The following is a 71,680-nucleotide window of genomic DNA, read 5'->3' as shown; positions in this document are numbered from 1 at the left end:
TACGTACATTGTCAGTCCCTAATCTGCTGCCGACGTTTTTCAGTTGACCTGTGATTTCACATGCCCGCAGAGGGGAAGAGCGAGGATGAAGGCCGACGGCGAGGTTAATTACCGTGTGTTTGGTTGGAGAGCGGGGTGAGCCGGGTCAGAGTGAACCCGTTCCCGTGCCTGTTTGGTTGAAGGATGGGAGGGTTGGGTTGGCTCTAGAGTGGAATATTCCTCTCAGATGCGGGTTGGACTCGTCCGTCAAAATTTGGCGGACGGAGCCACTCCAGCCGGGTTGGTGTTCACCAAACACTGAATTCCTTCGACCAAACACCGAACGGAACCGCTCCATCCTCAATCCTTCAACCAAACACTAAAACGGGTTGGGTTTGTCCCCAAAATCGAAGTGCAACCAAATACTCTTTTGAGTTAGCTCCGTCCTCAAAAACTAGGTTGGATCCAACCCAACTCACCCTAACCCCAACCAAACACACGGTTAGTGAAGGGGGCGCCCAAGGTTTCTTGTGTGCTGTCCAAGTCTGGCAGCAGATCATCGACGACCCTCATCAAGGGAGAAAAAAAAGTTCATAATCTATGGCAAAAAAAAGTTCAGAAAACCACCAAGCATGGCTATACGCATTGGTCCAGTCCAGTGCAAGTACGGGGCGCAGGAGTTACCCTTTTCCAACATCAGATGCCCAGCAACAGACGAAGGCATGCATGTTAATTAAGCGGAGCACTTGCACATACACAGTGCCGGGACATGCATAGCATAGTTACTCCATCACAAACGGTGATCGATGTCCGGGGCAGAGGCACAGGCAGGCAGAGACACAGGCGCAGAATTAGCAGCAGCGGAGCATACTACTATGCGTGCATGCATGCGCCGCTGCTTTCCTGAACAACGGCAACAGGCGTCGCCTCTGATCGTCGTCTCAATCGCTCCTCCCCTCCTTTGCCTGCACTGCATGGCTGCTGCTGCACCTTCTTCCCCTCCTCCCTTTTCTATTGCATGCATCCGCTCCCTTTTGGCTTTTGAGCTGTGCGCGCGCCTGCCTGTCTTGGCTGGCTGTCTGGTGTCACAGGCTCACAGCCACACAAGGGCGCCCACGCACCGCAGGCTTTTGCATGCCCCGCGCATGGAAATTCGAAAGCGCAGAGCCCAGGCGCCGCGGCATAAGCATAACAACAGTGTCGGCGTTGCCCAGCGGTCCGTCTCTGCTTCTTCCCTTGTAGCACGCCGCCGTGCGCCTGGCAAAAACCACCCACAACGACGCCCTTTTCACTGCAGCTGCTGGCTGCTGCTTCACATCTCCCCCGCAAGGCCCCAACCCCAACAGTTATTACTGCTCGGCCTGCTGGCCCATGGGCCGGCATGGATCATGGGCATGCCATTGTAGCCAGTGAGAGTGACCCATCCGTGCGTAACGTGTATACAAGCGCTCTTGACTGTCAAGCAACCACAACAGGTCAACAGAGAGTTAAGTGCAGCTGCACTGCACAATGCACGGATCGGTGGATGCAAAGTGCAGCGTCAGGCTCCTACTCCCTAGTGTCGTTCAATCCGATGGTCATGTGACACGGAATCACGGATGGGCGCTTGTGCGGGCCGTGCAGGCAGTGCCCCCACGGCCCCATCCTGAAGGAGACCTGAAAGGGAAAAACGTCGCGCTAAGGATCAGCCGACCAAAGAGGAATCCAAGCTAAGATTTCACACGGGAGCTGAGATGGCCAGATAGGTCATGGGTGCATTGCAGTTGGAGCTCGCCGATAGCAACGCGACGTTCTCGATCGGGATCGGTAGCGTCCAAGAGCTACCAGATCGATTCCTCCCATTGCGTCACTGTCCCTGGTTGATATCAGACGCAACGTCATCGCTGTCGTGCCATTTAATGTTGTTACATCATGTTCACTCGAGTGTCAGCCATTCAATATTATTTTTTTTTTCCTCAAAACATCAGCGAATAGTACTTTCAGTTTTGACTTTTCAGACAAGTGAACATGTGTATACTAGTCAAATAAACTTCATCAAGTTTGATTACAGGGAGTACTCTCTCGTCTCAAATAAATGTATATTTCGCTTAGCAAAAGATCAAATAAATTCTTTTCAAATTTGACTCTGTATAGAAAAAAATAATAATTTAAATTAAATATATTATAAAAGTATATTCCACCACCGATCTAATGATATACTGTATATATTTGTTCAATTTTAAAAAGTTTCATTTTTCAATAATTAAGATGTATATTTATTTTAGGATGGCGTGAGTATGTGTGAACAAAAAAAATGGATGCAGACTGGACGGGCCACTTGCTGTGCTTTCATTTTTGTTTTGTTTTTTCAATTCACCATCTTTACTAATATTTATATTTTTTTTGAGCAGATACTAATTTATCTTTATTAAGTAATTGGGCCGGCCTAGTAGATATTGGGCCTTTGCCGTAGTCCAAGCATGGAATTCATGAAGCCTCTACTAAAAAAATCATAAAGCCAATTGGAGACACACAGAGAGGCACGATGCACGTTGCCACCCACTGCCGAATGCTCCAAGCTGCACAGGAGCCATCCGTGCTACGATGAAATATAAAAAAACTTTGTCAAATAGAACTTAAGTTCACAAGGTGTGATGGTAGTTCTTTATGTTTTCAACCTTATTGGTTAGGGTTCGATCCCTGCGAGTAGCTTATATTTTTCGAGTCGTGGATAGCAAACAGAAACATAGGGGTGGAGTGAAATTTTACCTCTTTATTATTAGATATAGATTTAGCAAGATTTAGACTTGGAATTAACCTATCGTTTGTCTTTATTCAGCTTTTATAGGCCGAGGGACTCGGTCCGCCAAGTAGTATACCTACCTAAATCCTTTCCTCCCCTTTGGGGCTTGGGCTCTAGTGGAAAGGATACTCCACGTCTCTGACTTGTTCGCTGTCAGCGCTACGTTAATGTAGCAGACAATAGCTGTGGTTAGGAAATTTATTCAATAGCTGTAATATCCATTTTAATTTATCTTGGAATCTGACTATATACAGTGTCTAGACTCAATCGGCTACTCTAATTTATAAGTGCAAATGTGCAATAGGCTTCAATATTTATCTAATAATCATGCCATACATTTGAATTCATTTTGGAGTCTGAATCCTATGATCATATCAAAAAAAGTTTGGTACAACAACTTGTCAAGGAAGATAGTAGAGAGAAAACTAGGAGAAGCTAGTATTTTCAACTTCACCTTATTTCCTACGCTTAGAGAAGACCCACAAAACAAATTCTATGAAGAAATTGTTTTCAATAGCCTATTTGGTCGAAGAAGCTGAAAACAACTTTATAAAACTAGAAAACTACACATGTTCAAAGCCTCTTGTAGCGGAACGAGTGACGACAAAAAAAATATGGAAAGAAGCCTACCTAGCAAAATCTGGATGCCGAGGCCCAAAACAACGAGCAACATAAGAAAATAAGCTCTTTCTCATAACAGATCGCATAACTAATCCTTAAATTAGCTCTCAAAAGAAACTAACTAATCCTTTAAATACTTTGTGCAAAGATTAACCAAATATGGAAAATTTAATTTATGCTCTTTAATAATAGAGCTAAGTATAGATTAGATTATTAGGTTTTTACTATTTGTTAGCATGCATATGCTCTAGAGTTTTACTAGGTAAAGTTGTGATTGTTACAGACCAAGGAAGGAAAAAGCTCTACCTTCACTTGAAATCACCACTCCAACTCACATTCATCTGCAAGACAACTACTATTGCGCCTTCAAGAACTTCTCCACCACAATAATGCATGGTACTCTCCTTTTCATTTCTCCCTATGTTCTACTAATTCAACACAACTCTACTCTGTACTAGTAAGCACACACAAACAGGGTCGCGTCTAACGTGGGGGTTGGGGGCACCAACGCAAACTAACCACACCATATTATGAAAATCTAAAATGGTAGAGCTCAAAACCTTGATGCTTATTAGGGCACGGCTAATGCTGGCATACATGAGTGGCGGTTTCATTCAAAATAGTAGGTCTCTAAATAGGACCGGATTTTTTTAAGCCACTATTCACCTAATACAAATATATTTTTAAGCCACTATTCACCTAATAAGCCATGGTAGAAAGTACTGTTGACTGATTTGTTATGAGAGAAAAACACTGCTGAATGGCTGACAGATTCGACTGATAATCTCAAGCGAACAAAACAGTATCGTAGCTTCTATAGGTACCACTGCCATCTACATGTCATCCATTTCATCCAAGCCTAGTTGGTCTAGAAACTCAACTAAGCACAATTTCTAGCTCTGTTCCATATTTTTTCAGCTAGGTGCAGCTCCACTCTAGGAAAAAAGTGAAGTTGTCAGAGTATCTAAGTGGGTACTCTAGAAATTCGAATTTTTCTAGAGCTGCTACACGGTGGAGTTTGTCAAGCAGAATTTGTGGAGTTGTCTCAAACTAACCCTAAAACTACTGCATGAGTTGGGGCTGCTCTTAATGCTGGAGATTCAACAAAGCAAATGGGCAAGTTAAGTAAGCGTGCCCTATCGTCATTTCTGTTCTAAAGTGTTTTTTTATGTATCACTTAGATCTAGACCATATATACTGATAGAGTGATAGTTCTGTAATATGGGCTTTTCATGAAATCTCTTGCGACATGGTGAATCATACGATGAACTTCCTGTATGCACTTTACTGAACCTGAGCTCGAGTTACATAGATTTGATTCAAAGTATTTGTCTCCTGTAGTCTAAATTATTGTGCATGGTTGTCTCATGCCCTGACGAAAATCGAAAATTGCACGTATCTGTACAAGTAAAGATTGCAAGTGTCCGTACTTGTTGTCTGTAAAGATTGCAGCAGCTGCCTTCTCCAAGAAATTTTTCGCGCGCCACTATGTACTAGAGCCAAGTTACATATTCAGATGGAAATTCTTGGGAATCATAAAGATTATCGCATTGACTGCACCGTAATGCGTATCCGCAGGCATCACACGGCGTCGGAGTACTACTGTGCAATAAACATTTACGGGACGCCGATTACACAGTGCCAACCAAACATTGGCACGAAAAGCATGCACAAGGGACTTCAGAGCAGCAGAGCTGTTTCAACAAGAGGCTGCTCTTCTCTGGATATTAACAAGCAGAAGGATCATCGTGTGACCGACTAAGGAAGATGGTGGTGCAGGGTTTCCGGCGACATGGAGATCATCTGCAGCAGGCTGGAGCTAGAGAACGTCTCGTCGAGGGAGATCTCGATCTTGCTGCTGCTCCCGTTGTTGTCCCTCAGAATGTGCATGAGTTCTCTGGCGACGGCGAGCATGCAGAGCCCGTTCTCGGCGCTGGACAGGCACCGGACGGCGAGCTCGAACACCTTCCTCACCTCATCGTGCGAGGCCGGGAGCTGCTTTCCCGACAGAAGCGTGGGGTCGATGACCTCGTGGAGCCTCCCTTCCCTCACCTTGGGCGCGACCGAGTCGAGCGGGATCTGCTGCCTCAGCCCCGTCAGTAGCTCGATCAGGAGGTGGCCGAAGTTGCACACGACGTCCTGGTCGTACGACGCGGAGTAGTACGTCGCCGGCCTCGTGAGCTTGTAGCCGGCGATCTTGGCGGCGAAGTCGGTGTCCAGGAAGATCTCGCTGGACCTGAGGTCGTACAGGAAGGTCGAGGCCGTCTCGTGCGCCTGCAGGTACGTGAGGGCGCTGGCGAGCTCGATGGCGATGTTCACCCGGTGGTACCAGCTGAGGACGCGGCACTTCATCTGGCGCAGGTGCTCCTCCAGCGTGCCCCCGGCGAAGTGCTCGTGCACCAGCAGCAGCGCGTTGCTGGAGTCGAGGCAGAAGCCCACGACGCGGGCGATGTTTGGGTGGGAGATCTCGGACAGGAGCTCGATCCGGTCCAGGACCAGCCTCAGCTTCCCCTGCGTCTCGTAGCCGATCCTCTGCACCGCAACCAGGGAGCCGTCGTCGAGCACGCCGGCGTGCACCGTGCCGTCAACGGTGTCCACGGCCTTCTCGCTGTCGAACCTCTTCGTTGCTTCCTCCAGCTGCTCGTACGTGAACTGCTTCGCGTCGCACACGCTCCGGAGGATCTTGGGGATGCACGCCGGGTCGAGGTCCCACCGGCTGTCCTTGGAAGGCTGTCTCAGGAACAGCCAGAACGAGACTGCCGCCGCCAGGAAGAAGAGCGAAACGAAAAATCCTATGAACGAAGACGAAATCAGCAAACACAAGAAAAAGGTGTTCGCACGTACTAGTATCTGGCTGATCAAATCATCAGGACAATGTGCAGTGACCGCGTACCGGCAAGGACGACTGCCTTCTTGGAGCAGAATCGTCCCTGGCAGCAATCCCTGCCGTCACCCGCATGCTCACCATTGCTACAGGCTGTGTACACAAATGCATACGTGTGTTTGAGGTCGACGTGGCAGATCGATCGCACGAGTAGAACCGTGTGCACTTTTGTACTTACATGTGCCTTTGGAGCAGCCTGTGCCCTGTGCGAAGCCATCGCCGACGAGACCCGCCGCGCACGCGCACCGCACGCCGTTGTGCAGTGCCGTGGCATTCACGAGCGCCGCGCCATCGGCGCATTTTGCCATGGCGCTGCCCCTCGGCACGGCCCACTCGACCTCGATCCCCCTCACAACCCCGCCTGCCGACGCCGACCGGTTCTTGACCCAGCTCGAGAAACCCCGGCACCCGTAGTCGGCGAAAACGCCCAGCCCGTTCCCGGGCTTCCAGACGCTGCCGTCCGAGAGCGGGTAGCAGCACCCAGACTTGCCGCCGCACGTTGCGACGTCATCGCAGCCGTCGCGGCAGAGGGAGGAGTCCTCGCAGGCGTAGAGGCGGAGCACGTTGGCCGGCGTGACGGCGAGGAAGGGCGCGGCGTCGAGCGCGGCCGCCGGGGAGGTCGGTCGCGAGAAGGCGGCGTAGGCCGCGTCGCATGGCGACGGCGACGCCGGGGCGTAGTCGAGGAGGAGCGATCCTGAGGGGAGGAAGGCGAGGACGCGGAACGTGGCGGAGCCGAGCGCGAGGGTGAGGGTGGCGCTGGCGTTGCAGGAGAGGCGGAAGAAGGAGGAGTTGGCTCCGGCGCTGGCACAGGAAGAGTTGAGATGGAAAGGGTAGGGGAGGACGAGGTCGCCGCAGCGGTCGCCCCCGCCGCAGCCACTGGGGGCGTCGGTGGCCTGCGCGGCTGATGCTGCAAGGAGCACGAGAAGGATGTGGAGGTGGAGACGGCGGAGCGGCAGAGGAGTCATGGGTGGCGGCGGGCGGTCGTGGACGCGCGGCATGGCGATTGAGAGAGCTCTAGTGTAGTGTTGCTGGGTAGTTGTAGGTGGACTGCGCTTGGGAGTTCGGACACTTGGGTTGGCGCGTGGGAGTGGGACTGACCGAGACCGAGAGCTAGCTAGTGGGTGGAATCAGGTGAAGCTCGTGTGCTCGGCAATCAAACGACCAACGGCTGCCAACGACTGTTAGCACGGAATACGGCCCCGGCCGAGCCCACGTGCCGGCGGGTGGGCAGCTTGGCTTTGCTTGGAGGCAGAGCTTGAGCATTTCCATGGCGCACCGAGATAGGAGCCGCAACAGTAATGGTGACTTGAGTTTGAAGGTTTTCTTTTTGCTCCATTCTATATCGTTTGTCATAGTTTTACAGTCTTAGAGCATCACCAACTGTTTCTCAATATAACTCCTGCAGTAAAATAGTAATGGAACTAGCCTATATTTTTTACAATTATTAGGGGGTGTTTTTTTTTTGCAGATCACCAATGTCATGCTCGAGGAAGGGCGTCGTTGAGACTCAAGTCTCAGGCAGCTGTCATGCGAAGCTTCAGTAGACCGACGTGAGCGGCGGATGATGCTCGGTGCCGGCAAAGGGACGAGCGCAACGGCGAACAACAGGTGTAGGCATCCCTCCAACGGCCGCGATGGCGAAGGAAGACTGACGGTTGTTGTGGACTTGTGGGGCCCGACTATTAGCAGAGACGCAACTCCTGTTTATTGGAGGGGAGATGAGGTTTTTTTTTTTGTCAACCAACAAAAAGAGAACTATTGAGTGACCGTTGAAGCAAAAAAATAGCTTCATCTTCTCTAATATGATCTAATATGATAGTTGTATAGGGATGAGAAGTGTTATTAAGAAACTGTTCAAGATGCTTTGAGACTAATGGTGGTGGCTTCCTGTTGTGCCCTTAATGCCGGGGACTGAACAAAGCAATCGGACAAGGTTAGTTAACACTTAAGCAAGCATATCCTATCGTCATTTTCTGCTACTATTCTAAAACTTTTTTTTTATCTATCATGTTTGATCTAGACCATATATAATGGTAGTTCTGTACTATGGTTTTTAAAGCAATCCCTTGCGACATGGTGATTCATATCTGAACTTCCTGTATGTACTTTACTGAACCTGAACTCAAATTACATGAATTTGATTCAAACTATTTCTCTCCTGTAGTCTGAATTATCGTGCATTGGCTCGTGCTCTGACGAAAACTGCAAGTATCAAAGATTGCAAGTGTCCGTACTTCTTGTCTGTAAAGATTGCAACAGCTGCCTTCTCCAAGAAGTTTTTCGCGCGCCACTATGTACAGGAGCCAAGTTACATATTCAGATGGAAGTTCTTGGGAACCATAAAGATTATCGCACTGACTGCATCGTAACGCGTCTGGACAACATGGCGTCGGAGTACTGCTCTATAGTGCGATAAACACGACTAAGGTGACCCATAAAAATAGTATGGGTATCTAGCTTTTCTAACAACAACACTTTGTGTTTTTTACCTGAATATAATTGGGTTTTAATATTTTTTATTTGCTTGATTAATTGTTGATATCTGCAAAAAAATATTAATTGTAGATGTGGATCTGACTTGTCATAAAGCTTAGCCCCTAAACTTTGGAGTTGTATTCAAAATTTTTGTAACGTTTGCCTATAGAGAGAAGGTGAACTTTTGACTTCGCCTAGAAGAATTTGACTTCACTATGAAAGAAGAAGAGATTGGAGCGAGACTGAGCGAAGACAAGAATTTGATTTCGCTTGGCAACCAGAAACAAAGCAAGAATTGACTAAGTCCAAAGATGAAGTTAACAGAAAGATTGATGATCAAGTTGAAGAATGAAGACTAAAATAGTAAACAAAAAGACCACTTCACCCATTAGTGTAAAAGGGTTGTGTTCATTTGAGATCGGGGCAAAATGGTCATTTTACATAGGTTATGAAGGTTTGGACGTCTATATGTACCTCCTCTAATATGTACGATACGACAATCAAATAAATACAACTTTGTTTTGTGTTCAACTTTGATGCTAATGTGATTGTTTTACCCAAACCTGGCACCCACCATTTTGTGTGTGCTCGAAGACCCCCACGACCACAAGGTATTAATACGCAAACCCGACAGGAAAGTTGTCAATGGGGCAAGTGAAGACAACCCACCAATACGCGAAGACCAAAGTCTCGAAAAAGACACACCTCAAGATCAAAAAACTTCAAAGGCAAGCGAAGCCGAAGAACAAATACTCAAAGAATTAGAAGAACAGTTGCTACTAAAGCAAAATTGATGAATGCCACACAAGAGCAAGAAAATGTCACTTAAACAAAGAATAGAAGAAGCATAAGCCACTCTCACAATCTGAATGAACAAGTGCAAAGTGCAAATCTTGAAGTCATAAAAATAGAAGATCTAAATTCAGCAACCAAAGTTTCTCAAGAAAAAAATTCCCAAAAGTTATTTATATCAATTAATACAAGCTCTCCCCTGTCAATAAACTTACAGCCAGCACAATGGCCCTTAGGGTACAAATTTAATATAATGCCAACATTTGATGGTCAAACTTACCCAAGGCAATTTCTTATGAGCTTTGAAGCAGCGGTAATTTCTAGAGGCGGTGACGAAACCATATTGGCAAATTCCTATGTTGGGAGACTCTTTTGGATACCCTTGGAGATGCTCTAAGCATAATTTGTGAGTATGGGGTAGGGGTGTTATATAGGTTGAGAGGAAGAATGTGGGCATCTCCTTGTGCCATGTCAGAGATCCGCATGATCTTCATCAAGAACCATTTGATCAAACCACCATTGATTGAAGGGTTCGCATGCTCCAATGCTTGAGATTCTATGCATGGGAGCATGCTTAAGTCGTGGAGAGGCGGGAGAGCTGGAGCATCCAATATGAGGGGATCGACCGACCCCCTATGATAGGTGGGCCACCCACTCTTACTCGTGGGACCTCTCTGTCTCTTCTTTAGTGGGTATGTGTCTTTTTTTATTTGTAACTTGTCACGTCGGAGGAGTTAGATGTGGGTCCATCAATTCAAGTGAAGTGAATGTGAGCCCTTGAATGGAAACACACTTGTGATCCAATGGTTGATGTTGCTCAAGGTGGTGTTGGGAGGATCATGGAAGCTTGTGGAAGTGTTTGAAGCTTGTGGGGCCATAGTGGGTAGGTCAGCCAACAATAGGTGGGGGTCGGCCGACCCCACTTTGTGGGCCCACTACTTCAGTTGCTTTATTTTGTTCATACAAACAAACAAAGACATGTACAAGTGGAACAAGTAAATTATACTAAAATCTCAGTGTCTATGTTTGTTAGCTTCCAGAAAAAGTGTTTTTTTATGGTTTTGGATATGAAAATATATGGTCAAATTACCGTCAATAGTGCACTCATAGACATATGACAACAACGAAAAGTAGGGAAGCAATCATGTCAAATATTATTTGTCAAGTCACAAACATTTGTTCGTGAGTTTGAGAAGCCGCGCACCGGTTGTCATTGATGGTTAAGTGAGGTTGCACACATCATAGTCATGATGATGTTCCTTGAGAATACTATGTTGTTGTAAAGTCTAACTACATGATATAGAATCAGAATTTGAATTATATTTTATATTTGAAATTTTCGTGCATATCTTGATGACGTTGTTGCTGAGGAAACATTATTTGTAATTTACACAACAAGTTATTTACACTACAGTCTGCAAGGATTTGTTTTGGCTTGCATCCTCTATTATCATATTTGGCCTGTTTTAGATTTTAGAAGACTATATAAGGTTCAAATACTTCTATGGAAGGAACAAAAAACGTAAATCATGGTTTTGGAAAAAAATAAATCTATTTTCATATTTTTCTTAGTTAAAACAAATTATATGAATTTTTCAATATTAAGTTAGATTTAAGTATTTTAAATGCATAGAAAAATATTTGCATAATTTTATTAAAGTACTTTAATTTTTTTTGTAAAAATATAATTGACCCTCTTGAACTATCACGAAAGTCAGATTATCACAGAAGTCGGATTTATCACTTTTTATGGCTAACATGGTGCAATATATGACGCCTAATTTGGCAATATATCAAATTATCAATCAAAAATACTTTTAAAATTGCTCAAGATAAATTGGATAAATTCAAAAATTAAGAGAATAAAGTCTATTTTTTTATTGGAGAAGGCAAATCAGACTTGGCAACAAGTTGCAGGGGTTAATGTACCTTTTCTCTCTCTTTTACAAGTCTGTACAGCGCGGTACCCAAGCGAAGGGTCAAATATTTAGATGGACCTTTTTCAAAATGTTTCATCTAGAGATGAAAATGGATAGAAATAGGTGTGGGGGATGAAAATGGATAGAAACAGGTGTGGAATCCATTTCCTGTTCCCTTTTCTATATTTTTAAGTTCAAAATGGGATCAAATTTGAAAAGTCAAAATCAAAAATGAAATCGAGATTACAAACATACGGAGACTAGAGACGGAGCCATTCTCATATATGCATGTATAAGGTAACACAATAATATACACCTATGAAGTTCGGTAAAATATTTACTTGCAAGCCATACATGTTTACATGTTAACATGCATAATCGGTGATAACAAAGAAATTTGTAACTGTTGGACATATCTCTCATAGATTAAAAACTAGATAAAAAACATGGTAAATATGAGTTTGTAGGATGAAAACGGGATCCTAGGAAAATAGATAAGAAACGGGGTGAAACACAAGAGAAAATGGGATGCGACATTTTTTTCCATTTTCATCTCTAATCGTAATGCAAGCAAGCTTAGTGTGGAATCAAGAGTCATTTATTCCCTTCTCACCTTTTTCTCTTTCTTCCACGTAAACAAAATGTTTTTTTGCCACTCAGGCCTGGTTTAGATCCAAAAAGTTTTTAGATTTTGATACTGTAGCAATGTTTTCAGGTCGTCCGATTAATCGTGATTAATCGTGATTAATCGTCCTGGTCGGTCAGCAGTGCTCGATTAGGAGGTCCGACCCGACCAGGTCGACCAGAAACCTGGTCGTCCAATTAGTCGTCCACTTATCGTGATTAATCGTCCGATTAGGACATGGACGACCAGGTTTTGTGCTCTGTTTTTGGCCTTTTTTGACTGGGCAGATATGTGGGGGGTATGGAGATGCTGTTGGTTGTCCTAGTTCTCCAGAAATAGTTAAGAAAGAGATATTGGTTTACATCAAAAAGAGTTCAAGGACTGTTCTAGAGATGCCAGTACAAGTTGAAGATGAAGAGGAATGTTGGTTTACACTAATGCAGTCTTGATGCTTCCTTTATTGTGTATAATATAGTGTATATATAGAGGTATTTATATAGGTCGACCAGCTGATATGTCTGGACGACCAGGGTCGATTAATCGACCTGGTCGTTGATTAATCGTGATTAATCGCCTGGTCGGTCCCAGGTCGACCAGGATCGACCAGCCGACCACAAAACATTGTACTATAGCACTTTCGTTTGTATTAATAATTATTATCTAACCATGAACTAACTAGGCTCAAAAAATTCGTCTCACAAATTACAAGCAAATTGTACTATTAGTTATTTTTAATCTATATTTAATTCTCCATTTTTCTTTTTAATTGTAGGCTTGGGCACCTAGTGTGTCTTCCGTGCGAATGTCTTCTCTTCTGTCTGCCCCATTATATAACGGGCTGGAGTTTTTTTTTTGAACTGGCTAGAGTTTTCTTTCACAACAAATGGGCTGGAGTTGGTTCGTTTTCATAGCCCGCCAGAGAACGGGGCTATGTTGCCTTCACTATTCCATCCCTCTCATAGTTGGGTTAGAATCATCCGGTGGCCCAGTCGACATGCTTCTGGTGAGAACAGGGAAAATGCGGCCGCCGGCCAGTGGCCCACCGGTGGTCACCGAGTATTTATTTCCTTGCAGGTCACCCAACCATCATCCACCGGAGCCGCTTCCATTTCAACTTCATATATGATATATACACATATACTTTTGCTTTCAAATTTAAACGAAACGAATATCAAGTTTTCTAGAGCGTTGGGGTCGGCAGGCAGAGTCGTCAAGTTCAACAACATTGGTACCGTACAAGCACAAAATATTAACGTCCATTTCACCAAAAATTTATTTGGCCCGCAGCACAAACACACCAGTCACGTTGGCATGCATTTCAATCTGTTTATTGGTTTTGCTTTTGCATAAATATATATTTCTTTAGAGAGCATGAAAACCTCGAGAGAGGCACTCGTAATATTACTGTATGGTTCGGTGGGTATGTCGTCATGAAAGGGAAAGAAAAAGGCAGCTAGTGTGACAACTAAATATTCATTCAAGTAGAGTTTTGTGCATCCATAGTGCGAGGTGGATGGCCCCGCCGTACATTTTACTCCCTCTATCTAGGTGTATTTTTATAAAGAAAAGTCATAAAAAGTAGATTTTAACTTTTAGTTTCTTTTACATTATGTTTTGTCATTTGCTGAAAAAGTACATATCTCAAAGACACTTTAAGTACGAATCTATTGATACAAGTTATAATTATGTCCTAAACTTACATATAGTTTAACTAATTGTTTGTTCCATAAGTTTTAAGTTTTTTTCCATCTCTTGTCAAACTACGTTTATCATTCCTACATAAAAGAGAGTAGGGAAATATATTTTATGTTTAAACCAACCTTTGGTCTCAAGTGATGATATATAAGTCACTTATTCCCTCAAGACTGCAGCCTAAGTTAAACTTTTAAAGTTTTTACTAAAATTATTTTAAGTATTATTTTACTAACTTGATGCTCATATGCATAAATTTGACATAGAGTATTTTTATAAAAGCACAAATTGATTAAGATGTTTATTTATACCCTAACAGAAAATAGTGGTCAAAACAACAGTTTGGAGATTGTGTAGTTGTCCAAAACACCAATTAATTATTTGCAAACTGAAGGGAGTATATATGTCTATATCACTGTATAGTTTGGAGACTGTAGTTGTCCGAAACATCAATTAATTATTTGAAAACTGCAGGGAGTATATGTTTATATCACTGGAATTGTATATGAAAATATTTTATTAAAGTTGAAATCAAGATCTAGTTTTATTGACCATGATGAGTCCAAAATATGCCTTATGTTCTGAAATATTGTGGGAGTATATATTCACAAATTGCAACTTTGCAAGCTTGAACGAAGAATGGCTACACCAAAATGATTTGCTAAAGCAAGTCCTTAGAGAATCAACTTATACAAAGTCCAATGAGGAAAAATAAATAAATTATGTAAAGATGAATGCCGCCGAACAAAAAGAGCGGAAAGGTACAAAATGACGACTTTCTTGGTTTAGTATGAGAATATGCTTATTACTATAAATTTATTTATTGCAAAATGTTGTATACAAATAAAAGTGAATGGCAGAGGGAAAGCAAATTTCAAAAGAGTAGAAAGGCATGAAAAAAAATGTTCTTTTCCCTTTACTGCTACTTGCTCCGTCCCTAACTAAATCTCGCTATGGTATCGATCAAACATTCTTAAGTTTGTTCAAATTTGTAGAAAATATTAATAACATTTGTATCTTCAAATAAGTTTATTATGAAAATAGACACATCGATCTATCTAACAAAAAGCGAGGACGACACTTAATCCGAGCCAGAGGGAGTATTCTGCTGAACTACTCCCTCTCGTCTCTGAAAACTTCAATTCCTAAAATTCGTGTCAGGCTAACTTTTTTTAAATTTGACTAACTTTATAGAAAAGAGCATTAATATATATTCTATGATAAATCTAATGATACTAATTTTGTACTATAAATCTTTGTTTTTTTAAATTCGGTCAATGTTTTAAAAAATTGACCTAGGACAACTTTAAGAATGGAAGCTTTTAGGAATGGAGGAAGTACTTGCCAAGACAAACTTGCTCATACTACTTTCAAGCATTTCAAACTAAGTGCACAAAATTAAAGATAAACAGCAGTCAAAATTTAAAATAACTGCCTTAAGATAGCTCATAACATCACTTATTTCTAATTGGAGGGAGCAACTAAATTCTACCGTAGTTCTCATCCATTTTTTGAATGCCAGAAAAATGCAGCTATATAGGTTATTCTTGATTGTTGCTTAAAAAAAGTTGGTACGATCGCTTGACAGCACAGCAGTACTCTACAGGGAGTTATCACAACGTAACGCACAACGAATTTTTTACAAAGTTGATTATATTATTTTCTGAAAAGCTGAGTTTATTCCGGACATGTTTGGTTCCCTGCCAAATCTTGCTGCACCGCACACCTTTCACGCCGCGTTTTCGGTGCGCGTTTAGTTCGCTATATGGTAATGCCGCGATCTACATTTTCCACGTCATAAAACGCCGCAAATGCGGCCGACGACGGCAAGGCGTAGCATTCAGCGGCACAAACCGAACGCATTATATATATTGTCCATGCTAAATTACAAAACTAAAATAAATCATAAAACTAGAAAACAAATCTACCCCACTAACAAAAAAAGTCTATATGAAAATTACGGTACTTCATTTGAGAAGATATATTTGGTTTTAACAAATACTATGTAGAAAAGTTAAGAAACACAGCTGATGTACAGATGCCCATCATTTGTGTTGTAACCTTGGTAACAAGTCCATAAAAAATAAGATACTTGATTATAGTTAGTGTAGGCGTATACCTGTCTTACTGGACAAACAAGCAAGAAAAATAAAATTGAAGAGATCGATTAAAGGAATAATAAAACAAAAAATGCCTGACAAAATCAGGCACCTATCTTCAGTCTATCACGCAATGCCAAGAAAACAAGCAAACACTAAATTATATACAAGGCTAAATGGAAATTAAAATATTCCTATTAAGAAGTTTCAGATGGTCTAGATCATTGTACAAAATTGCTCCAGATACAGATAGAATTTATTTATTCTCCCATCACGAATTAAGGGTGCATATAAAGTTAGCACTCTAGTGTGTAACAATATATTCTCTCGATTTTTGGCTCGTGCTCACGCTGGTACGACTATCTACCAAGTTCATCAAAGTTCCAAGAAATTTTCAGTATTGAATATTGAACTAGGAGCAAAACCACAAATTAAGGCCCGAATATTGAATACTAAATTAGCACTAACTTTTGTAATTCAGGAACACATTTACCATGTCAAAACTTAGCAATCACCAGATAAAATATTTTACTATAAGCAATTTGTATAATTGTATTGCGCAAATACTCAAACTGAGACCATTCCAAGTCTTGATAAATTGATCTGACAATCTGGTGAATTAGACTAAAAAAAGTAATGAGCTCCATCTATTTTCACATCAAACTAGTTCTATTATTCAAGTGAAATAACATACTGCATCAACAAACTCACGCAAATACTAAAGCTATTGACAGGATATTACTTCTTTACTAATCTGAAGCAGGAATTATGGAAGATAAAATAGATTGAACAATCAAATGCAGCATGAAAAAAAATCAAAAATCTTCTCAAATTGGTATGGGATCCGCTTGTTATGCCACCATAGTCAAGAAAGCAGCAGCCACCCCCTTTACTGCAATGATATGAAGATTTGTTTGACAATCATTAGTTTTAGCAAGTCGCTATTTTATTTGGCAAGTCAAAAAAGATCTCTCTCCAACATTTTAGTATTCTAACTTGGTAAAATCACCATAATCGTGGTTTTTTCCCTCAGGCTATTTGCAAAGTGAACACAAAACTTTCTCGTAATTAATCAAACCCAAATCAGAAAATTCTTCTCTCTAGCAGTTTTACAAAATGAATACGGTAAAAAGTTTTTATTTGCATGGATGCCCTTCTCTCCGTCTACGGCGACGAATGGACGGAGCACGGCGACAGTCTCGCAGCTTTGGCACCGGCGACAAGCTTCGCGCTCGTGGCCGGCGGTGCACCGGGCGGCGGCCGGGTGAGCTGCGTCGCGCTCGCGGCGTGCGTCGCGCTCCCGGCGGGTGGCGGGCGATGGTCGGGCAGCGCGCTGCGAGGACGGTCGGGCGAGCGGACTGGTGCAGCTCCGGTGGGCGCGACGGACGGCGCAGCACCGGGGCGGGCAGCGGCGGCCGGGTGAGCTGCCACCGCGCTCGCGGCGGGCGACGGAGCCGCACGCGTGGTGAATTTGTGTGATGTGTGATTGACGCGGGGCTGAGGGTGTGTAAGGTCGTGATCATACTTCTAATCTGGACCGTTAAATCGGTAGGAAATGTGTTGTGAGTCGTTGATCTTGCAGATGAGATTTACCTGGAGAATATTTCAATTATAGTAGATATTTGTGAGATCTTTTGAGCCAAATTAATTCATGTTTATACAATATTTTTCAAATACAAACGAAATTTACTACTATTCTTATTTTGCAAAATATTTTGGAAGTAAACAGGGCCTAAATCAAGCGAGTCCCCCGTTTCATCGCCTGCGAAAAAGGCGAGAAATCCCCAACGGAAGGAGCAGCAGCGCCAGTGCTACTGCAACGACAGCGATTCCTTCCTCATTCCTCGTACCTCTCGCCGCGCTCGCCCACTCGGATCGAAACCCCTAGGGTTTCGCATCGGCCTCCCGCCACTTCCTATCCCTCCCCCCTTCCCTCCCTCCGCTGCGCGCGCGTGGCGAGCCACCAAAGGCTAGGACGGCAAATCCGGTGCGATCGCCCACGGTGGAGGCCTCGTCGGCTGCAGAGAGGAGCCGCTCTGCTTGAGAAGGCCCTCGGTGACCAGTTCCCGGAAGGCGAGCGCTACTTCGGCCTCGAGAACTTCGGCAACACCTGCTACTGCAACAGTGTCCTTCAGGTATCGATACATGCCAGCAGCTAGTAGATTTGATGCTTGGTTATACTAGGCTTGATAGTGTGGTGAAACGGTCTGGTTGGTGCCTTTATTTATTTGTTTTTGGTGGTAGGTGTGTATATGCTAGATATTATACTGTTCTAGTACTTGCTCGCCAGATTCGTGATGTGTGTGCTGATATGATTAGAATCCTTTGACAAAATTAATCGAAACTGTTTGTATAGTAGTTGTTCAATGCATTCGGTATTGTGAATGTAACATATGTGCTGATATGAAAAATCCTATAGGAATGTGTGTCCAAACTGTTCTGAGTTGCCTGACATATGAATTTTTGGTTATGCTAGCTTTGTACCATCATTATTAGCTTCATAGCCTAATGAAGTATATAAGAAGTTACGAATGCATAGATATTCATCATTTTGAAATTTGCCACTGTAGCATGCTCTACAACCAGTAGCACAGTACAAGTAGTTGGGATGTAAGAGCGATCTCTTGCATCTCAGGACCACCCATTTATATGATAGCTCTAGAATCCATAGGTTTGAAAATTTTAATCTGGTTGTGGCATGTAACTGAAATATTTAACAGGAGGTGTTTATGTCTCCCGCTCAATGTCATTAAGGCGTCGCTTTGTCGTTGCCTAAGCGCAAGGCGCTCCACATGGGACACCACGGCATACTCGCCTTAGATCTTAATACAAGTATTAGGTGCTGATGTAGGCAGCTATCTGCAGTTCACTGTCTTTGCCCGCTTTAGAATATTTGCATTCTCAAGTAGCCTACCCCAACCTACTTGTTACTAAAAGGCTTTGTTGTTGCCATTGATAATTTGCATGTAAGTAGTATGAGATATCCGTTAAATTCCAGCATGTATACTATAGTCGTGATTTTAATAATGGAATAAAATTTAAGTTTCAACTATTATGCCTTTTGAATATACTTGCTAATATGTATTTGTATTTTAAAAAAAATCTTTGTTTTTTAGGATGGCTGGCATGGAGCTTATCGACCCTGTTTTTGACCAAGAGACACAGCTCCAACTTGCATGACGGGAAGCTTTCTAAAGCCTAGTGTCTTCATACCTACGATGACTTGTGCTTACTTGATGGCTTCCACGGTTTGTTTAATTCATACTTTATACGTAGATGTACTTGATAATTATTTAATTATTTAATCTATAGTTTTGTTTCCATTACAGTCTACGTGTTGCTGGTCTACTTCCATTTGTACGCCTGGTTGAGCAACATAGGCATATGAGTGCGAGTTCTCTGATGGACCGTGCACTCCTCTCTGCTTGGCTGGACCGCTGGCAACCGGAGACGCATGCGTTCCACCTCCCCTGCAAGACGTCACCATGCTCTTTGGTCTACCTCTCGACGGTACCCCGATCGGCCCAGTTGTCGTGGTGCCATCAGACTGGGACAAGCAACTCCTGCACGCTTTGTAAATGACTATGTATTATATTTGTCTTTTCTAAACCTCGAAGGATCAGGTGTTTACAATTTGTTGTTTGCGTATGATAAAACTTGTGTGAGATTCTGTACAATGTCAATATTACATTAGTAGTTTGTTTGTTAAGACAATTTAATTATATAGCAATATTAACAATATAATTGTTCGATGTATTTTTTGAGATATATTTTCTATGTTTAAATAATTATCACTTTCGCATCCCACCAAATAACTTTGTCTAATTTAATATTAAAATGTTAATATTTATGGTATATAATTAATATCATTAGATAGATCATTGAATCTATTTTCATAATATTGGAGATACAAATATTACACACGTTTTTCTATAAATCTAATCAAACTTACGGCAGAAAAACAGAAACGATAGTTATTGATGGAGAGACTATAGCTTATGTTTTCACGGTCACTAATACATATAGTACGACAACAACATGTTGGTGGGCTAGTTTATTTATAGAGGGACCTGCTCAACTACCATAAATTAGATCTAGAAAAAATAGTAGGGGTTATGGGCTCTATATATGAGAGGCCCAAAGCCCATTAGCATTCTTGTAAGCCCCCTATATATATGTGTGTGGGGGAATTCAAAGTCAAGCAAGTTTAGCCTCATTCTCCTCTCTCCTAGTTGCCGCTGCTTCCCATCTTCTCTTCTCCCTGCGTTGCCTCCCTCCCTCCCCTGTGTAGCCATCGTCGCTCTCTCTGCACCACCAACAATCGTTGGCCTTGCCCTAGCTAGCAACCCCACTAAATCACAAACGTTTAGTGGAAATAAAACAAACAATCAATTTCCGACAAGTTTTATGAAAAAGATTATGAATGTTTCCTGAAAACACATAGAACTAGCTACCAACTCCACTAAATATTATGTTGTCATAATGTTGCTCATTATTTTTAATTGTATTGTAGTTATTCAAGGAAACATCACCCACTACGCGATGCAGATAGCGTATGCACCACTTGAGGCGATTCCCCAGTACAGTTGGGGTTCTGCAGTTTTTGCAGCTACGTACCGGGCTTTGTGTGACGCTTGCACTCGGAGGACTTCGATAGATACGTTGGCTGGTTGTCCATTGTTGCTGATGTTGTGGTCGTTCAAGCGGTTCGACATCGGTAGGCCGACCCTGTCGTTGTACAAGCCATATGCCGACGAGGTGTACGTTTTCGATCAGTTTGGTGAGGCCAACATGCTCGATGCCCCAAAATTTAATAATAGTCTTGAATATTGAACCAGGAGAAAAACCACAAATTAAGGCCTGAATATTGAATACTAAATTAGCACTAACTTTTGTAATTTAGGAACACATTTACCATGTCAAAACTTAGCAATCACCAGATAAAATATTTTACTATAAGCAATTTGTATAATTGTATTGCGCAAATACTCAAACTGAGACCATTCCAAGTCTTGATAAATTGATCTGACAATCTGGTGAATTAGACTAAAAAAAGTAATGAGCTCCATCTATTTTCAAATCAAACTAGTTCTATTATTCAAGTGAAATAACATATTGCATGAATAAACTCACGCAAATACTAAACCTATTGACAGGATATTACTTCTTTACTAATCTGAAGCAGGAACTATGAAAGATAAAATAGATGGAACAATCAAATGCAGCATGAAAAAAAATCAAAAATCTTCTCAAATTGGTATGGGATCCGCTTGCTATGCCACTGCTATGATATGAAGATTTGTTTGACAATCATTAGTTTTAGCAAGTCGCTATTTTATTTGGCAAGTCAAAAAAAGATCTCTCTCCAACATTTTAGTATTCTAACTTGGTAAAATCACCATAAGCGTGGTTTTTTCCCTCAGGCTATTTGCAAAGTGAACACAAAACTTTTTCGTAGTTAATCAAACCCAAAATCAAAAAATTCTTCTCTCTAGCAGTTTTACAAAATGAATACGGTAAAAAGTTTTTATTTACATGGATGCCCTTCTCTCCGTCTATGGCGACGGATGGACAGAGCACGGCGACAGTCTCGCAGCTCTGGCACCGGCGACGAGCTTCGCGCTCGTGGCCGGCGGTGCGCCGGGCGGCGGGCGGTGGCCGAGCAGCGGCGGCCGGGTGAGCTGCGTCGCGCTCGCGGCGTGCATTGCGCTCGCGGCGGGTGGCGGGCGATGGTCGGGCAGCGCGCTGCGAGGACGGTCGGGCGAGCGGACTGGCGCAGCTCCGGCGGGCGCGGCGGACGGCGCAGCACCGAGGCGGGCAGTGGCGGCGGGATGAGCTGTGGTCGCGCTCGCGGCGGGCGACGGAGCCGCATGCGTGGTGAATTTGTGTATGATATGTGATTGACGCGGGGCTGAAGATGTGTAAGGTCGTGATCATACTTCTAATCTGGACCGTTAAATCTGCAGGAAATGTGCTAAGAGTGGTTGATCTTGCAGGTAAGATTTACCTGGAGAAGATTTTAATTATAGTAGAGATAGATATTATAATTAGAAAACGAAGACATGACCTGGGCCTTGTTTAGTTCTCCAAAAATTTTACAAATTTTTTCAGATTTTCTGTCACATCGAATCTTTAGACGTATGCATGGAGTATTAAATATAGATAAAAATAAAAACTAATTGCACAGTTTGGTCGGAATTGACGAGACGAATCTTTTGAGCCTAGTTAGTCTATAATTAAACAATATTTGTCAAATACAAACGAAAATGTTACTATTCATATTTTATAAAAATTTTTGAAACTAAACAAGGCCCTGATGACCATATACTTTTCCCCACGTATGCACCGAAGTGATAACTGAGAGAACACGGCAAGTGCAGAAATCACTACAGGGCCTGCTAGTGCTAGGATTGCGATTCCACTGCGACGAGAAGATGGAGATGGAGGTGCCCTCCTCTCAGGCTCAGCTTTTCGCCCGTCAGCCGATTCCTGTCGTGCAAGTCTTTCACGAGATGGAAATTGGAACTGGAATGGAACGATTCCACTGCGCTGGCTGCTGCCTACCGTGGAATGCCGCCGCAACGCCGCGGATAAACATAAACAAACCGGTGGCCGGACGGAACCATTGGAAGCTTTTTGCAACGCCAGCACGGCACCAACCGTCGTTGTAGTAAACCGCCGCATTGGACGCCGCCCATTCAGTGTTGGAATTGGTATCCTACCTGCACGAACGTAGCCGGTTGCCTACTACTAGTAGCCTCCATGTAGAAGAAAAAAAGAATTGTCATCAATGAGCTGAGGTCACCGGGCATACGTCACTAGTACTACGCCAGCAGGGTCAGCATCTCCGACATCATCAGCATCTCAGCAATCTCCCCAGCCGGCCGTCTTCTCAGTCTCACGGAGATGCCATATTGCGCAAGCAGCACTCAGACTCCAGCTCTTGGATCCGGCGATCGGCCGAGAGCAACCTCCATCACAGGTCGGCAGATTTGATGGGGGCCTCTCGCCGCGTCAAGCTCTAATCAAGATTGCACAGGGGGTGCTAGGCCTAAGCTACCGGCTAGCTCCCGACCCTGACCCCGACCCAGACCGGGGCCGCGAAAGATCGATCGAATCGTGATCGTGAGGCAAGCCGCAATCCATGGCCGACCGAATCGCCCTGCGGCTCCCCCACAGTCGATGTACGTGAGGTCCTGAACCGTGGAACGCCGGGCGGGCCGACCGGCGCTCTGTGTTTTGCGGCTGTAGCGTGCGATGCGTGCGTGGGGGCGCGCGCCGATATTTTTCTCGGCGCTCGGCTCAACAACCATATGATTCGCGCGCGCGCCGATCACACAAAAAGGGTTGTTGGCCATCGTCCGGTAGTGGCCGCAATCGTGATCGAGGGTACGGTGGCGCATCCGCTGCCGCACATGCGGCCATGCGGGGTGGGCACCGCCGAGGAGAGCGCGTGTCGCCGTGTCGGTGCCTGTGGCCTCCTCGGTGCGGCTCCGATCCGGGACGGCGACGGCGATAACTCGTGGAGCCGGACGGCATGTGTGTATACTGTAATAGACTAGACGTCTCGTGTGGCTGGATTATTTCCATCGTTTTCGGAATGCGATGCGTGGCGGATGACGGGCCTTTGGAGGCCGGGTGACGCCGCATGCGTGCGTGTCGATCGGGCTCATCCTCGCTCTACCGGCGCGAAGGGCTAACTGCACGCTGACGTTCACGGCACGACGGCGACCCGTCGTCACTCGTCGCGGCCGGGATAGGAGGCTCAGGTGGGATAGCTAGGCACGGCGAGTGCTCTAGACGGAGAACACGGGCGGCCGGCGCCGGCGCCTGGTGGCGGCAACCGACAAACCCTGGTCGGCAGCCGACTGGAAACCTTTGTTGGGTCGGCAACCAAGATTAACCACGCGGCAATTTTCGAGCTGGATGAAGGTGATCAGGCGTGTCGTTCTCTCTCGGTCGTTTTCGCTTGTGAGATTAAAGCCACAACTCGGACCAGGATGTAGTACAACAGCGAATGGTCGCGGCTCAGTTACGACTCCGACAAACCAATGTGGTTCACCTGTTCAGTCAATCTAGTACTCCTAAAATATTTGCCACAAGACGCATAGCGGTGCCGCGCCACTGCCACCACCGGCGGATGCCTAATTGCCTATAAAAAGAGCAGCAAATGGAAGCAGCATGGTATCACCAGCACCAAATTCGCCATTGCACAAGTTAAACAACCACACAGCAACTAGTAGCAAGCTAGTAAAATTTACCAGCTGCACCAAGAGAGCTTAATTAGCTCACGGTAAACATATCATCATGGCCCCAGCCATTTCCAAGCCTCTCCTCAGCGATCTCGTGGCACAGATCGGGAAAGTCCCATCGAGCCACATCAGGCCTGTGGGAGACCGCCCGGACCTCGCCAATGTCGACAACGAGTCCGGCGCCGGGATCCCGCTCATCGACCTCAAGATGCTCAACGGGCCGGAGCGCCGTAAGGTGGTGGAGGCCATCGGCAGGGCCTGCGAATCCGACGGCTTCTTCATGGTACGTACTGCTTACGTGGTGGACGTACGTCACCGGTAGCGGACCTTTTTTTTTTGTTGAAAAAGAAGACCGTAACGGACCACGACGAACCTTAATTATGGGAAGGAATTAACAACCAGACTGACAGTGGTTAGCGGGAATAATACGTGAACAGGTGACGAACCACGGCATCCCGGCGGCGGTGGTGGAGGGGATGCTGCGCGTGGCGAGGGAGTTCTTCCACCTGCCGGAGTCGGAGCGGCTCAAGTGCTACTCCGACGACCCCAAGAAGGCGATCCGGCTGTCCACCAGCTTCAACGTGCGCACGGAGAAGGTGAACAACTGGCGCGACTTCCTGCGCCTGCATTGCTACCCGCTCGAGAGCTTCGTCGACCAGTGGCCGTCAAACCCGCCATCCTTCAGGTGACCATCCATTCTCAACCCCAGTCGTCTCTGAATTTGTGTTTTCTCTGCTGCTGACTTTACGGCTTTCTGATTTTTCTCTGAATGGTGTCTTTGGTCCCCGTTCGTGCCAAATCAACTAGATGACCTGTTAATTTGTCAAACTCAAACTTTTCCTTTTTTTTTTTCCTTTTGAACAAAAGGAAAGGACTTGTCAAACTTGAAATGAGTACATGCTCGTTCGACGCTGACCATTCCTGGAAAGCATGAAAAAGACAAACAATCGAACGACTGTCACAGAAAGTCGACCATTCTGTTGTTATTCCTTCACCGAAAAACACAGCTCGATCGAACGCATGCAACATGTGCAAAGTTGACAAGTCATAACGTGGTGTGGTGGTAGCTTGACATTTGACACTTTTGACAGGCAAGTGGTGGGCACCTACGCGACGGAAGCGAGGGCGCTAGCGCTGAGGCTGCTGGAGGCCATATCGGAGAGCCTGGGCCTGGAGCGGAGCCACATGGTGCGCGCCATGGGGAGGCACGCGCAGCACATGGCGGTGAACTACTACCCGCCGTGCCCGCAGCCGGAGCTCACCTACGGGCTGCCGGGCCACAAGGACCCCAATGCCATCACGCTGCTGCTCCAGGACGGCGTCTCCGGCCTGCAGGTGCAGCGCGGCGGCCGATGGGTGGCCGTGAACCCCGTGCCCGACGCGCTGGTCATCAACATCGGAGACCAGATGCAGGCACTGAGCAACGACCGATACAAGAGCGTGCTCCACCGCGTGATCGTCAACAGCGAGAGCGAGCGGATCTCGGTGCCGACGTTTTACTGCCCGTCGCCGGACGGGGTGATCGCGCCGGCCGACGCGCTGGTGGACGACGCCCACCCTCTGGCCTACCGCCCTTTCACTTACCAGGAGTACTACGACGAGTTCTGGAACATGGGCCTCCAGTCGGCAAGCTGCCTCGACCGGTTTAGGCCCGGAGGATCCATAGAGTGAACATGCATGAACAACGCCGGCCACGAGCAGGAAAAAAAGAAGAAAAAACTATGCAAAACATTGTTTTCTGCGGCATCTCACCATCTGACTATGTGAGCATATGCCAATAACTGGATCTTTGGATGCCCCCTTTGAACTGCACTCTTAGATTCCCCTCGGGTCCCACCTAACAATTGAAGCGTGAGGCTCGTCGCAGTGGCTCTCTTCGAATAAGAATGTTAGGCTGACAAATTCCGCTACAAGGTTGATTTGTCCAAATTCTTATTAGCAATATTTTTTTATGAATTATCACAAAGTATAAAAATAAATATACTTAGACACGTATGTGCACTTTACCTCTATGAAAGGTCACATGTGAATCGTACCCCACCTTTGAAAGATTGCGCTCGAAGATTGACATCGTCTATCACTAAAATAACATCATTAAATTCTGAAATAATTTTAAAAAAGTTCAAGCCTTCATATTAAATTGAAAGCTTGAGTCCAGTAGATAAGTTTCACCAAAAGAAGCCTAATTAGCTGAGCACATAGTATTAAAATCTCTTGGTTCAAAAAGTTGTTTTTCTACCCTACTAATGCCCTAATATAAACATCGCTAAGTCTATCCCATATAATTTTCCTCACTGACATGACTTTCCTCCACTCACCTCAAAAAAATATACCTAACATACAAAATAAACCATTCAGATTCTTTCTCAACTTTCTCCCTTCTTGCTCACTCAAATCCCACGATCAGGATCATGTGTATGGTCCTCCTCACCTCTCTGCTATCTCCAACGCTCGCGCCTAGCCCCTACACCCGCGCTCTGCAGCCACAATTTGATCGCTGGGGTTGTCATGTTTTTTTCCATCTATTCTTCCATGCAGCGACTCCGGATTAAAAAAACACGCAACTTCCATGGCCACCTCGTGGTACCCGGCGTGGCTAGGTTCCCCAGCCACCGGGACGCCTGATCTGAGTGTCGATGGCGCGGCGGCGCAGGGCGTACGCGATGCGATGCCTCGACTCCCGCGCGGATTCATGTTGTTTCTTCTCCCGCGCACGACTCTCCCCACGTGTGATCCTCGATGCCAGCAATGGCATGGTGGCCGCGGGCACCGGCGCCGCTAGGGGCCAGGTAGGAGGTAGAGGTGGCGGGGACTGGCCCTCACTGCTTCTCCGCAGCGCGGCCCGTTCTCACCAGCGCGCTACTTCGTCGAGGTCATCACCGGCTACGACGAGACTGACTTGTACAAGACTTGGCTCTGGCCTCTGGGTACGTACATGCTCCCTCGCAGGCGGCTACACTCCTCTGCATGTGCACTGCGTGCAGGAGGGTGACCAAGGGTAAAATTAATTTTACCCTTAAGGGCATATGCTCTCACTCTCCCACCCATTGGATTCGCTTTGAGAAGTGTGCAAACACACATCTTAATGTGAAACTGCTTTGAGATGTGTGTTTGCACACTTCTCAAAGCGAATTCAATGGGTGGAAGAGTGAGGGCATATGCCCTTAAGGGCCTCGTGCTCTGAATCCCTGGCTCCGCTGTTCGCTTACGTCCTTCCTCGCTGGTGATCCATGGGATGTGTTGATCGATCTGTGTCTCTGTGTGGCAGCGTGTGTGCACTTGGTTGGTGCGTGCCAACCAAGTCAGCGTGTCATACTCCTACACAATGGCATACTACAAAGAGCTGCTGGTACGGGAAGGCGAAGTTTTACTAACTTGAAAGTACAAGAAAGATTGCTGGGACAAGCTTATTACACAACACAAGGAAATGGTATGTCAGGAAACAAAACCAAAAGCAAATAAACTTAGTTCAAGCAAAGCCCTCAAACGTACGTGCAATACATTTCCTGCCTTTACTGGAGCTGCTGGGTGCTTCTGAAAAGCTCCAGGCAGTGCTCCTGGTCCAGGCTCCTGCTCCAGAACTTCTTGTAGTACTCTTCGTAGGTGTAGCTCCGGTACACGGGCGCGTCCCCTTCGCCGACGAGCGCCGCCGCGGGGCTGATCACCGCGCTGTTGCACGGGCACAGGAAAGATGCCACCGACATGCGCTCTTGCGCGGCGTTCACCACCGCACGGTGCCACACGCTCTTGTACGCGCCGTTGCTCAGCGCCTGCATGCATGCATGTGTATATAGTTAGCACATCGAAACCCAAAGGCGTCGATTCGAGAACAGCGTCACACTACGTACGTATACTACGCGTTACCTGTAACTGATCGCCTAGGTTGATGACGAAAGCGTTTCGCCGGGGGCTGACGGCGATCCATTGGTCGCCGCCCTTGAGGACCTGAAGGCCGGCGACGTTGGGGTCCTGGAGGAGGACGGTGAGGGCGTTGGGATCCGTGTGCTTCGGCAGACCGTAGGTGAGGTCGGGTTCCGGGCACTGCGGGTAGTAGTTCACGGCCATGTGCTGCTCCTGCTCGCCGAGGGCCTTCTCGATGTAGTCCTCCTCGAGGCCTAGGCTGAGGGAGATCATGCCGAGAAGCCGGAGACCGAGCAGCCGGACCTCGCGGCAGTACGCGCTGACTACCTCCCTGCCGAAAATTGGAACGGAAAAATAGCTAATGCCTCCATGCATGTCGTCAGTTCTCTCTCCATGCGCGTTAGAAAAAGGGACAATATGTTAGAAATCTCACAAGAATAGCATCCAGTTGGTAGATTATATTCAGTATAATTGTTGATGACAACAACTATTGAATCTGATTTTTTCTTTATGAATTAATTAGTTACCCACCTTTGCGGTAAAAAAATAATATATAAAGTAACCCCTGTAGTAAAATCACTCATCTCTAGCATTATGATCATCCATATATAATGCTCCTACGTTACCTACTCATACCTTTTGCATAAAAAAGGAAAACTACGCTCATGTCATTCATGATATATGGAAAAACATGATACATGGATGTCACCATGCAAAGCACACATGCATGCATGGAGCTACCAGCATCAATCATAAAAAATTCTTTAGTGAATCATACGCAAACACTACTGCATGCGGTCTCTTTGCCGAAGGCCCGAAGCCCTCGACAAAGTCCTATAAACCTTCGGCAAAGGCTTTAGTTATACTTTGATGAACCATGTGAGTTGCTACTTTAGGTTGATTGATTATGCTTTTTTTACTACAAGAGTGATTACTTTGACGAAATGACGGTCGCAGTTGCAAACTTTGATTATACTTTAACGAAAAGAGTGATGTGTTAGTTTGATGTTCTTGTTAGCAATTAGATGTTTTTGACTTGCATCGTCTCTCTGTCGAGCAAATTCAACAAAGTCATGCCCTCAAATTATCTAGTTGGTCTTAGTTAGTGGCGTGGAGAACCGAATCTTTAATTTACTCCATGGTTGGTGCCGTGATGACTGAAAATATAATGGCGCGCTCTTGAGAAGTGATTGTGGAAGTCCGAACATTGCCTGGCACGTTCTTGAGAAGAGTAATGGAAATCCAAACAATGCCTGTCACGTTATTGAAAAGGGACTGGAAGTCCGACATTGTTATATTATATATGGCTTAAAAAGGTTTGTAATAACCAATCAACCAATACCGTACCTGTTCGGCTGCTCAGTTTGAAAAGGTTATTGTATATTTTTTTATTCGGCATAATTAAGTCTCCCATTTCTCAACGTAGAAGTATAACAACTTTGCATTCTACTCAACCTAAGGTTTTCAATGCTCTACCAACGTGGTATATCTAATAAACCCTGTTTTCAAAGAAGAAATAGTATGTAAACCCTAATGGTTACGACGTTGAGGTCTTTTTAGCTAGAGCAGTTTTAAGTACTCTTCTTCAAGGAAAAATAATGATGACATCGCCACCTTAATAATTTGTTTGTGTCCTAAACTTTCAATCATAACACATTTTCACAGAGTGCTTATATATAATCCAAATAGAGTCCTCCTGTTAGTGCAAGACATCTCAGGCAGAGCACTATGGTCATCTCTATGGTGAAGGGGACATGTGTGAGCACGAATGCACGATAATAGAGTGGCAGAGGTGGCAAGTGCGGCTACTAGGGAGTAGGGAGCATGTGAGCTAGCAGAGGTGGCAAGCGCGGCTACTAGGGAGTGGGGAGCATGTGCGCACGACCAACAAGGCCCATGGACGAGGGTGGCTAAAGGTGGCAGGGTTGTATGTGGACATAATTCATGGTGGGTGGGGTGAGATTGATATAGCAAAAGTTCATGGTGATCGGTGACGCCCTTTGTCCTGGCACACCTATTTTCTCTATGGATACATTGTTGAGATGTCTTTTCCTATTTTGTGGGATCTTCATGTAAAAAAAATCAGTATGTTTTTAGATCGGCAACAATGAGGCTGGGATTGTAGCTCAAGTGGATGTTTGTCGTTTGCCAACGAGGTCAGGATGTTCATGAGTTCTGTCTCTCTTTGGAGTCACCTTGAGAGCTGCACATTGCAAGCTTATTAGGCGAAGTACGGACTACATACTATATTTCAGAGTATGATCATGTGCCTATGTGCATGCATGAGTGCTATGATATTGAGAATTGTCCAGGTCTGCCATAAGAAGTGAGAACGACAAAAAAAAAGAGATAGAGAGAGTATAATATTAGTCCTCACTCTTTTATAAAAATTAAATCATTTTAATTAGTTTAGTCTAAAATACACTAACACTTACAACAATGAATTAGTTTGATTAAATTCACCATGTATCTTGATACTATATTTATTTGATATAAATTGTAGTAATCTATTCTTATATATGTGAAACATAGTTAAAATTAGATAAATTTAATTTAGAAAAGTAAAACGACCTTACTCCCATCGTCTCTTTTTAACTGTAGTTCTCACATATCAAGAGGTTAAATGTATTCTAGTTTAACCAAATATATACAAGAGAGATTACTAATACAATACATAATAAGTATCATTAGACTAATTATTGTATATATTTTTTATAATACATTTATTTAGAGATACGGATGTCACTAATTTTATTTATAAATTCAGTTAAACTTATGGCATGATAATTTAGACGACACTTACAAAAGAGACGAGAGTACGTTTTAAGATGAGTACTGGTACTTTGTACTGGTATCTAGAACCAATAAATAAAGATGCCGCACTATACCAGCTGGCCGAGTGCTAGATGACATCCAAAGCGAAAACTGAAAAAAGTTGTCGGTCACGTAACACGGTACGGTGTGTGTGCTGCGGGGAAACGATGATCCTCTTTAGGGCTAATTTGGAAACTCAAATTCTCTTTAAATTCCTAACTTTTTCTAGGGTGAAAAATCTATAGATATAGAAATAATTTTAATAACCATCTAGTTCTTCATAGAGGGGTTCCATCTTTAGCTGGGCCTCACCCTTGTTTCCAAATTAGGCCTTAATTAGAAACCGGCGTCTACCACCAGTAAGTGCGCCCCGGCCGGTACGGTCCATCAGTGATTAGATATTTACACGCAGTGTGTCGTCTTGTGTGATGATTTTCTACAACTATAGTATTAGGCCTTGTTCAGTTCACCCAAAAATCCAAAATTTTTTAAGATTCTCCGTCACATCTAATCTTGCGGCACATGCATGAAACATTAAATATAGTTAAAAACAGAAATTAATTACATAATTTACTTGTAAATCACGATATGAATCTTTTGAGCCTAGTTAGTCTATAATTGGATAATATTTGCCACAAACAAACGAAAGTGCTACAGTATCCCGAGCCAAAATTTTTTGCAAACTAAACAAGGCCTTAATCAAGTAGTAATCATCCCCCTGCGATCTATGCAGAGACAAAAGCCACGTCCTAAACCCTGCTGATCCGACGTGCACATATGCCTGTTGTGCGCGCCCCTCCCAGCCTCACAGGAAAAAAGAAGCATGTCGTCGGCTCAATTCAGTAGTGTGCTATATATCCCTGGCTGCAGCTGGAACCGCGTCGTGTTACACGTTGCTGGTGTGACCGACGACGACGGCTCTAGATAGCTAGCGAGCATGTAAACCTGACAATGATTTGGGTTAAAATCGGGTTTTTTTGTTTGATTTTACTTTTAGGTTGTATTGGTTTGGATTGAAACAGGCTGAAAACGTTGTTGGGCCAGTTTGGTTTGGACCCTATTAAAGTGGGCTGAACTAGTTTGGCTGTAAATAATAGAATTTACAATGATTTTTTATTCTATCTATTTATTTTTTTGCTTTTGTTTATGGCTAAATATAAACAATAGCATAAGGTGCCGGTGAAATGGTGGGTTGGAAATGTATTTTAATGGGTCTAGCACATAAGTGGTATGGTTTGATGTGGATGATTGAAGTCATGGTCTAATTTAGTTTGGATTTGACTTTCACATATATATATATGTTTTGGATTGGTGTGGGTTTGGTTTGGATCTCAGCCCACTGTCAGGTTTGCCGGATAGTCTCTCTAGAGCTACATAGAAATAGTGCTACAGGAGAGGATAACCATGCATGCACATGGTGGTGACTGGATGATGGGTATCAGCTGGTCCAGATTGACTGTCGGATATGGATGGTATCGTTATCTCTCTACGCTTCGGTGCAAACAGACCGAACAAATCCAGAAATGCAGCTATCTAGTTTCTAAAATTGCGCCATTCTCTCGGTTCTTCTTGAGCGCCAGCTAGTGCATGCCAAACCACACCACATGGGTCATTTGTCACGTCGGCCGATCCTGACCGACTTCTTTGTAAAAAGCAGTGAGAAAACACAGTTTTGTACTGTCAACGATAAAGAAAACCTTAGCCAGTAATGTTGATGGCCCGGCCGGCCGTGCTAAGCCACCGCCTATGGCCACCCCGGGCGCGCGGCGGGTCGGCTCCTGGCCAAAGTTTAAAAGGAATTTTTCTTGAGATCTAAGTAAATTTCGGTAATTTAATAGCTAAATATTTTCGCATAATAAGAATCGCCTGGACTCCTAACAGCTTCTAGCTTTTGGATACTGGTGCTGCTGGTTATTTACTCCGAGATTCGACCCTGCTGTTCTTGTATAAAGGTAAGCACATGTGTGTGTCCACCATTTGAACTGTTTTTTTTCTCATTTAGAATGGTTAAAGTTAAACTCAATGTTATAAGAAAGTCTGCCTCAGGCTCTCGCTGGACCGTCGTACACTGGTTTTTCTTGATCAGTAATCACATATGATTCATTATTACTTGAATGACCACCAAAACCAATGAAATTTATAGATGTAATTAAACAATCTATAACTACTAACATTACTAGAACACAACTAGATACATAAATCACAGAAGAATATCCTAGTAATTTTTTTCTCATAAATCACAGAAGATATCATTAACTACTAACATTACTATAACACAACTAGATATATACATATACTAAATATCATAATTTACTTTTTAGATCTTGACACCTCTATATGTAGCTCTATATAATTATAAAAGCACTGCAACATGTATTATTGCATCATCACGTCTTCAGTTTAGATTACTTTAGAAATAATAGCCAGGATGCATATCACTCCTACCAGTGTTTACAAATACTCTACGACGATACAGTCGTAAAGAAACGTTGTATGATGATAATATCGGCTGCATATGCATATGAGTGCACGTTTACTTTATCCTACATACATGCATGCATCTTCATCATTTATGGTATAATCTTTTGCTCTTTTTTTTAATTTGAGGCATTAATTGGGGTAGCGCATTTTATAATACAAGTCTATCACAATGTAGTGATATTTTGAGTTTTTTTCTTAATGAACCATTATAAACTTTTGTCACAAAATATGTTTTTATGTGTTAAATTTGGAATATGGTGCAAGCAGATTTTGTCGAAAGTTTCATAATAAAGATTTAATTTCTCTTTTTTTTGAATAAATATTTTCATAAAAAGCACTAGTCAAAGTTGGCTTTTAAAACTATGTAAGTACAAGTACGTATCCAAAACGTCACTTATATATTTATGAGTGCAGTGGCACTGTGCTGGCAGTGAGCATATAACAAATGCTACTATATAAATCTGTAAACACGTACGGGCCTTTTGCTGATCATCGTTAACTTTATTGGCAGACGTCGTCTTGATTACGGAAGCATACTGTGTCATGGTCCAATATAAGAGAACGGCTAAGAAATGCCATAAGTCTGCCTGCTATGACGACATGCACAAGTACTAAGACATAAGTGGTAATACTTGATACAAGCTAAGCTTACTTGAAGGATTCAGGATTGGACGGCCATTCGGGCAAGAACTCCTCCAGCGGGTGGCAGTGAAGGCGCAGATAGTCCCGCCAGTTGCGCACCGTCTCCTTGCGGACGTTGAAGCTGGTGGAGAGCCTTATCTTCTTGAACGGTTCATCTGAGTACAGCTTCTCCTTCTCCTCCGGCGGCAGACGGAAGAACTCCAGACCAACGGCCATCATCTTCTCCAGTAGCTCCTCTTCTATTCCATGGTTTATGACCTAGAAGAAGAACAGCATGCACACAGTAATTTCATGTACGACGACGTACGTGCTGACAAGGTGCCGAGACAAATTCTAAAGCCCCCGAAGAAATTAAGCTGCGTTGCGGAAACGCTGAAGCATGCACAGCGCCCAGGACAAAACCTAATTAACTATACATCATTTAAGGCGAGAGGCAGAGAGACCTGGAAGAAGCCATAGGTCCGGCAAGCCAGACCAATCTGGCCGATGACTCGTTGCTTATCCGGCGACGCGAGGTCGATGAGCGGGACGTCGCTGTCCGTCGTCACTTCGGCGAGTCGCGGCCTGTCGAACTCCGGCCGGATATAGCACTCCGGGAGGACCTCGCGACGCTCGACGGTGGACAGAAGCTGGCTTCCCATCGGATTGCAAGAGATACTATGCTTAATTGTTTCAAAGGTTGGGGAATGAATTAAAGGAAAGAGGATCGCCCACGGCAGAAGCCGGAGACCTAGCAGAGTTGACGCGCGCAGTGAGCGTCACGGAAACAACTGGCAAGGTTTGCTCGATACACAAACCGAGAGGATACATATATAGGCCTCGTTGGATCTATTAGTGTAGTTAGGAAGGTAAAATTAGCATGTAATAAAGATCAAACGTCCCAGCTAATAAACTTCCTAACAATTAGCTACGGAATTAGTAACAGTACAGTCCATTCAATGGAGGGGGGGGGGGGGGGGAGATTACAGGCACTAAAATCCATTAGCATAGGCAGGTCAGTACCAAAGTAAAAATTGAGAATATAATCATCTATACAGACAGTTAAGTGACCTTTCACAGGCGGGTGTACTATGTGATTTGCTTGCAGAAAAAAAATTGCGGGGAAAAAAATTCAAGATTTCTCATCACATCGAATATTTGGGCACATACATGGAACATTAAATATAGATAAAAAAAATAACTAATTGTACAGTTTTGCTGTAATTTATGAGACGAATCTTTTGAGGTTAGTTAGTCCATAATTGAACAATGATTGTCAAAAACAAATGAAAGTTCTATGGTAACTAAAAGAAAAAATTTTCCTCAACTAAACAAGGCCTAAAGGCACTAAAATCCATACCATAGCCAGGTCAGTAGCGAAGTAAAAATTGAGAATATAATCATCTATACAAACAGTTAAGTGACCTTTCACAGGCAGGTCTACTATGTGATTTGCTTATAGAAAAAATTTTGCAGATATTATAATATATCCACCGTAAGTAAAAGTCTTTCCATATAAAAAAAGCTCTAGGTGTCGCGCTGTCACTGTGGCTCCGTGCTACCGCTCGAGGCACCATGATCAGCTGCTACGAACATAGTGTCTACCTGGCCTAAAGTTGACACGACACGGCTCGATCCCAACCGTGATCGTGCCAGCCCGAAGCACGTAGCGGGCTGTGCTTGGGCCGACCCTTCGACCCGTGGATCGGCCCGACCCGACCCGCTTTTAACAGCAGGCACGATGTTGACCCGGTATCAGAGAAGTTGTGAAACTTAAAATATCAAGTTCTATGACTTGTATAGATGGCCATGTAGTCCGAGACACGACGGCTCGGCCCACGGCACGACATTTTGGCTCGGTCCGAGCACGGCCCGGCCCGGCCAGACCCGGTGGTGCAGGTCGTGCTTGGGCCGAGCACTGAGCCCACGGGCTGGCCCGAGTTTTAGGGGTTGGCTCGGCAACGGCCTGGTGCCACCTCCGCGGGCATTGCACAAACCGCTCATTTTTATGTTACATGTCTTTTGATGTCATTTCTATGATTTAAGACTGAGATTGTGAATCTGAGAAGTTGAGAGTTGTAAAAAATTGATTGTGGCATTATGTTGGTGAAGTGATCATTGTCATTGTGTGGTTATTTTGATATTTTTTTTACAAAACCGGCCTGTGGGCTGGCCCGGCCCGTCGCGCTACGCAGGCCGGCACGACATGAAGTCAGCCCATGGGCCCGTGCTTGGGCCGAAGGCCAGGCACGCTGGTCGTTGAGGCACGCCAGGCACGCGGGCCAAGTCGGCACGGCACGCTACGGCCCATGCCTGGCCCGACCCGGCCCAATGGCCATCTATAATTACTTGTGAAACTTGTGACTTTTGGTAAATGAAATATGATCTGTGAGTATATTGTGTTATATGAATTATGAAGTATAATGTCTGTGGCTTGAATGTGATTTACTTTGTTGAATTCTGTATTAAATTTGGTGTTTTTTATATAGCGGGCCATGGATCGGCCCGAAGGACTATTGGGCCTCATGCTTTTCCGGCCGGCCTGGCCCAATATCAGCCCACGTGTCATACCTGGGCCATCAGGCAGGCACAATGATCTGTAGAGGCACGACCCGGTGGCACGAGCCGTGCCTAACACGGGCCCGTACCGTACCGGGCCGGGCCGGCCTGGTGCTCATCTTTAACCTCGCGAGACCCAAACACCATGGCCCCTCTGCGCCACGAGCAGCCCCTGCACCATGGGTTGTCTAAGTGTCGCGCCAAGGACCTCGCATTTAATAACCTAAAAAATTCATTAAAAAGATCCTAGTATGTATGCACAAAAATTAGATGAACCAAAGTGTTTTATTCCTATTATGTTTTGGGTGATTTTATTGTCAAGAAGACATCAATAAATACATATGACTATTTATACCATACTTTATTAATACAAAAATAGATTGTTAACTATATAAATAGAGTTGTTGTGTTGTTTGTGGTTAGAGGGGGGCTGCTCGAAGAAAATGTTAAGAGAGTTAGAGTTGGTAGAGCCCTTACCTCCTACGGTTTCTACTTTGTTGGAGGAGGATGACCACATCCATACTGGAAACTACCAATGATAGAAAGTGTTTTGCTAACTTCATACAGATGGAGGTGACAGATGCTCTCGAGTCATTGAAACTAATGCCACTACCTTTGTGGTATGATCATGTTGCTGTCCGGCAAACCGAGGATTGGTTGGAGAATTTAAAATATGGTACCAATTTGGTCCACATATTTTCTAGCATATTTTTTTACATACATGGTATGTATATTTTAGTATTACTATACAAAATTGTTTACCCCATTTAACTCTATTTAAACACTGGATAAAAGGCCTAAAAACTAAACAAAGGATGATTGACTATTTACCGTTCAACGTTGAACAACTTGGATTCACAAAGCCTGATCCTAACAATAGCTTTTGATATGCTTCTCTAGCCTAATTGATAGGAATATATATCATCACCCGTAGCCATAGGGAACAAATTAAACCACAAAATCAATCATAGTGATGTTTATGTATCATAGTGGCAAGTAAATTCTTTGATGATGCAATTTTTTGTTTCTAATCAATAGGGAAAGGTTTTGTTTGTACTAGTGACATGCTTAAATTAGTTGTAGCATCAACATCAGATTGTGACAATAGCACTGTAAAACCATGGATGCTAACCACCACCAACCTGAACCTCTTCACATGGGAGCATATGCCCTAGAGGTTGGCGAGTTGTCTAGCATTACCAGTGCTAAAATCTAGCGAGGCGATGTGGGCCTAAGCGAGCTGAGTCTGCCCCTCTCTTCCTCGGTGTTGGAAAGGCCAATGGATCTATAGGTTGCGTGGGGGTGGCGCATGGCCGGTCGCGGTGCCCGAAGACAATCTATGAGGGACAGTCGGACCGACATGGCAGGTAACCAGATCTATAGTTAGGCACCTAGTCTGCGTGGCTAGCAACAATGTTGTGTGGCCGATGGCCAATTCACAAGGGGATAGCCAGAATGAAGTGCCTAGTGACCAGATCTACATGGTGATGATGGCTGGATCAACAAGGTTGGTGGCAAGATAGCGACACTAAGTAGAACGTGGTCAGTTGCACGCCATTGGCATGGACAATGATGATGCCTGCGAGCGCTACTCCCTCGCTAGAGGTGTTGTTCAACACCTTCTCCAACAGCCCACTGCATCTCCTCTGCTATCAAGGTCGTGGCAGGTTATGGCGCTAGACAACGGTGATATCTATGGGCATCATTTCTCGCTGGAGGCGTCGTCATATTCCATGCAAATCAGTGTGGCCGACAATCAGATATCATTGCAAAGAAGGCTACGGTGGGTTGCACGCCATTGGTTATTTTTCGTAATGACATGTATGTATAATTTATTAGGACTAAACATGATGGTTACTTTTGTTCCTTGATGGCACAAATATAGATAAAGTAATTTAGAAACAAGTTAGATCCAATGGTTATTGCTAACGGTAACGGTGATGATCACAGTCAAAATATGCCAAGTTTTCAATGGGTATATTCTTTTGCTACTTTAATTAAACAAAAATGGTATTATGTCCTTATTTTTTAGCACGTCTCTTGTAAATATACAAGAATTAATTCAGAGGTTCCAATTTTCTTTTAGATAATGGAAGAACATCTGGCTTCATCCTCACAAGTGGGAAATCGAACCAAAATTATTAGATGACACAAAAGTTGAAAGCGAAAACAAGAGGTTCAGGTTCCAATTAGTAATAGTAATACTGTAAGTCTAAAAATAAAAAATAATGCTCGATCCGAGGGACATATTATTTGTGATGCTAGGGTGATTTGCTATCATCATCAACTTATTTAGCGCATAGTTAGCAGAAAAAGGTTCATCTAGGCATGACGAGACACGTTGAAGCGTCACTCGGCAACGTAGCTTAGTGAGCTTTTATTACAAAGAGAAAGTGCACCCGATCGTCAGGTTGGAACTAGTAGCGCATGCATGGGCATCCACTGGATCGCCACACGTATGGCTTAATCAGCTAAAGCAAAAAATTTGCAAACGCGCTGGAATATAATAGTTCCCGGTAATTTCAAGTAAATTATCTATTGTGTTTGCCTGTCGAGTAGACGGCTACTACAAATTGTTCTATATCTGGTCTTTACAATATGTGTAGATCATACTAGAGTCTATTCCTAATCGTGCGGGATGCGTCAGTGATCTACTGATCTCCTATATTACTATATAATATGCCATTGTGCAAGTACAGCACTGTAAGCATTACATGACTTTATTACTATACAATATATCATTGTGCAAGTACAGCACTGGCAAAACTTTGGTTTTGATTTTTAAAGTACACTCATCAAATGATTATTTACACCCTTCCGATATATAGCACTGCATTTGCCAGTGCCGTCGCCACCACACAGCTGCCCTCCCACACTATATTACCTCATCGAGCCCGTTCACTTGTCTTATAAGTCGTATTTTTCTATTAGTCAACAGTATTTTTCTCTCATAATAAATTAGTGAACACTACTTTCAGTCACAGCTTTTCAGATCAATGAATAGGCTGCACTAAGGATCTAAGCAATGAGCACTTAAGAATTGAGATAGTAGCTAAGAGAGCCAATGTTGGCTCTCAAGCCCCGCCGCCACGCGTTGATCCACGTATGAAACTGTGGATCTAAGGGGGACGCTAGAGTCCAGATCTACGTTGAGATGGTGAAGTCGGGGACAAATTTGTGAGGATGCGACAGAGTAGGTGTTGCAGAGGAGAAGACGAGGAGAAGGGATGGGATGCAGTAGAGCATACACGAGCGAGGGAGAGAAAGGGCACTAGGGGTTGGGGTAGGATGGGGAGAGTCGGCGGGGCAAGTGATTGGAGTCTATGATAAGGTACCATCAGTGAGTCGTGTTGTCTAAACATGTCTATGAAGATGATACATCACATAGACGCGTTTACTAAGGACGAGTCTATGATGAGACAACATCACAATGCAATCTCAAGTGATTTTCATACAGACACATATGTGATTTGCAGTCATCGTAGACGCAAAGAGTGACACATCCAACCTCGTCTGTAAATTGAGTTAAGACGCATCTGTGATAAAAAAATTTGACATAATCCAATCTCCATAGTTTTTTTTGGGGGGAGGCATGAGTTCTTGTATTACTTACGTATTCCATTGGAACATGTCACTAATAACTGCAATTGCCATTAGAGACGTGGTTCGCCCAATGACCATGTGTGATAACTGAGACGTGTGCCAAGAATATGTGTCTTCAAACAGACGCTTCTTAATCCACGCCACTGGATACCGTATATGGTTTGTGCAGTTTTGGCATAGTTGCCCGCCTTTAAGACGACGAAGTTGCAAAAAAGATTTCACAAGGTATACAATATTATAGATAATTCTAGCTAATTTCAGTATAGAACGTGTAAATTGCTTGGCCTCATAAAAAACTAAATATCTTTCAAATGGTAAAGCAGGGAGCTGCACATCAAAAAGAAGCGCCCAAACATTGCACATGTCCAAGCTTTGAATTATCTGAAGGAAAAAAAAAACATTTTCCACGAAAGTGGTTATCCTATTTTGTCCTGTACCTTGACCATAAAAGAAGACACAGTTACCAAGGTCATTGCAACTTGCGGCGAATTCCTGCTTCTAGAAGCTCTGTACGTACGAGGCGAGACCGGATCAAAGTCGCCGGGCACGTAAGCTTCAGCTCGTTATTAGCGGCTCCGACAACAGCATCACGACTCGCGTCGACGTGCACGGCAGCGAGCCAGACGGCATCTTGACCTGCCGCCCCGCCCATGCGTTGACGCACCAATTCGAGGAAAACGTACACCGCCCGCCGGCCGCCGTCTCCCACACAACACGTTCGATGCCGGAGCAGTGAAGCAGAAATGCTTGGCGGTGCTCGGACGGCGAGCTTTTTGGAACCATCGCTCGTTGCCGGGGACCGCATGCATGCAGTTCCAGACATACCTGGGGATGGTGGCTGGACCCGTACTTGCATGGGTCGCGCGCTTCCGAGTGCCCCCGTGAATCACGCTTGTGTGTGGACAAAATGGCCGAAATGAACCGAGGTTTTCAGATAGAAATTCTCATCCTCTGGTTACCGAGTTTTAAAGGACGACAAAAGTTTTACCATAATTTGTATTAGACGAGGAAAAAAAGGTTTTAGTACAAGAAAAAATAGCAACTCACATATATGTTTCAGCCAGGATCGAAAGAAACACCAAAACAAGATAAATAGCCTGAAACTACTTCCGAGCGAAACAAAAATCAACTAAAACGCAGCCCACTAACAAATAGCAACAACAACAAAGGCCTCCTGGAGAAACTATGTTGACTAACTCGAGGACGTTTCTAGGAGCCATTGCCATGCATGTTGTATTGGCTGATATCATCCTTGCATAAACTAGCTGCTTCTCTTGGTCTTTTTGTCTTCTGTTGGAAAGTTCTTTTATTATGCTCATTCCAAGTATGCCACCAGAAATATAAATGATTCTGTCAAACATTTTCATTGTTGCCTTGTCAAAGGTGTCTCAGCACTTTCTCCAGTAATTATAGACAGAGCCAGATTGATCGATATTCCTGAGATCGACATACCCAGTTTTATGCCCGCTCTTATATATGTGTCTACCTGGTTGCTTGTATTTACTTCCTTCAAATTTCGATATATGTTGTTGCGATAGATAGTAAGATGATGTGATTGGTGGATAGAATCAAGTTGGCTGTGAGGTTTTCCCATAGATGGTTGGTTAAAATGATGGAAACGGTGAATCCTACCTGGGTGGTGGTGATGATATGAGGTGAAGATGCTTCTTGTTTTCAATTCTTCTTTGGAGACATAGGTTGGAGTGAGAGGATAACCGGCGATGTGGTGCACTGGTTGAGCGAAAAACCCCGAACATGGTTCCTGTGGTCGGTTTGAAAAGAGTTTAGGGATGCTATAAGCTCACCTCTCAAACCCAACTCCTTCAAAAGTTCAAAGGACAACACCTTCTATTTTTGCTATTTCTCACCTCCAAATGAGCTCAACAATGATGCTCAGCAGCACTATCGCAAAGATGAAGAAAAATATTTAGGGATTTCTTTTTAAGGACGGTTGTATAAGAGCAACGCTGTTGTTAATGGATTTGACAGACGGTCCTTGATAACCTATCTCTTTTAGAGACGGTTTTGTAAGGACGATCGTCCTCAAAAATCGTATTTTCAAAGGCAGTTCTTCAACTAAATTGGAGCGGTTTTTCTTAACGGAACGACCCCTAAAAATTGATTTTCAGCAACAATTATGAAGCTACATTATCTCTGACCAAGGTTAGTGATGGCACCCTAAGTTAACCGCCTATGATAGACTACAGATACCGAGCGAAAATGAAGGGGCGGTGCCGGCCGGACTGTCGGCACAAGAGAGCGTCACATCGGGCCGTCGGCAGAGTGTGCTGTTATTAACGTTATTACGCTGGACTTTCGGTGATCCGGCAGCTGTTAAAAGCGTCGTTTCCGGTGAAGAAAATTGACTATGACCGGAAAGATCCAGGGAGGGAAGTGTAGATCCTGAAACGATTCTATAACGTATTCGGTGGCGTCTGAGAATGCAAGCGTTGTTACCTACTTGGACGCACATCGTAGACCTGATTTTCACTATTCTAAGGCTTTGTTTAGTTTTTTTTCAAAATAAACACTGTAGCACTTTTATTTGTATTTGACAAATATTGTCCAATTATGGACTAACTATGTTCAAAACAATCGTCTCACAAACTACAGATAACTATATAATTATTTTTTTATCTATATTTAGTGTTTTATGCATATGCCGTAAGATTCAATGTGACAAAAAATTAAAAAAAATATATAAAATTTTTGGAACTAAATAATGCCTAAAGAAAGTATGAATGGGCCTAGTGCTAGCTGCCTAGCTCTCAGCAAGCGCAGTACTACGGTATGAGACGGCTGGAAGACTTCTCGCATCTCGACCCTGCCCAGCAACTATGAACAGTGTTTTTTGGGCAGGCTCCATGTTTCCGGGCTCGTTCTCCTGAAAGTGTGAACCGGTGCCTTCTAGCCTGCTAGGCTGCTTGACAGAACCAAGGCATCTATACCAATTACAGCCCCAAGTCCAAACTCGCCAAACTCACGAGCAAAAAGTCTAGATGATTTTTCTGTTTTTAATAATAGTTTTTTTTTCTGTTTTTTATCTTCTTTATACTTTTTCAACGCCACATCACATGTGACACAAGAAAATAAATAAAACGAAAAACACACGGATCGAATACGAACGGATATCACTGATATCATATTTGTTTTCATATTTTTGGTCAGATTCGAATTCGAATACAGATAATGTCAACATTATCGCATAAGATACGATTGGATGTCGACATCATAAATATACGATTTTTGGATATGGATACGGTATCGAATATTAAACATTCGGACTCGGATACAGACAGATTTCAACCCCTCTAAACGAATTCGGCCTCGAATACGGTCGGAAAATATCCGTACCATTTTCATCCCTACATATAGGTCACATGACAGCTTCTGGAAGATTTTTATGTTTGTTATATCTTCCACTTTCAGAAAATCAAACTCTGGAATGACAAAAACAAAATGACAGCACATATCCAGCCAATAGGCAGCTTACAACAAAAATCAAAATGAGGAATGACAAAAAAAGGCAGCACATATACAACATAGTATATCCAGCCACTAAAAAGGGCTTACTATAGAAAATCAAAATCTGGAATATATATAGAAAATCAAAATCTGGAACACGTGATGATGCTGGGCCTGAAACTTGCTTGTTTTCTTCTCACAGGCGCAGGCAGAGGCTAGCGCAGAGATGCCTTGGGTGGGCTGCCGTGGGGAGGGGCTGGACGGAACCGGGGAAAGGGCCCGGATGACAAATCTCCTGTCGATGTGGCAGGCGACTGCAGACTCGTAGGGAGATCCACGAACTCGCCTTGTTTAGTTCAAAAAATTTTATAAATTTTTTCAGATCGGAGTCAGCAAAACTGGAAGAGAACAAAACAAGAAATCTGCTGAAAGTATATTTAGAAATACCGTATTTTTATACCTCCAATATAAACTATCATCGAGTAGTCGGATTTTTTTTCTCTTCATACTCTAAAACTAAACATCTTACTCCTCAACTCTATTTAAATTACCTTCCTATCTCGTTTCGAGAGAAGTTTTGTCTTTTTTTGTTAAAAAAACTATGGTAAATAATTGATAATGTTTTTAAACCACAAAAAATGTCTCCAACTTTCTAAATTTTTGAAAACAAAACATAAGATACATTGGGATATTGATAATACAAATTAAATATTTAGAGCTCATGAAAATATACATAAAGTTTGATAATTGAGATTTAGCTCTAGAAAAATGAGAAAATATACAAAAAAATCTAGAATTTTTTTCCAAAATATTCTAAAAGTGTGTAAACATGTTTTAAAACTTTGCATTGCAAAACATGAATACATTTATGTTACGCATTCATGCTAGTTGTGTCTTTTTTTTGTTGCGGAAAGTTTTTAAAATATGTTTATACATTGGGTAGAAAGTTTTGGAAATTTTTTAGGATTTTTTTCTATTTTCTTAGAGATAAATCTAACTTCTGAAAGCTTCTAAATATATTTTTCATGAGCTCTAGATATTTTCTTTGGATTGGACATATCCAAATATATCTCTAGACTCTAGGATTTTTTTTGGAATTTTTAAAGCTTAGAGACATTTTCTGCGGTTTAATAGCTTTATCAAGTATTTACCATATATTTGTAACTGCCTTTAAAATATTTTTAAAATAGGGTATAGAGCCTGTGCCTCTGCGAGTGCCGTGCAGGGGCCGTGCAGGAGCAGTGCATGCCCACGGCGGCATTGAGCCTGTGCCTCTGCGAGTGCCGCCGCTCCAAGTGACCGTGTCGCCCGCGCCGCGCGCAGAAAGAAAGCCCTCGGATCCGTGGCGGGCGAGCGAGCCTACGGCGGCACGGCCGTGGCCGTGAGGCCAGGCCGTCGTCGGCTCGTCTCGGCTCTCGTGTCTTTTTGCCGACGGGGAGGGGAGGGGAGAGGACGGCCGGACCGGACGGGCCAAAAAGATGCGAGAGCGACGGGTGAGAGACGGATGGATGCGCGCGGCGCAGCAGCAGAGGGAGCGCTTTGCGTGTGCCCGCCCACCGACGCGCGGGACCCGCGCGCGGCACGGGCTCCGCCGGACGGCATGGCGTTGGCGACGCCTTTTGGCGCCCGACGTCTTGTCGCCGCTCGCCGCCCGCCCGGCCGGGACCCTCCTCTCGCTGCTGCGGCGGGAGCCGGGAGACGTTGACAAACAAGACTACTGTAATCGTCGGTCCCTGTGCGTGCGTGCGTACACGTCACTGCGATTTCTCCTCTCTTTTTTTTTTAACCGTGGCGGAAGCCCGATCGCCTCCACCTCGATCGATCCGTCGATTCCGTCCGGCCACCGTGCGGTACACCGCGAGTTCCGCTCCTTCAGAACCCACGGTTTCGAGCCATCACCCGAGCGCCCTGCACGGAACTCCTGCTGGTGGTAGTGGGAGCCGGGCGCTCGTCGCTCCCCCATGTCGAGCCCATGCGGGCATGCCGCCCTACAGCACCGCACATGTACAGTACAGTGCGACACCCATCCGCCCCCGTGGTTCCGAGCCGGAGCCGCCGCCGTGCCAGTGCCAGGCGCCGCTACGTTTTTTACTGCTCGATCGCAGGCGTTGAAGAGCTGCGTGCAGTGCATCGCTCCCTGCAACTGGAACCAACGAAACAGGAGACACCCACGCCGTGACGGGAGGAGCGCGCGCGCGCGGCGAGGGGCCGGCATGCATGGGCGCGTGGCCTCGGAGCAAATGCGCCTGTCCGGGCTCGATCGATCGATGAGGGCACTCGCCTCGCTACAGCAGCGCAGATCGGTGGATGGAACGATCGAGCGCGTGCTGTGCCAGACGGTGGTGCACCAACAGTTCGTCCCATTACCTGTGCGTCGCAGCGTCGCTAGCTACAAGCTCCAGCAGCGATCAGTGATGATGCACTGGCTATACTCTACGTACGATACGTACGTACGTACAAGTAGAGGACCCGCCGGCCGGCCCGAATGGAGCAAAGCATATTATAAAAGCTCGTCTTCTGCTGCCCTGCCTGCCTCGTCTGTCGTCGCTTTGGTAGCTCTACTACCATACTGTGTACGTATGAACTGCGCGTCCGGTACTGTCTGCCCCTTTTGGCTCTCGAGCTCGGGCACTCGGCGGACGTCGATACAGGCTACAGACAGGCGAATTTATGAGACGTGCCATTTATGCCTGTCCATGCCGAATAGAACAAGGGCCGGTTTCAAAAAAAAAATCAAGATTCTTAATTACATCAAAATTTTAAACGTATATATAAAATATAAATAAAAATAAAAAATAATTTGTCTATGATTTACAAAAACAAATCTTTTAAACTTGATTAAATTATAATTGTAATAATTATTGTTAAATATAAACAAAAATATTATAATAGTTAGAGCAAAAAAAATATCACGAATAAAACAGCCTAATTCACGGCGGCACGAGAATTCGCCTCTGAGTGAGCTCCGTCCGGTGGTCCGGACTCCGGAGGCGTTGAGGCGACAACCATGGACCATGGTTGGACCGATTGCACCACGGCGAGTAGGCGTTGTGGACTTTACGGTACTTGGATCGTTGCACGGGCTTGCTGGTAGTACTCCAGTACAGTATATTATGAAGATGATTTGGTCGCGGATCTAGACCTGGAAGTTGTCACGGACAAAGCATGCATGTTTGTATAAAGCTAGTCCTAATCATGCGGTAACGCACTGTACATGCACCGACGTACAGCCGACGACGACGTGTCGAGACGGCCGCAGGCGCTTGGGCTCTGTACTACCGGTAGACGGTAGTACTGTGCTGATGGAGCCGACGTATTATTACGTGCTCCTGCATAGTACAGCACGCCTATCACAACATGTAAAGTATGCATAATGTACCCCCCAACAATTATTTATACGTTGGCCAAAACTTGGAACATCAGAAAATAAAAAATAAAAATGACAGTACTGCAGGAACCAACATTTTTGTGATGATGTGACGTACGGGAAAACAGCAGCATCCGGACACGCTGCGCATCTGCATGGCATGGGCGCTATGCCAACCGAATGCCGCACCAACAGCACCAGTAAACGCAGCGTGGCGCGGCTCTTCGCTCGGACTCACAAATGAGGAGGAATGGTCGGTCAGAAGGAGGAGTACGTTGTGCTCTGCCGGCCTGCGAATCTGCGAGACGCGCAAAACGGGCCTTGTTTAGGCCCTGTTTAGTTCCCCATTAAAAAAATTTTCATTCATCCTATCGAATCTTTAGACACATGCATGGAACATTAAATGTAGATAACAAAATAAACTAATTACACAGTTTAGTTGAGAATCACAAGACGAATCTTTTAAGCCTAGTTACTTCATGATTAGCCTTAAATGCTACAGTAACTTACATATGCTAATGACAGATTAATTATGCTTAATAAATTTGTCTTGCAGTTTCCTGACGAGCTATGTAATTTGTTTTTTTATTAGTTTGTAAAAACCCTTCCCGATATCCTTCCGACACATTCGATGTGACACCCAAAAATTTTTTACCCCCAATCTAATCAGGCCCTTAGTTCCGAAAAAATTTCAGATTTCGCTACTGTAGCACTTTTGTTTTTATTTTACAAATATTATCTAATCATAAACTAACTAGACAATTGCGTACCCCCGTGCCGTGACGTCCGGGCTATGCGTTCACGTCCGAGTCATTTTATAGGGAACTATTTTTTTTAAAAAAAAAAGAATCATCATTGGCCTTGTTTAGTTCCCAAAAAATTTTACAAAATTTTTCAGATTCTCCGTCATATCGAATCTTTAGACACATGCATGAAGTATTAAATATAGACAAAAATAAAAACTAATTGCACAGTTTGGTCGAAATTGACGAGACGAATCTTTTGAGCCTAGTTAGTCTATGATTGCACAATATTTGTCAAATACAAACGAAAGAGCTACAGTGTCGATTTTGTAAAATATTTTGGAACTAAACAAGGCCATTCATCAAGCGAAAGGTTTCTAAGGCTAGTCTCATGAGAGATCATTTGTATTAAATAAGTTGCCACATAAGGCAGTGTATTTAAGAAAAAGAGAGAAAATATGAGTTTCATCTAGATAAAACTCTCTTGGCACGGTTACCAACTCCCTATGAGTCTTGGAATTAAATGCCTATGAAATTATAAAATAAAACTCTTCATTAAAAAAGGTATATTTTATTCAAGTTTTATTTTATTTCACTTGACATCGCAGTCTTGAAAACCGTCCAGTGAGACTAAGGCCTTGTTTAGTTCATCTTGAAAACCAAAAAGTTTTTAAGATTCCCCGTCACATCGAATCTTATGACACATGCATAAAATATTAAATATAGACGAAAACAAAAACTAATTACGCAGTTTAGCTGTAAATCACAAGACGAATCTTTTGATCTTAGTTAGTACATGATTTGATAATATTTGTCATAAACAAACGAAAGTGCTACAGTACCAAAAAATGAAAAAACTTTTCGGAACTAAACAAGGCCCTGACCTGAGGATACGTAGCTCAGGTGAGTTCAGACCCGTGAATTCGAGCGGTGAAATGCAAAGGTTTCGTTCGCTTCTCCAATGGACCCGAGCCTGGACAGGTAAACAGGGACCATTGCTAACACGTAACATCGAGGCTCCGGTAACTGTAGCACCAGCCTTGTTCGGCGACGGCGTGCGTGCATGTATCGCCGCCCGTCGCTTCGCTGTCTCCGCGTGGGCGCCTGCCCGGCTCTGGCCCCGGCCCCTGCGTGCGTCCACGGCTCCACGCAGCGTAGGCCAGGCCAGGTCCCAGCGCTGTCGCGCTGCGTCGTGGATTTGGTTGGACGTGGACGTCTGTACGCTGGCAGGCGGCAGCTCGCAACCTCCGGTATTGAAGTATGGATCCATCGCACGCACCAAACAGACTTCATAATCGCAGTTTATAAAAGAAGCGCATGTTGCAAAGCAAGGCCTCGTTTAGTTCACCCTGAAAATCAAAAAGTTTTCAAGATTCTCCGTCACATCGAATCTTGTGGCACATGCATAAAATATTAAATATAAACGAAAACAAAAACTAATTATACAGTTTAGCTGTAAATCACGAGACGAATTTTTTAATTCTAGTTAGTCTATGATTGAATAATATTTGTCACAAACATACGAAAGTAATATAGTACCGAAAACTTTTCACTTTTCGGAGACCTTATTTAGTTCGGAAAAGATTTCGGATTTCGGTAGCACTTTCTTGATACGCAGGCAGCAGTGCAGCACCAAGCGGCTGCATGCGCGCTCGATCAGGCATCTCAGTGAATCAGTGATACGCTACCGCCTACTACACGGCCATGCATGTCGCCGATGAGCAACCCTAGCTTCGATCACAGCTACGAGCTCCCTCTGCGGCGAAACCTCCTGCTTCTGCTCGACCTCCTCGGCCGCCTCCGCTTCATCGCCGAGGTGCTCCTGGACCGCCTCGGCGTCGCGTCGTGGCAGGGTGAGGTGCATTTGCCCGGACAGCTTTGGGGTTGGGGCGGAGAGCATGCCAGCGATGCCACTTTGGAACACTTCCTTGAGGCGAGGTTGTGGGAGACCGGGACGCGGTCGCCGCTCACGACAACGCGGTACAGGCGGCGGCGGGTTGCGCTTGCGCAGCCGGCGGACGGCAAACTGGCCGCAGAAGGCGACGCCGAGGGCGCGGCGGCCGTTTGCGCGATTTGCGTGGCGGGGCTGGAATCGGGGGATCTCGAGACGGTCGTGGAGCTGTGCAGCTGCTCGCACGCGTTCCACGACGCGTGCATCGATGCTTGGGTCCGCAGTGGTGACGACGACGCGGCCACCTGCCCGCTGTGCCGCGCGCCATGTTGCCCACGGCGTGGGACGACGACGGGCGGAGAGCAGAGTTTGTCTCGCGTACTGAAAGGGGTCTGTGTCTCTGTCCCTTAATTTCACCGTGATATATCATAGATAGATATAAACGTACACATATGTACCAGAAAGATGCAGTGTGCATGTATTCGTGCCGATCGATCGTTTCCCTTGCACTACCAGACAGTTGCGTCGATCGTGAGTGTACGGACAAAAACTTTATAGTTTAACAATATGGATATAATATAATTAGATCACTAAACTATGATAAAATAGTTGGCAGTGTAGAGTGTTGGGACTGTTGTATGGACTGAGCAGATTAGCAATTATATATAACAATATATTATGCATGTACATGTTACCCCTATGCACCTACTGTAGATCCGCTCCTGCTACCAGAGCTGTGGCAGTGTTGGTGCAACTAAATCAGGGCCTTGTTTAGTTCTAAAAAATTTTGCAAAATCGACGCTGTAGCATTTTCGTTTGTATTTAACAAAAATTATCCAATCATGGACTAACTAGGCTCAAAAGATTCGTCTTGTCAATTTCGACCAAACTATGCAATTAGTTTTTATTTTCATCTATATTTAATACTCCATGCATGAGTCTAAAGATTCGATGTGACGGGGAATCTAAAAAATTTTGCAAAATTTTTTGGGAACTAAACAAGGCCCCGATTGTGTTTGGTAGTGATCCAGATTCTCATAGAAATGTGTCATATTCAAATTCTCTTAACAAATGTTTTAGATGATGAATCAGAACAACTTTATGACACCATTTGGCTGTTAGACTATATTTTGATTCAATAAAAAATATTTTAAAATAAAAATCATATTATAAATGAAAATATGTTTTTTTTACTTTCTATAGGTGAAGAACAATTTGAATACAACTCATTTAAAGTTGTTCCACTCAAAATGGGTTAAAAAGGGTAATCGGAAAAATTTTACAATCACTAGTGCATACACAGGGGCTACAAAGTACAAACTGGATTGGTTGAAACTAGGGCTGAGTCGTTTCACGTGTCTAGTGTCAAAAGGAGAATCGTTTCCCCTGGATTTTGGAACGAAACTCGTTTGGCAGTGACTATTTCACCTTGCCAAACGACCCCTCAGATTCGCTATTTTCAAAAACGTGCTGCTACCCCTTTTTGCAATTGCATCGTGAAACCATCGTCGTCACCCTAGAACCCACTATAAGTGCTTTAGCTGTCATTATTGTTTAACCCTTTTCTTCCTCACACTAATTGTTTCATCTCTATTGTTCTCTAATGCCTTTGGCTTGTTGCAAGACCTACAATCACACTGGTTGAAGCCAATCTATCGTCTGATATGATATAATATACCACTGATTCTACTATTGTCCATCCTAGCACCTAGCTCCCACAGGATGGGACTTCAATGGTCTCTTCCAAACCTACCAACGTTGATGGTTGTTTTACGCTAAACACCAAACAAAACAATACATGCAACTGCTGGTGTACCATGGTATGATTCGCTCCCGCACTGCTCTCATGTGGGGCGACTACATGTGGGGCTCATCTCTAGCTAATTACTCCAGTTTATACTAATACTCCTATTAGCTAGACATGGCGGTGCACATTTGACTCCTATAACATGGTACCACAAAGTATGGTGTGAAACGTGCACCATTATTAGTCTCCTCCATTTGAATTGGCCGTCAGCGAACCGTATATTAGCCAAGCTCGTAAGGACCACTGGCCTGGGCATACCATATACTATATCGACGTACACGGTTAGTCGGTTATCCATCGTCAACAACGCCGGTGCACCTGCAGGCTCGAGCTGCTCGGTGCGACGGCTACCAGACTTCTAAAGAGACCGGTAACCGGACAAAATCTTTGTGTTTTGTTGCCTGCAACACAAAACGTGTTTTGCGTCACATAGACTGTAACACTACCGCTTGAAGATTTACCAGTTTTTTTTTTTTGCGAAAAAAAGATTTACCAGTTGTTCGATACTAACTAGTATATATATGCATATCCAAACTGACATACAAATTGCATGACATTCATATGGTAGCTCGGGGATTTATTTATTGGTTAAAGTTCATTACTCAACCTTCAACTTGATGGTCGCGGTTTTGAACCCTGAACTATGAAATCAGGTCACGGGCATCCTTCAACTATAGAACAAGACAAATTTAGTCCTTTAGCTTGTTTCAAAGATGATTTTCTATTTTTTCAAAAAACAACAATAATAAAAACCTAATAAAATCTCTAAAATATTATGACTAATTTATTTAAAATTAGAACAAATATGAAACTAACTTTTTCAATGCACTTCCTTGTTTTAAACCCAACCTAATCGGGCACTTCCTTCGGTGCAATGCCTAAATACATGTAGTGGAGCATGGCCTCTGGGAGGTTGGTGCCGTTTTTCATATCTTTCAACATAATCGTAGTCCTAGATCCTCTTGGTTGATCTGCAGGAAAATAATAATGAGCATGACAACGAGCAATAAAAACAATAGAATAGAAATAAATAAGTTCCAAATAACTAAATAAATCACCAATAGATAGATATCAATTTAACAAAATTGTACTACTTTTCGTATTTTCTTATTAAATAAATTAATTTATATTTTTTATATTATTATTATTTTTAGAAAATAAAATCGCATTCAAAAACAGTTAGAGAACCAAATTTTCTTGTTTTGACAATAGAAGAACGTCCGATGACCCGTGTCATAGTTCATGCTTGAAATTAAAATGCCATATATGTGAGTTGGAGGTTGGAAAAAAGGATTTTTATCCTTATTTGTTGGATGGCTCAAGAGAATGATCAACGTTTCTCCTCACGAGATGTCATGTCCATGTGTATGATTACAGGACTGGACAGTAGCTTGTATCTAAATACGTCCTTTTCTCTATCATGTCCATGTATATGATTACTTTCTTGGCCCTTTTGTTTTCAAACTTACCTATATTTGGTCCGAAAGGAATCTTTAGTTCCTTACTATATGGTTCTTCCAGTATTTTTTAGACTTAATGGCATTAGGTCAATTGTGAAACGACGATTTTGCCTATAGGTGAAAAATGGATCAGTGTAGAGTTCAGTTTATCTATGTTTAATTTTAAAAATATTTCGCATGGTGAAAAATTACACAAAATGAGGATTATATTATTTTTAAATATGGAAGCAGAAATAGGATAACCTTAAACCATGTGAAATATTTCTTAGAACTAAACATAGACAAACCGAACTTTGCACTGATTTATTTTTCATCTAGGGGCAAAATCTTCATTTCATCCTTGAGTTAACACTATTAAGTACAAAACGAATGGAAGGGACATATAAGGAACAAGATAGCTTTCTGGCTAAATAAGTTAAAAAATAAAAGAGCCAAGAAAGTAAGCTTAACTTTTTTCATGACAAAAAAAAAGAATTCTTTCAAGAATTTCAGTACTATCCATCAATGTGACAGTGTTTATATTCAATTTCATTTGTGCTAATAATCACATGCAGCTATAGTTCGATGTCTATAGTGGATTCCTACTTGCTAGCTAGTCCCGCAAGATGTTGTATGTTGTTAACTTCAGCGCTAATTAAACAACGGACATTGTACCATATCTGGTTGTAACAGTAAGCTTTCTTCTTCGGGAAAAAAATGTATGCTCCCTTTTTCTTTCACCGATCCATAAAAAAATAGAGTTTATGGTGTCGTAGAAAAATCATTATATATCATAATGTATTCTAGGCACCTGGATTTTTTTCCTAGGCAACACCATATTGCAGTCAGACGTGGATTAGACGTCTCTTATTCATCTTTAACCTTTTTCTGACAAAAGAAAAATTATATTAAATTAATACAATTTTTTTTGGTTTGTGTATTGCGTCCAGTTCGATAATGCCCCGGTCCACCTCCTGTCGGCGAGCCCATCCTTGGCAGTCTCCCAGGTGCTATGTCTCTCGCCTACTGTCCCGCCCTAGTGATGCAGAGTCATCGGGCTGTCTGCATGGCTTCAGCTCCCTCACACTTTTCCTTCGCAATCAGGGTGTCTTTAGAGCAAAAATCTTAAGGAGTCTTGTATATAGATGGGCAACGGGCCGGCCGAGCCTAGCATGACATGGCGCGACAGGGCCCAAGAGCCGCCCTAGGCTTCATGCCATGCCGACGGCCCGAGCACGGCACTAGGGGCCCTTTTCTATGTCGGGCCGGCCTAGAAAACATAGTCAAAATGATGGGTTGGGCCAGCCCAAAGCCCATTGTGACGGAGAGAGAGGGAAGGAGAGCTAGGGGGCTTGGCGGCAAAGGAGGCACTCGTTGCCTCGCATGATTCTGGCATCTGTGACCGGCGTGCTCACCGCCAAGGCACTCGTGGCCATCCTCCCCATAGCCAGCGGGGTCGAGCGGACGCGGAACATCGGTGGCAAGGCTACGGCTATTGGTGCTCGAGGCTGGCCACCTGTGTACTTGAAGCCACCAAGCCAGTGAGTAGGGAAGAGGAGTCGATGAGGCCGATCGCCGCACATGGAGGAGCAGGGCAATTGAAGTGCGGTGCAGCGAGGAGCAGGGCGACCATGTGTTGGTGAGTCGCGATCGTGAAGAGCCGAGTGGGAGGAGTGTGGGCGTGTGGCGCAAGTGAGGAGGAAAAGTTAGAGTTAGGGTAAAGAGGCCACTATACTATAAGCTCTTAGCAAGCTATGATGGTTACTGGGCCACCACCGGGCCTATCTTAAAAATAATGGGCCGTGTCGTGCCGGCCGCCCACGACCCTGCACATCGGGCCGTACCAGCCCGAGCCTGCACAACACCGGACTGCGCCGTCCATCAGGCTACAAGCTACATGTCCATATATAGTCTTGTAGAAAAATATTCTTCTCTAACAGTTTAGTTAAAAATATTAATAAAAATAAAAAGTTAACAAATATTCTTCCTAAGGCCTTGTTTAGTTCCCAAAAATTTTGCAAAATTTTTTAGATTCTCCGTCACATCGAATCTTTAGACGTATGCATGGAGTATTAAATATATATATGAAAATAAAAACTAATTACACAGTTTGGTCGAAATTGATGAGACGAATCTTTTGAGCCTAGTTAGTCTATAATTGGATAATATTTATCAAATACAAACAAAAATGCTACTATTTTTATTTTGCAAAAAAAATGGAAGTAAATAAGGCCTAACTCATAAATTTCCTATTCCTCCTCCATCGCACGGTTTCAGAGGGCACGGCATTGTTTTCTGGCTTGAGATCACGAGTGTTTCCGTCAATATGGTTGTGCATTACCTCTACGGCTCTACCCGCAGCCCTGCTGCGGTGCTACCTGTGCCCTCCCTCCAGTGCACCACTTGCTGCAAACCTGCAACCTCCCTATCGTGGGCCTGCAGCCAGAGCCTGCACCGCACGCCCAGCTTGCTCTGCAGGTGCAGGTCTGCATGCGGTGCCAGGTGATGGTCACCGGCGGAGCACTGACTGGGCTAATGGAAGGGCGGCGGCAGTATCCACGGTCCACGGATTAGCTCCAGACTGGACAGAAAATAATTTTGACGTGGACCCAGCTTTAGGCCTTGTTTAGTTTCCAATCTAAAAAACTTTTATCCATCACATCAAATATTTTAAACTTAGTTAGTCTATAATTAGCCTTAAATGCTATAAAACTTACATGTGCTAACGATAAATTAATTAGACTTAATAAATTTATCTTATAGTTTTCAGCCGAGTTATGTAATTAGTTTTTTATTAATATCGGAACAGTCCTTCCGACATCCTACGAAACATCACACTCAAAATTTTTTCCCTCTCCAACTAAACAAGACCTTAGATTTTAGAAAATTAAAATAGAAAACTGTTGGAGAGAGACAAAATATAAAGTTACTACAAGTCCATTCGCTTATCTAAAAAGTATGTTTGTTGATTTATTGTGAGAGAATAATACTGCTGAATGACTCACAGATAAGCTTAAACGAATATGCTATGTCCTTTCTTAACTTGCTAAATTTATTAGTTTAGCTAGATAAATTGTAACAAATTCGTGAAGATTCTAGTCCTGTTTGTTTGAGCTTTTAGTCGCATTTAGACTACTAACTGTTCCAAAAGTCAAATAACTCCCATAAGCCAAAAGCCCAAAAGCTATCCGACTTTTGGTTTTGGAGAGCTCTTTAACTTTTGAAATGTTCAAAACTTGAGATCCAAAAGCTTCTAATAAGCGCAAACAAATGGGCTGCATACTCATTTTTCATATTTGCAAAATTGAGTACAGTATGAAATATATGCAAGACATGTCTAAATACAACATTCTAGACCAAGATCAATATATACATTGTATATTTCATCAACTCCACTCACAGCTCCTAGTCTCTTTTTGCAGTTTGAAAATCTACGTAGTATTATGTTTTGTAGTACAAAATCGTACTATACATGTTATCTTTAAATCTGGGTTGAGTTATAAGTTCATCCTTATTATTATAACCCTGACAACGAACCTGTCGCCTGAGAAGATCTAAGATTTAGACATCTATATTATAAGAATATATATGAACGGCCATCCATTTTAGTGATTAGAACTCGTGTCAATATTACATGGGAGATATGATATCACATCATCATATATACAACAACACTATATATCACATATATATTCACCCTTTTTCTAGATGACTAAATCAAAGAGTCGAAGACTAGACCTTGTTTGGCATAACTCTAGCTTCAAGATCCATGCGTATTAGATACATAGTTTCTAGTTGGTAGAGACTAAATTAAAATGGTTGAATTTTTTATATGCTTAATCAAAACTATAGAAATAAGGTGAGTTATATAAAATGCACCAAACATATCTGCAGTTTTAGATCAAGATTTTCTAAATTTGCTATGATTTTTAAGAAATTTAGAGATTTTCTGGAGCTATATATAGCTGCACAGAGACAAGTACTACGTTAGGAGACTCTCTGTGTCTGAGGGCACGAGAGCTCCCAACCCCCGCCCCGGTTCCCAACCCCCGCCGCGACGCTCCGGCCGCCGTCGCCGCCCTCCTGGCGGCGGCGGCGGCCCGCCCGGGCCTGCTCCTCCCTCCCCCCTCCCCCCTCCTCCTCCCCCACGCTCCTCTCCCCCCTCCACTTCTTCCCCCTCTCCCGTTGGCCTAGGGGCCTGCGGCGGCGCCGTCTCGTCGCGCGGCGGCGAGGTCTTCTTCGGGGCGGGCCCCGGTGGCCAGGGCCGGGGGTCTGCCGGATCTGGGCCCTTGGCCCCCTGCCGTCCGGCGGCTTCCCCGGCGTCGGCGTCGGCGTCGGCGAGACGAGGCCACCGATGGACTGGAAGGAGACGCGGGACGCGCAAGGGCGCCCCGGCGGCGGGCCACGAGGAAAAGGAGGAGGGGGGCACCGACGACGACGGCGGCGCCGTGAGGTGGCAGTGGCACTGCAGGGAGAGGGCTGGCGTGCGCGCGTTCGTGACGCAGTTCCGGGTGCCGGACGATGCCCAGCCACCCATCCTTCGGCGACGACGGGCTCCTCCGTGGTGGTGGGCGTCGGCGGCCTGGGCCGGGGGACGGCCGGAACTGGGCCCCCGGCCCCCCTGTTCTGCTGCTGCTGCCACCTCCACCGTTCTCCTCCGTCGGCCGGCCTGCCCGTCCTGTCCCCGGCGTCGGCGGCTTGTGGGACGGCCGGATCTGGGCCTCCGGCCTCCGATCTGGCGCGACTCCCCCCGTTCCCTCCGTTGGCCGGCCTGCCTGGCGTCCGTCTGGGCTCCGGCGTGGTCGGGGTGGGGTGCAGGACGGTTGGGCTCGTTCGGGGCGGCTGCTAAGGCTTTCGGCACTTCCTCCACGGCTGCGGTGGTCATCTGCTTGGCGGCGGACGGCTACGGCGGCCGGCTCGCCTCGTGCGCTCCCTGCATCGTGGTGATGTGGGCAGCTGTTCGAGCGGTTCGCCTTCGGCGTCATGGCGGCGTGGTCGGCGTTTTGGAGCGGTCCGTGCACGAGTGGGTGGCGCTAGGCGAAAGCCGTGCCTTCTGGCCGACTATGGCGACGCCTTCGGGGCGTCGTTTTCCTCGTTGGAGGCATATGTCGTTGCGTACCCCTCCTCGGCCGACGGCGCTCGTCCCTTCTGGGGTTGATGGTTGCAAGGAACTAGGGCGCCTCGCCCGTATGGGACGGCAACGGTGGCGCTCCCCGCGTCGCTTCCCTTCTTGAAGGCGTTGCCGCCGAAGTTCTTTCTACGCGTGGCCTGCTGCCCGCATGGTCCCTCGGGCGCCGTGCCGAGCCTTTTCGTGCTTCATGCTGCTCTCCACTCAGGTTTGCTGGCTAGTGTTTGTTGAAGCTGCAGTTGTGCTCTTTCCGGTGGATGCTTTGCCACCGAGGTGTTTCCGGCGGATGCTTTGCCGCCGAGGTGCGTTGCTTTGCCACCAAGGATGCATCTCCGGCAGGTGGGTCGTTGAGGTTGCTGAGGTGGGGACGGATGCTTGGCCGTCGGATGGTTGCTTTGCCACTGAGGACGCGTCTCCGGCTGGGTTGGTCGTCGAGGTTGCTGAAGTGGAGACGGATGCTTGGCCGTCGGTTGGTTCGCTTTGCCACTGAGGACGCCTCCGGCTGGGTTGGTCGTTGAGGCTGAAGAGGTGGGGACGGATGCATGGCCGTCAGTTGTCCTTTTTGTTGCGGCTCCGAACACTGCTGGCTACCTAGGTGTTGAGTTGTTCTTCTTGTTTTTGGCTTAGCTGTTGGGGTGGTTAGGTGGAGGATCCCCCCTCAGGTTTCTTGCTTTTGTTTGTGTTCTGGGTTTTAATGGTAATCCTTGGATTACTTGCGAACTCATTGTATCGGTTACCTGCCGTTTCTTTCGGCTCTTCTTCTTAATGAAAAACACGTGAAGTCGTGATCTTGAAAAAATATATAGCTGCACTAAACAGGGCCGTACAAAGCTACCATAACGGACGATGCATAAGGATGTTCATGGCCATACGGGCAACCTGAATAAAACCATATCACACATTCAGACGGCAGGCCGCCGGAAACCCGAACACGCCGAACCCATGGCTGTGAACGTGATGGCATATGCCCGTCGGGAAAAGCCGAAACGGTAGGCGTGTCCCTGCCGTGCGATGCACCGTTTCTTCCTCCGAACAATCATGTGCCGTGACGACGACTTCCGCCATTGCGCTCGCGCGCTTTGCATGAGCCGAAACACACCCCGGCCCCGTACGACACCTCGCCGGCCCTCCGCTCCGCTCGATCGCGCGCGACGCGCCAAACCTGGCAAATAGCCCAATGCACCATGCCATCATCCGGTTCCGGCCACGACCCTCGACCTGTATCTAGAACGACAGCCACGCTGCACCCGCCCCCGCGCGGTCCACCAGCCCTTTTTGCGCACCGTGCAGAGCACGAGTGGACGACGAGCCACACACCGTACCCCTTTTTCTCTCTTTTCGGTTGCCTCGTCCCTATATATCCACACGGACGGACCCCGCGCCTCTCTGTGCCCTCCGAAACCGAAACCCGAGCCAAAGCCAAAACTACACAGACGCGCATGCACGCGGCGCCGGTCAGATCATGACCTTCCCGCTGGTCTGCTACTGCAACGCGGTGCCGCGCCCCGTGGCCGCGCTGTTCAAGCTCCTCCACGCCGTGGCGCTGGTGTTCGTGCTGGTGCTCTGCTTCCTCGGCCTCTACGAGTTCCCCTACGACCCCGAGGACCACGCGCCGGTCATCAACGGCCCGCCCCGCCGCCCGCGTGGGGACGCCCCGAGGCCGGAGGCGGTGAAGCAGCGCCTCCCGCTCGTCGAGTTCCTGGAGCTGTCGTCGTCATCGTCGTCGTCGGGGGCGGCGGAGCCGACGTGCCGGGTGTGCCTGGAGAGGCTGGAGGCGACGGACGAGGTGCGGCGGCTGGGCAACTGCACCCACGCGTTCCACACGCGCTGCATCGACCGCTGGATCGACCTGGGCGAGGTGACGTGCCCGCTGTGCCGCTCCCACCTGCTGCCGCGTCGACGCGCCGGCATACTTGGCATGGGCATGGCACGCCTCGGCTAGTCGTCCGTCCGTGTTCGTCCCTGATTCATTCTCTTGCCACGTAAGATACGTGCCCGCGTGGTTGGCTTCAGGCCGCGCGGCCGGTACGCGTACAGATGCCACTGGTGCCGGATAGGGGCGGACCAACCGCGAACTGATTGCGCGCGATTAGGACGACGATCGACTAACCACCACCCTGATGTTGTTGTGTCGATGGATGGGCGCAAGACAAATTAACTGGAGGTTGGCATAAAGCATACTTGACGCGATATATTATTGTGTGCCGGCGTTGGACGGGCAACGCTCTTGTATTATTATATATCAGAAGAAAATCAAGTTACAAACTGTTTTGGCTTCGGGGCGCAACCGTGCAAATGATGTCCACGCCGGCCAGTAATTTGGTGCCTGCTCTGGTGTGTGGAGCGTTCAGCTTCAGAGTATTGTTTAAATCATTATTTGGAAAATCATTCAAATAAAAATCATTTTTAATATTTTTTTCCACTCTGCAACAACTTTTCTATATCTTGTGTACACTCTCAATTTTTGGCTAGCCAAAAATCTGGAGAAGAGGTTGTGTATATTTAGATATCCAATTAGATAAGTTGTTGGGGTATACTTTTTAAATCAAAATCTCTATTCCTAGGAACATTTCCAGCACTACTACCTAAAATGAGCTCCCTATTTTTTTTTTATTTTGGTAGCCATCTAGATTGGTACTACTTATTTCTTTTATTATTTCCTCCAACAACACTACTTAAAACATGCCTCTCAAATTCATCATGGTAGAGGATAACATGTGAGACCCACATATCATCTTCTTCTCTTATCACCATATAAAAAAACTCAGCCATCTCCATGTAAGCTTGCCATAGCCTCATGGGAAGGGCCAGCGGGGATGGGAGGAAGCCGATTAAATTGCTCATCGTGGAAAAATAGATGTTAGCTAATCGTGTTGTAATATTAGTGGATTTCTCTTCATCGAGCTATATCAATATCTATATTATATTTATGCTTCCATACTATAGGTCCTTCAAAAAGAAAAAAAGACAATATGCTGCTATATAATGAGATCTTTTGGTGACCCAGAATAAAAATCGCCCGCAACCACATCTTATACATGCAGATCGATGTAACTCTACCATTGATGCCTTGATGGATCAGGGCCTTAATGTTGGGAACCTGATTGATCTCATCTAACAATGCAAATAAATGGAGAAATTAAGGGCGGCTATGCACGTTCCCGTCTTTTGGTTATATAGGTCACATTCTCCGCATATCATGGCACGTATCATCACATCTGAAAATCGTGCAGCGACGGAATAGCAGCCGGACTTTTTTGGAATAAGCTCGTACATCGATCGGTGTCCGTGGACTAGCTAGTACAGTACTTTGGAGCGGCCAAATTCAGACTGCAGTGCATCGCTGCACAGCTTTATTTTCAAGCCGGAATGCAGCGAGCATTTCACGATGGCAGCTTTGATCAACATGTGCGTGCGCGCGCAACGGCGGGACATGTGCCAACAGCACTCAACCCATCGCGCGCTGAACAGCTTCTATTTTTCATGACAGTAGTGTACACCTGACCTGACCTGACTATTGATGTGTACGTGGCACAATAATTCACACCACATATTTTGTAAGGAATATATATAAAACCAATATTATAGTATATGGTATGGTATGATAACGAGTGATCCTAGCACAGTAACACCTCATTGTCGTATAATAAGCACGCACTCGCCTTTCAAGCAACGCCTGCTGCTCATATATAATTGCATTAATTAAGTCGGTAACTGTTGAATTCATTAAGTAATCTGGCCTTCACCATACTGTTTGGTAATAAATTAGATAATAAACTCCCGTACTATGTTTCTTTCAAGACTACAGGAGATGTGTTCTACTCATGATCGCTGCTGCTTCTTGTCTTTACTCAGGGAAGAAGGGGGGGGGGGGGGGGGGGGGGGGGGGGACTGTTGCTTTTACCCTTGAATTCAACTGATCAATCACCCAAATGGACGATGCAAAGATTCGCAATATTCAGAGTACAATATACTACGAGTCTACATCTGCGGCGGTTAATTTGACATTCAAGCTAAGGGCATAGCTTTTTCATGGGTTTTAAACAAGATCGGCCGAATTGAAATAAAAGACGACCACCCCCTTCAGTTCAGGTTGCTGCATCAAACCGGAAATATAGATTTATATATATAGTCCTACTCGATGATCTCCGAGATCAACAGTTGGCCGATTGAGATGAAGGCAACACTATGTACATAGAGTACGCTCCATTTAATAGGCCCTTGAACTGAAGTGTTGATTCTAATCCAAGAATCAAAGGACAAGGAAAAGGCTAGCTAGCACAGTTCTGAACAAAAGAGAAGCTAGGGGGCACATATGATTGTCAGAGAGAACAGTGCGTGCATACCATCAGCTAGGGCCAGCATGCAATTCATGGTATCAGACTATATCACGATATAATTAAGTTTCATGGTTTGCCATACTAAACGTACGACATCTTTATTAATTCGTTGCTTCGAATTCCATGGATCGAGAACAACTCAAAGGGCCCAACCGAGCATGAAGTGGTTGTTCTCCTCTCCTCCTTCAGTGTTTACTTCGTCTTGGCTTGGCTGCTGCCTCAGCAGCAACGAACCTGTACCATGCACAGATCATAGGAGTTCAAATATTGCTTATTAGTCCGGTGCTTTCAGATTCAATCATAGTGGTTTTATAGTAACCTAGCCTTACCCGATTTGCAGAGTGGGTTCACAGTCCACAGCAGCAGCTGGTGGTTCAGCATTTGGCGTGGAAAGTGCCCCGCTGTCGCTGGTTATTGCTGCGTCAGTAGCCCAGGATGTTTGGACGCCCCTGTAGTTGCTGCAACCTTCTGCTTCCAGCTGAATGTTTTGGAAGATGTATAGTAACATTCCAATAAGGCATATATATGCATTGTTGTGAACGTTGATAAGTATATACATATATATCAAATAACCAATTAGCCATATTTAGAGACCTTGTTTTTCAGTTTCTTGTTAAGCTCATCAAGTTGGCGCTCCTGCATTCAGTTCAAAACAGATGTAAGCTTATACTTCATGCTAAACTCTACTTTATGAACTGTTGATCAACTGACACCGTAGAATATAGATTGTAATACTATAAGGAATCTTTGACATGCATTTGCAACAACTTCAGCAAACCGAGTTGTCCATCTGATGTGTGTACATGTTCTCTGGTATAAGGCCAGATGATGCACAAACACAGTCAGTCTTGTGTTCTATTTTGTCTAAGAAATTGCATGATGTACTTGTCATTTTAAATGCAAAATATATTAATGATTTACCAAATATGATAGAAGACAAGGTGAGAGTAGAGATTGGGTTCAGATAATACCTTTCGACGAAGCTCATCCATCTGTTCCATCATCATTTGAGTCTGAGATGAAGATAAAAGATATTCAGGTGCTATGCTTAATTTAAGCATGCATAGTTACTTCCATCATGCACCTCGCACATTTATTATTAGACTTGTAATATCAAAATCAAATTAATTATTCCTCTCCGTTGCACAATATTTCTGCACTATTATACTACAGAGAAACATACAATACTTAGTTAATCAACAAGTTAGAGGGCATTGGTGTAGATGGTGAACCTTCCGGTGTCGAGCCTGTGACAGAGAATCTTCAAGTTGTTTTTCCAGTTGCTGCAGCTCCTTTATGCTCAGGGGCCCAAGGTCCTCACCAAGCATGTGCCTTTGAGACAAACACTACTGCGTGTGAGTATAGTTGCAAATTGCAATGACAAGTAATTTTTTACAAGGTCATGCATAATTAAAGAATGTAAAACACAACCTTTCTCTTGAATGTCTGTTTCTTTTGGAGTAAGAAACTTTTCAATGATCATGCAGGTAATGATCATTTATATTTATACCTCTGAGAGCGTTGGAGCGATTCAAGCTTATCCTTGAACCTTGACATTTCTTGGTACCAATTCTGAAGTTCAAATGAAAATAAATTAGGGAGATGATAATATCATGATGAAATAGCAAAACGGCTGACATTGGTACATGCAGAATAGTCGTTAACTAAGGCCCTGTTGGCGCTGGTAAAGTTTAACTCCCGTCACATCGAATATTTGAACACATACATGGAGTACTAAATATAGACTATTTATAAAATTAAAAACACAACTAGAGAGTAATTTACGAGATGAATCTTTTAAGCCTAATTAGTTCATAATTGGACACTAATTGTCAAATAAGATGAAAATGCTATAGTACCTGATAAACTTTAACACCCTCAACCAAACACCCTCTAATGCAACACAATGCATTGGCATTTTGACCATTAAGCGAACAAATTTAGTACAATTGAGAGCATCGCTAGCAATACTACCTAAATGTCTATTTAGGTAGCCACCTATTCTTCAACTACTTAAATTTTACTTCTGACTCTAGCAGTACTACCAATAAATAGGCTACACAAACTCATCCTAGTAGAGAATGATAGACAGGTCCCACATGTCATTCTCTCTTCTGTCTTCTTCTCCACGGATGAAGTCATCACCGAAGGAGGGGAGTAGAGGCGAGGTCAGTGGAGCAACAACCGCCATCGTGGAGGTCGGTTCTGCCCGGCCGCCATCGAAGGGAGCAGGGGCAGGCAACATTAGGCATAGGAGTGGCTACGGCTACCGTCAGAGGGAGCAGGGGAGGGGTTAACCAACAATGCCTGATGTTTCATAAGATCAATCTTTGTAAGTTTTAACCCATGCATACTTTAATTTCATAAGATCAATCTTTGTAAGTTTTAACCAACAATTCATCAAAATTTACGCAGGACTAGTATACAAAAGTTGATCAATATATTCATATAACAAAGGGGTAATATTTAAGTTGGGTCGATCTTTGTAGGAAGTTGGTCTTTATATCCTGGTCTTGTGGTTTTCGGCCTTCCTTCCACTAAAAAGATTAGGATGTGACATGTTTTTTATTCTTCTAAAATAAAGCTTGCGGCAAAGTTCTTACCGTCCTTAAAAAAAAGATAATATCATATTGATTTGTGATACCGTCCTTAAAAAAAGATAATATCATATTGATTTATGAGAAATGACAATTTATTAGATATGAATAGTTCTTTTAAAAAATGTATGCATATAGCATATATTGATGGATGGAGACAATACAGAATAATAAAACTGTAATAACAAGACCACTTTTAACTAATACGTTGTCATTGACATACTGTAGAGCAACTGCAGTTTTTTTAATGTCCAGAAAATAAATGTTAGTATTTTTTATTAATTACAAACTATTGTCATCAGCTAAATGAGTAATGAAAAATAAGATCTTTCACAGAGATACTGCAGTGCTTGGAGTCCTGTCTAAAAAATGAAACAATATATAGCAGTCATTTACAAAAGTTAACATAATTAGATTGGTTGGCTTGAAGCTAATTGTACCTGAGGTTCACCACCAAAACTAGTGTTGGAATCTTGAGCATTGTGACAACAATTATGGTACTTTTCCAAAGTCTTATTTACCCTGCCCATAGAGAAGTTATACTAAAATAAATGATTATACATATAGGTTATACCTCATATTTATTATTATTTTAAATTAATTGATTATGCATTAATAAAATTGTGATCAAATAAAATTAAACAAACAGTAAAATTCATATTGTGTTTTTTAAATCTGCATGTTTTCATGATTAAAAACCCTATATGTGTTCAGTCATGCATTTAAACTGTACACATGTATATGTATGGTGGATTTGTAGTATGCATATATCTACACCATTCAAAGCAAAATTAAACAAACAGTAAGAGAGCATTAATTAGAAATTAGAGAAGGCCGAAAGAATGAAGTGACTTTTTATGCACCACAAATTAGAAAATCCTTGATCACTACATTTCTTCAAACACGCTAATGCATTTAGAGCATACATTGACCAAAAGGAAGAGTTGCGGTACGTTTATATCCATATTCCATACAACTAAAAGTTCCCTATATAAATATGTAATGAAATATTATAGGATTCACAAAAAGAGTCATGAAGTATATATTATTTGAATGTTTGTGATTATCAATTTAATTTTTTCCATGTTTTTGAAATATATGTGGACACAAAAGCACCATTTTTTATTTTTTTGTTTAGGAATAAATACAAGATATAAATCTTGACACACAAAGTCCATTTTTAGAAGAAAAAAACTCTTACAAAGATTGGGAAGATAAGAGAAACAGAACACAAGATCAACAGTTTTGCAGCTGTTTGTTAAAAAACTTTTAAAAGATTTTCAGCGAATAAATTGAGTATGGATTGAAAGAAAATGAACTACTTGGGCATACTTCGTTGACAGTACATCAAATAAGTTCTATGTGCCAGCAGATAAGTTAGGAGTAACCTCAAGGTGGAAATCCACTTTTGAAAAATAATTATTGATGAACATTCGTCTTGTATAATCTAGCTAATGCATTAATTTGAGGGAATAAAATTGTAAACAAGGACGCTGGAAATTAAATAAAAGAAAACAAGATGAAAAATATTAAAGAGTAGGACCAGATATATATGTGATCCCTTGTGGCCTCAACATTTTGTATATATATTAATATATCAAGTAAGATATTGTCCTTTACACACAGATGAGATCTCCAGTATTCTTATTAGAGCAAACTAGGGAGCATTTATAGACACAATGCTGGCTTCTCTAAAACAATGACGAGAACTTAAACAAAAGGAAAGGAAACAGAAAATTGTGAAAAGAACATGCATGCGATTCAGTATGGAAGTTTACCTTAAAGAAATAGCAAAATGATTTACTGCAAAACGTAAGGAAAAATCAGTGGGAATCAAGGCAACGGTTTGGCCCAGTAGGGTCTACTAAATGGAGCAGTAATGCTTTGACTCTGACGTCCCGCCGTTTCCGGACGTGGTGCCCGCTCACTTGGCTTTCTGTCGCTGGTGTCTATCCGCATGCGACTCTTCTCATCCACTCATTTCCGTCTGCATGCAGCTCTCCTCATCCACTCATCTCAAAATATCTACCGCATGGCTCTTCTTGCCCACTCTCTCTCCTACTACTTCCTCCCTCATTGACTTCTCTCTTCTCTCTCTTAGAAATCCACCGTAGCCTTCCATGGCCCCAACCTGGGAGACCTCAACTCAGTGCGGTGCCTTCCCCCATCTCCCTCCTCAACCGAAGCTCGAGCACGCAATAGGGGGATCTATGGAGGCGGCATCCTCTACCCATCTCGAGCCCGATGTGCGTCCTCCACTCTAGCGTGTCGTCCCCCACCTCGACGCCGGCCATGGTGGCTTTCCCGTGGTGGATCCATGGAGTACTGGCCTTCCCATGGTGGATACATGGAGCACGATGCACATCCAGTAGCGTGGCGGTCTCCTCCACCCAATAGGCGATGGCGGCCCATCCCCAATCCCATCCATGGAGGCGGCTCAATCTGCACCCCCGACGGCGCCCCCAACTCATGTGCCTCCCCTCTTTCCCTTTATCTCGTGGCTACAGTGGATTTTGTGGTGTTGCAATCGTCTATCCGAGATGTTTTAGTAGTCTATTCGAGATGTTTCAGTAGTAGTTCTTTTGTTGTTGCAATAATATGTTTCTTAGTGTGTTTCAACTTCTTCGTCCTAATGTTGCTATAGTATTGCTTTCTTTGCGGTGTTGCAGTATGTTTTAGTTGCTTCAATCTCATGTTGCAATAGGTGTTTCATGTTGTTGCAGCAGTTTGTTTGGTGTTGTTGCAATAACATATTCATAGTGTTTAAACTGGGTCAACTTATTTGTTGAAGCACTTTGTTCAGTGTTATTGTATAACATATTCATGGTGTTTCAACTGGTTCAACTTATTTGTTACAGCAATTTGTTCGGTGTTGTTGCAATAACATGTTAATGTTGTTTCAGTCGTCGTTTCATTATATTGTTACAGCGCCAAGCAGGGGGGGCTGGGGGTGGGCTGTGGGAGTGAGCTAGCGATGGGTAGAGGTGCTGGGGGACCGACGAGGTGGGGGGGGGCGGATCTCGTGGGTGTGGAGAGCGGAGACGGTTCCTTTTATCTCCGTGCGGGGGCGGGTGCAGTCAGGTTCCCATATCTACTTTTTTAATTTTTTTTTCTCAGTATGGGGCGGATGGGGGCATGATTTGTACAAAAGCTTGGCGTCCGGACACTAGCGCTCAGATCGGACGTCCGGACGCTAGCAGTACTGTAAATGGAGAACTTATTACTCCCTTCCCATTCAAGATCACACTGTCATGAAAACTTGTGATCGTACATATCCGGCGGCCTCATCATATTCTCCTACAGGCGCATAATTAAGGCGCAGTCACAGACTCACATCGATCTCACACCAAATGCCAAAACAAAGAGTGCTATTTTTTCCAATTTTTCAGAGAAGAAGGAAGAGAGGTGACATACATATAGCTAGGTTAGGGCGTAATTTTATTTTATTTTATTTTTGCAGAAGTTTCCTCAACAAAGATAGATGATGTAGCTAGCTCTCCGTCGTAAAAAAAAGGAAGAAACGAAAAAGGCAGCAAGTCAGGAACACCGAAGAACAAATTAAGCATGCAGCAACCATCACCTGGCACAGATCTGCGAGAATTGCATATTTGCATGAGCGATCAATAAAGACGACGGAGACGGGAAACATACACACCCGGTCCACAGATGCATGCATGCATATATACCCTGCGCTGCCGAACTCGTAGAGCTTGCCACGGCTGGAGAAGACGATGAGCGCCACCTCGGCGTCGCAGAGCACGGAGAGCTCGTAGGCCTTCTTGAGGAGGCCATTGCGACGCTTGGAGAAGGTCACCTGGCGGTTGATCTTGTTCTCGATCCGCTTCAGCTCCACCCTGCCCCTCCCCATCTCGCCCTCGCTCGCGCGCCTCGATCTCCTGTCTCCAGGTCCCCAGCACAAATTAAAGCTGCCTGCAACTCTCTTCTGATCCGATCCGATCCGATCCGCTGGCAAAACTTCCTTAACCTTGCCGGTGAGAGCTGCAGCGGCAGCCTGCAGTGCCCACCCTCCCTCCCTTTTGCTTTCAGAATGACGCTAGCTACCCCCAGCCCAGCAAAACTACGGTCTACGGAGGAGTACTACGTAGTATTGTCTCTACACTCGTCTGATCGTCTCTCCAGCTGCCATGCCAGCGAGCTTTATTGCCGGGGGTTGGATAACTTGGGACGATCCATGAGCAATTACTAAGGGCTTGCCCTAACAGCTGGGAAGCTCGAGCCCGAACGGGGTCGGTCCAACGCCACACTCCATCCTGCTGCAGGCCAAATGCGCACCCCATATGCATGGCAGATCCAGCCCAAGGCACGTGCTTTGTCAGTAATCCACAGGCGCGTATTGTACGTACGTGTGCGCAGCTGGCGCACGTATGGGATCAGAGTGGGGTATACACACTTGGCAGCGCGGCGCGGCGCCGTTGCACGCTCGTACGTACGACGTATGTATAGTTGTATACGCCATTCCACCTCCTCTAAACCGTGTGCGAGTGCTTGTTTGCTGGCCACTGCACCTACTGGTCAGGCCGTCAGGGTCACCCTCACCCATGCAGCCATGCTTGGCCATGCATGCATGCGCTGATTACCTTCAGTGCTTCGATCCAATTCATTCGATCACCACTTCACCAGGTACCTAAAAGTAAAAGATGACTGGCCCGGCCAGCATCTTGATGATCTTCTATTCTTCTGTGTGGATGTATTATCGATACATTGTTGTCTACCTTGGATAGCTCTTGTGCATGCATGTTATCCCTTTCATAAGCGTTTCCTATGGTTGTTATAGTATCGAAATCTAATTGTAATGTTAATTGACTGATCAAGTATTTTTTTTGTTTGACTAGTCAATTGTGTCTTTTTTGTGTACAAAATGTGTGTGTGTGGCTACATGGCCATGCAGTCCGTGGCTCGGTGGCCGGCCCATGGCCCGGCGATTTGGCCCGGCCCGATGGCCACCGTGCCTGGGCCGCCATCCAGATACACGACACGGCACGGGCACGACCCATTTCAACGGTCGGTTTAGTAGTGGCCCGGTAAAAATAAATTATTGGTGTAGTTATGACTTATATATACGCGATTTTATTAATTGTTACACTGGTGAAATGATGAATAATTGCTAAAAGTAATGAAATATTTCAGAAATATTAATGAAAATGAGCTGTCGGCGGCTTGATGGGGTGTGGGCCGGCATGGTACGGCGTGCTTGATGGGTCAGCACGGCGTGAAAACCGACCCGCGGGCTGTGCCTTAGGCCGAAGGCTAAGCACAAAGCCCATAGAGACACAGCCCGCTAGGCACGACGACCCATATCGACCCGACTATTTAATCTGTGACACGGCATGGCCTTGACCCACACGACACGTTGGACACATAGTGTGTGGGTGGGGGAGGGCATAGTGGAGTTAGGTCGGTGGGAGAGTGGGCATAGTGCAGTTGGGTCGTTGTAGCGCTCTTTGTTAAACCCCTCCTAAAATTTTGTCTGGATCAATTGGTTAGGTGCATGTGGATGCGTGAATCTTTGATATACATAACACAAAAAATATAGTGGCTCTGTTTTTCTATCATGCAATCTGGAGTGCATTAACAATACTGGTTTAGTTCATCTTGGGTTCTATCATTGTCAGTCGTCCCGGGAGATAAACCAATTAGGATTATGTTTGTTAAATATAATTCTAGGAGATAATCGCCAGATTTTAGGATTATGTTTGTTAAATATAAATAAATCTATAACTATAAGTTATACATGACTCAGTGAGTATGAAATCTTACTATAGTTTAATCATATAATAATTAGGCCACCATAAAATTTTCATCACAATTGGACCATAGAAACTGCAGCTATGAATTATTGTAACTAATTATAGAAAAGCATAGATCTAAAATTACAACAAAAATTTTATACTAAAGTATACATCATATTATATGTTCACTATGTAGATCTACTCATGTGGAGTCCAACAAAATTGGATTTTTTTCTATTTTATAATTTTTTCTATAATTTACTATAATTTTAAAAATTTCAACCGAAATAAATAAATGAAAAGATAAAACCACCTTTAAAACTTTTTATAATAGGGTTAGAGAGGTAAGATGAACGGTTTTAAAAGTTGAGTGAGTTGTTTTGCCTGGCTTTAGAGTTTAGGGAAGAAAAACGGGTAGGTAGAGGAGATCTGGAGCTATTCACAACTTGGATATAATTTAGATGATTTTTTCTAAAAATTTATGTAATCCAGAGTGCTTGTAATATATCATATACCCAGTTATTATATAATATAATTCTTCTTTTGTTGCAAAAAAAAGATAGAGAAGATATTGTAGACTTTTTCCTAGAAGAAACACAAAACTGTGTATTGGGCTGTATTTTGCCGATGGCCCAACTCGTTGTTTTGTGGAGTAGTCGTGTGGTCCAAATAAGAATACCCACATGACATATTTTCCTTCAGATAGATCAGGCCACTTTTCCCTTTTTTTTGAGTAATAGGCCACCTTTTTCTTTAGATCACCCCATTTGCACGCATTGCCATTTCTAGATGATGTGGACTACCATTCAGAGAGAGAGAGAGAGAGAGAGAGAGAGAGAGAGAGAGGGGTTCCACCTCAGCAAAACTAAAAAGAAAAATCTCTTCAGCACAGTTACATAATCCACAACATGCAGAAAAAAAAGCAGGTTCGTTGCACGATTTGTATATGTAATAAACGCTTAAAAAGGTATTGGCAAAACTAAGAGTCCTGTCATGACTGCAAATATGATGGTCCGGAAAAAGGGTCTCAGAACAAACTTTGACCAAGACAAACATGTGTACCGTTAATAAGCCACATGAGCCCAGTTACCCCT

The 71,680-nt window shown here is 44.3% G+C and overlaps 5 protein-coding genes, 1 long non-coding RNA gene and 1 pseudogene across 6 annotated transcripts; 4 read left to right on the top strand and 3 right to left on the bottom strand.

Moving 5' to 3' along the window:
* Positions 4,974–7,389, bottom strand: LOC8057684 (probably inactive receptor-like protein kinase At2g46850). Its single transcript, XM_021462810.1, is given in 3 exon segments — positions 4,974–6,174; positions 6,276–6,415; positions 6,417–7,389. Coding segments are annotated over 3 exon segments (2,022 nt in total). The 5' UTR covers positions 7,265–7,389; the 3' UTR covers positions 4,974–5,140.
* Positions 17,641–19,624, top strand: LOC110436551. Its single transcript, XR_002454334.1, has 3 exons — positions 17,641–18,003; positions 18,985–19,116; positions 19,198–19,624. It is a non-coding gene; the product is annotated as an uncharacterized LOC110436551 (long non-coding RNA).
* LOC8060435 (protein DMR6-LIKE OXYGENASE 1) lies at positions 24,005–26,130 on the top strand. The gene is made up of 3 exons (XM_002448337.2): positions 24,005–24,403; positions 24,558–24,805; positions 25,212–26,130. Exons 1-3 carry the CDS (start codon positions 24,176–24,178, stop codon positions 25,789–25,791), a joined length of 1,056 nt encoding a protein of 351 aa, XP_002448382.1. The 5' UTR covers positions 24,005–24,175; the 3' UTR covers positions 25,792–26,130.
* On the bottom strand, positions 27,471–34,708 carry LOC8057682 (protein DOWNY MILDEW RESISTANCE 6). The gene is made up of 4 exons (XM_002446939.2): positions 34,362–34,708; positions 33,929–34,176; positions 27,985–28,312; positions 27,471–27,890 (listed from the first exon to the last, which is right to left on the bottom strand). Exons 1-4 carry the CDS (start codon positions 34,557–34,559, stop codon positions 27,633–27,635), a joined length of 1,032 nt encoding a protein of 343 aa, XP_002446984.2. The 5' UTR covers positions 34,560–34,708; the 3' UTR covers positions 27,471–27,632.
* LOC8057681 lies at positions 49,352–49,947 on the top strand (annotated as a pseudogene).
* Positions 59,246–60,311, top strand: LOC8060433 (probable E3 ubiquitin-protein ligase RHA1A). Its single transcript, XM_002448335.2, has one exon. The coding sequence runs from the start codon at positions 59,362–59,364 to the stop codon at positions 59,839–59,841; it is 480 nt and encodes a 159-aa protein (XP_002448380.1). The 5' UTR covers positions 59,246–59,361; the 3' UTR covers positions 59,842–60,311.
* On the bottom strand, positions 62,064–68,758 carry LOC8057680 (MADS-box transcription factor 17). Its single transcript, XM_021462444.1, has 8 exons — positions 68,523–68,758; positions 65,277–65,358; positions 63,750–63,811; positions 63,472–63,571; positions 63,211–63,252; positions 62,834–62,875; positions 62,569–62,717; positions 62,064–62,473 (listed from the first exon to the last, which is right to left on the bottom strand). The coding sequence occupies exons 1-8, from the start codon at positions 68,702–68,704 to the stop codon at positions 62,425–62,427; spliced, it is 708 nt and encodes a 235-aa protein (XP_021318119.1). The 5' UTR covers positions 68,705–68,758; the 3' UTR covers positions 62,064–62,424.

This window comes from Sorghum bicolor, chromosome 6 (genome assembly GCF_000003195.3).
Source record: "Sorghum bicolor cultivar BTx623 chromosome 6, Sorghum_bicolor_NCBIv3, whole genome shotgun sequence".
Taxonomy (NCBI): Eukaryota; Viridiplantae; Streptophyta; class Magnoliopsida; order Poales; family Poaceae; genus Sorghum; species Sorghum bicolor.
The sequence above is the reverse complement of the archived record's forward strand: the minus strand, read 5'-3'. Positions and strand labels throughout refer to the sequence as shown.

Excerpts from the sequence above, each read along its gene's own strand:
- LOC8060435 (XM_002448337.2), top strand. The coding sequence starts at position 24,176 with ATGGCCCCAGCCATTTCCAAGCCTCTCCTCAGCGATCTCGTGGCACAG. Across the intron at positions 24,404-24,557 it reads AATCCGACGGCTTCTTCATG|GTGACGAACCACGGCATCCC; the intron begins GTACGTACTGCT and ends ATACGTGAACAG. Across the intron at positions 24,806-25,211 it reads TCAAACCCGCCATCCTTCAG|GCAAGTGGTGGGCACCTACG; the intron begins GTGACCATCCAT and ends CACTTTTGACAG.
- LOC8057682 (XM_002446939.2), bottom strand. The coding sequence starts at position 34,559 with ATGGGAAGCCAGCTTCTGTCCACCGTCGAGCGTCGCGAGGTCCTCCCG. Across the intron at positions 34,177-34,361 it reads GGACCTATGGCTTCTTCCAG|GTCATAAACCATGGAATAGA; the intron begins GTCTCTCTGCCT and ends TTCTTCTTCTAG. Across the intron at positions 28,313-33,928 it reads TCCAATCCTGAATCCTTCAA|GGAGGTAGTCAGCGCGTACT; the intron begins GTAAGCTTAGCT and ends AATTTTCGGCAG.
- LOC8060433 (XM_002448335.2), top strand. The coding sequence starts at position 59,362 with ATGACCTTCCCGCTGGTCTGCTACTGCAACGCGGTGCCGCGCCCCGTG.
- LOC8057680 (XM_021462444.1), bottom strand. The coding sequence starts at position 68,704 with ATGGGGAGGGGCAGGGTGGAGCTGAAGCGGATCGAGAACAAGATCAAC. Across the intron at positions 63,812-65,276 it reads GTTTTGGTGGTGAACCTCAG|AATTGGTACCAAGAAATGTC; the intron begins GTACAATTAGCT and ends TTTGAACTTCAG. Across the intron at positions 63,253-63,471 it reads CACAGGCTCGACACCGGAAG|ACTCAAATGATGATGGAACA; the intron begins GTTCACCATCTA and ends TCTTCATCTCAG.